The sequence below is a fragment of the Scardinius erythrophthalmus genome (assembly GCF_964197995.2).
Source record: "Scardinius erythrophthalmus genome assembly, chromosome: 5".
Lineage (NCBI taxonomy): Eukaryota > Metazoa > Chordata > Actinopteri > Cypriniformes > Leuciscidae > Scardinius > Scardinius erythrophthalmus.
Genome location: NC_138225.1, coordinates 46,091,724 through 46,163,812, shown reverse-complemented (window position 1 = coordinate 46,163,812; position 72,089 = coordinate 46,091,724). Strand labels below are relative to the sequence as shown.

General features: G+C 37.0%; 4 protein-coding genes across 9 annotated transcripts; all 4 read right to left on the bottom strand.

The window, feature by feature from the left end:
• Positions 1–2,563: 2,563 nt before the first annotated feature.
• pde9ab (phosphodiesterase 9ab) lies at positions 2,564–13,768 on the bottom strand (the record flags this gene model as incomplete). The annotated part of the gene is made up of 18 exons (XM_081366214.1): positions 2,564–2,637; positions 2,735–2,830; positions 2,916–3,044; positions 3,391–3,495; positions 3,582–3,695; positions 4,296–4,452; positions 8,252–8,334; positions 8,425–8,529; positions 8,610–8,696; positions 10,281–10,355; positions 10,477–10,558; positions 10,660–10,747; positions 10,852–10,922; positions 11,032–11,086; positions 11,226–11,269; positions 11,379–11,456; positions 12,051–12,121; positions 13,700–13,768. The coding sequence occupies 18 exons, from the start codon at positions 13,766–13,768 to the stop codon at positions 2,587–2,589; spliced, it is 1,560 nt and encodes a 519-aa protein (XP_081222340.1). The 3' UTR covers positions 2,564–2,586.
• A 1,508-nt stretch (positions 13,769–15,276) lies between these two features.
• slc37a2 (solute carrier family 37 member 2) lies at positions 15,277–29,290 on the bottom strand. Of its 3 annotated transcripts, XM_081366001.1 has the most exons (19): positions 28,882–29,083; positions 28,481–28,531; positions 27,666–27,747; positions 27,316–27,406; positions 26,748–26,826; positions 26,533–26,668; positions 25,992–26,068; positions 24,513–24,679; positions 24,373–24,410; positions 23,289–23,426; positions 20,346–20,436; positions 20,191–20,253; positions 20,027–20,112; positions 19,504–19,552; positions 18,919–18,992; positions 18,651–18,729; positions 18,345–18,442; positions 18,142–18,206; positions 15,277–16,035 (listed from the first exon to the last, which is right to left on the bottom strand). In XM_081366001.1, exons 5-19 carry the CDS (start codon positions 26,756–26,758, stop codon positions 16,020–16,022), a joined length of 1,188 nt encoding a protein of 395 aa, XP_081222127.1. In that variant the 5' UTR covers positions 26,759–26,826; positions 27,316–27,406; positions 27,666–27,747; positions 28,481–28,531; positions 28,882–29,083; the 3' UTR covers positions 15,277–16,019. The 3 variants fall into 3 exon arrangements, with proteins under 3 accessions (XP_081222127.1, XP_081222125.1, XP_081222126.1); XM_081365999.1 differs by having other exon boundaries at positions 28,481–29,290; XM_081366000.1 differs by having other exon boundaries at positions 15,661–16,035; positions 18,094–18,206; positions 28,481–29,151.
• Positions 29,291–31,740: 2,450 nt separating this feature from the next.
• Positions 31,741–43,038, bottom strand: ccdc15 (coiled-coil domain containing 15). 4 transcript variants are annotated; one of them, XM_081364563.1, is made up of 10 exons: positions 42,463–43,038; positions 41,493–41,642; positions 40,335–40,511; positions 39,832–39,948; positions 39,567–39,743; positions 38,560–38,664; positions 36,815–36,918; positions 35,420–35,614; positions 34,161–34,309; positions 31,741–32,106 (listed from the first exon to the last, which is right to left on the bottom strand). In XM_081364563.1, the coding sequence occupies exons 1-10, from the start codon at positions 42,664–42,666 to the stop codon at positions 31,988–31,990; spliced, it is 1,497 nt and encodes a 498-aa protein (XP_081220689.1). In that variant the 5' UTR covers positions 42,667–43,038; the 3' UTR covers positions 31,741–31,987. The 4 variants fall into 4 exon arrangements, 3 of the variants coding, with proteins under 3 accessions (XP_081220689.1, XP_081220688.1, XP_081220690.1); XR_014030131.1 differs by having other exon boundaries at positions 31,783–32,106; positions 35,464–35,614; positions 42,463–43,028; XM_081364562.1 differs by having other exon boundaries at positions 31,783–32,106; positions 40,329–40,511; positions 42,463–42,936.
• Positions 43,039–45,260: 2,222 nt separating this feature from the next.
• hepacamb (hepatic and glial cell adhesion molecule b) lies at positions 45,261–56,650 on the bottom strand (the record flags this gene model as incomplete). Its single annotated transcript, XM_081366222.1, has 7 exons — positions 45,261–47,106; positions 47,445–47,515; positions 50,041–50,126; positions 50,221–50,314; positions 50,452–50,733; positions 50,832–51,173; positions 56,569–56,650. The coding sequence occupies 7 exons, from the start codon at positions 56,648–56,650 to the stop codon at positions 46,777–46,779; spliced, it is 1,287 nt and encodes a 428-aa protein (XP_081222348.1). The 3' UTR covers positions 45,261–46,776.
• Between the last annotated feature and the right edge of the window lie 15,439 nt (positions 56,651–72,089).

The window sequence follows — 72,089 nt, the reverse complement described above, 5'->3', positions numbered from 1 at the left end:
CAAACACTGGCTAAATAACAAAAATATGAACACCACACAAGGGTTAAATCTGATTAATCTACAGCATACCTCTCTATTTATAACATAACATCATGATAACTAGAGCTGTGAAAACATGCCCTGGCTTGTAAAGTGCTCCCACTGAACCACTTATGACCTGTGACCCTTGCAAACTGTGAGGTTTATGGAGATATGTACCCTCCCTCACTACAGCCTCATGAATTCGTGAATCTCCAGACTCTCTGGAGTCATTCGAAATGAGGATCCCCTCAGAGCAGAGACCTCAACTGCTGGCAGGGGGTTCAGACAAGTGGCCTGAAACTAAAGGCATGAATCACTCATTGAAGAATGTAATTCTTCAGTTTATCCAATTCAAATGCTGTCTATTCTAAAAAAAAAAAAAAAAAAAAAAATCCTCTTGAGGTGAGATAAGGGTACGGTTAGGGACAGGTTTGGTGATATGCTTAGGTTTAAGGGTGGGTGAAGGTGTAAGGGATGGTTCAACAGTGTAATTATAGATGTAAATACAGAAATTAATTACAGTTGTAATTACATGCAAGCATTTTTAAATACAAGTAAAATGTAAAACATGCATCAATTGATAAATTGATCAGTCAAAGACCGATATTTCTGATGGTTTTCTAACTACTGTAGTTCATTTTTTTTCCTAAAATCTAAGGTCTAAAAAACCCTTTTGTATAATCAGGTCTCATCAACTTTGACACATTTAATTGCGTTTCTTGTTTGTTTTCCAAGGCAATAGGAAACATCATCATGAGTACAGTATGTGAAAAGTATTTAATTGCTTCCTCTGCTGGGCAATAACAGAAGCATTTATAGTCCCCATGTGTTGAAAATCAAGCTTTTAATGTTGTTTATGTCTATGTGGTGATTTTAATATGCTTCAAGACAAACCATGTGCAAATTCATAAGTCAACACCATTGCTGAGTATTTTCTCTTGAAAACGGCAGTGATCCAAAGACAGTCCCAAAAACATGGTTTGAAATCGCTGGTGTTTCTTATGTCACAAATAACCTTGTAACCAGTCACGATAATTAGCATATAAATGTATCTGCGTATATTAAATGAAGCAAGGGTGTGTACTAACACATACTATGTGAATGACATTAAGTCAAGTCAAGTCATCTTCATTTATATAGCGCTTTTAACAATGTAGATTGTTTCAAAGCAGCTTTACAGAGATAAACGTATAATTTATGGTAACAGAGATTGTTTTGGCTTTATAGCGGTTCTTTAATAAAGTTATTTTCCAGCTAAAGTTAGTTTTTGATGTCACAAATAACCTTGTAACCGGCAAGAAGACTTTTTTTTTTTTTATAGGAAAAAACTTTTAAATATGTCATTTTGGTGATCAAAGATGAGTTTTAAATTTTAAATAAGGTATATATTTATATTGACTACAGGGGGACTTTAAGTAAAGCTGTAAACCTGTGAATGACTCTAGCTGTGTAATAACTGTCACATCCAGATCCAGTGAGGACAGAGAGCAACAGACGTGTCTCTTGCACCTGCAGCCCTCAAAAACACCTGTCTCTAAACAGGCGTCTCAGACGATGTGCCTTAGTAAAGGCCTTTCTTGAAACATGCCTCACTTTTTTTTTTTTTACGGATTCATTTCTTTTTAAAGATGCTCATCTAGAAATTAATTTTTAATAGTTATCTAATTTGAATGTTGAACATTTTTACATTCCCATCAAAAAATAAAAACACAACACCAATTTAAGAGTTTCAAGATTACTGTATATTTTATTGATCTGAAATGGTTTTTGTTCATTCTGTTGGAACAATGCTTCACATGTTTTCCTGAGGTAATTATAATGGCTTTGGTGAAATCAGTTCCTGCAAAATTCACTCAGTGCCAGAATTACAAACAATATGTACCAAAGTACAAATCAATTTGTGTTTTCATATAATGCCATTATCTGATCAAGCATCTTCAAGTTACAAATCTTGACTGCGCCTTCTTAAAGGGATTTATTTTAGTCTAGCCTGTGACAATACATCAATATTTGAGGGTCAAGCACTTCATTTAAATAGTACAAACATATCTGTGAAGAATAATTAGACCACCAAAATCAACATAATCAGTCATTTTGACTCCCTCACTACAGGTGACTGCCTTTTCTGGACATTCTTGATGTCTAAATACATAGAAGGTGTCCAACACTCTCCTTCAGAAATAGGGTGCATGGAGAGCCCAAACAGTTCAAAACCTCAGTTTCAGGAAACTGGGAGCTGGATCAGCCTGAGATCCCTAGAGGAAGAGAATGGGATAGTGAGTCAACAAGGTCTCAGTTTTTTGTCCATGCAAACAGTCTGCTTCAACATATGGATAAAAACAGTCAGATTATCTTTTTTCGTGTCTGTTCCAGACAAAATTTTAAAGGTTTGGGACACCATGAGGGTAAATGTGCAAATGATGACAGAATTTTCATTTTTGAGTTCCTATCCAATGAAGTTACGCAAAAGCAGGTCAGGAATCTGAAGCAAGGAAGACAATTTTCTGTTTTAATAAATGGCGAGATTGAAAGTTCGTCCTGCATACCATTAAAGAAGCAGATTGCCTATTTTTTCTTTCCACCCAAAGACATGCTCTCTGTTTTCTTCTTCTGTGCCTGATGCATCATACAAAGGCAAAATAATAGTTAATCTGCATTGCATTCTGAAGGCTGTTTATAAAGTTTTAGGACTTCCTCTACATGCTCTTGTTACCTCCGACATGGCATCATCAATCTGTTTGAGCTCTTCATAGTGATCACGGGAGTCTCTCAAAGGTTGAACCATGATCTCCTCAATCTGTGGAAAGAGCTGAACACAGACACAGTCTCCATGTTATATCATTTCAGTTCAAAGTGCCAGTTCAAATGTCAGTGAGTATAATGGCTGTGCAAACCTTCATGACAGTCTCAAACATTGGGATGAGGACGAATTTAATGAAGCCAATTTGTGCCGTTGGTTTGGTGACTTTTTCTCGATCCATAAACGGAGCCACAGGAAGACCTTCTGACTTTTCTCTGTCACTCTGCCAAAACAAGCCAAAAAGCAAACTATAATGAGGCCTAAAAAGGGGAGTTTTGTCATTGCAAAGCAGAATTTTCAGCATCCTTCTCCAGTCTTCAGTGTCACATGATCCTTCAGAAAATAATCTAATATGCTGATTTTAACAATGCTTGTTTTATTTTGTTTTTATTTCAGTTATTGTTTATTTTATTTCAATGAATGAACATGTTTTTTATGGTTTTAGTTTTAATAAACATAAAATCCTTGATAAAGGTATTCATTTCTTTAAAAAAACAAAAGCTTAATAAGCTTTTGACTACATTCATTTTCAAAGCACTTGCATGAAACGGCTCGTATTAAAGAGATACCTGCATGAAGTACTCCTCTAGGAGACAGTCCAGCCACGGCTCTGCCACCTCAGTGGGTCTGACCTCGTTGGAGATGTCACAACACTTGATCAAGACCATCTTCAGCTGGAAAGACACAAAACTGAATATACAGTATAAAGCCAATAAGTACTTAGAAAGCTATTTAAATCATAATAGCAAGAAACACATACGCATTTAACATGCTCCTCATTTGTAAAGTCAAAATTGTCCACTTTCTGTTTGAAGGAGTCCAGTATCTCTCCATGCCTGGCCATATCCGTCGCCAGAATAAGAGTAATGATCGCCTACAGCAGACACAGAAAATACATCCAGGATTGTTTAAAACGGCCAGCAGAATTTTGACTAAACTCTTTAAAATAAAGGTTCCAAAAGCTGGTTCCAAAATATCCATTTCGTAAAGAACATGTAAAGCACATTTTAATAATCTGAAGAACCTTTTTCCACTTTTGTGCAATGGAAATATTTCATGGATGTTAAAGGTTCTTTAAGGAACTGGTGCCAATGAAGAACCTTTATTTTAAATAGTGTACAATGCAAAGAAGCAAATGTCTACTGATTGATTTAAAAGTGCTATACTGTGAATATACTGTGTATGTCCCATTTGTTATGTCTCACTTCCAATCTTAGAAGAAGTGTTGAAAATTAAGTTGATACTTCAATAAAACATACACTATAGTTTGGGGTCAGTAAGACATTTTACTACTTTTTTTGCTAAACAAAACATAATACCTTTTTTGATCAAATAAATGCAGCCAGACTTTTGAATAGTGGCGTAACTGGTTTCATGAAGCTATGAAAAAACAACCTTTGAGCAAAACTTTGCCCCTCTGGATAGAAACTGCATCTGCAACATGATGTGGATGTGTGCGTGGGATCAGAGGTACCTGTCGTAACTGTTTGAAGGAGTCAGGCTCTATATTGGCGAATATGTTGCACTCGGGCATGGAGAGGATCTGGAAGGCCACAGCACAATGATGGTTCTCCAGTGGAGAGATGTCATTATAGCGCACAGCCAGCTCAGTGCGAGCATTAATCTGATACCTGATTACAGAACCATAGAGGGCAAAACTTTTAGCACTTCCTACTGTATGAAAAAAATAAACACATTAAACTACCAAACTAACTGGGAATGTTCTCAGAACTTTCGCTAACGTTGTGGCAAGGCGCTCTCAAAGTTATGAACAAATGTACTTCCAGTAACGTTAATAAAACAATAATTCAAAGTTATCTGGTCCATAATTTTTTTTTTTCAAAATGTTAGCACAAAAACATTATTTATACATTGTTTATGAAACGTTTTTACCTAAGTTGGATGTTCGCCAAACGTTTTTTAAATGCTACTTGTTTCAGAAAATTCAGAGAACATTCAAAAGTAACACTCCTATTACACTGTAAAAATCTTAACTTATATATATATATATATATATATATATATATATATATATATATATTCAGAGAACATTCCCATTAACACTGTAAAAATCTTAACTCAATATATATATATATATATATATATATATATATATATATATACATTCAGTGAGGAAAATAAGTATTTGAACACCCTGCTATTTTGCAAGTTCTCCAATCATGGAGGGGTCTGAAATTGTCATCGTAGGTGCATGTCCACTGTGAGAGACATAATCTAAAAAAAAAAAAATCCAGAAATCACAATGTATGATTTTTTAACTATTTATTTGTATGATACAGCTGCAAATAAGTATTTGAACACCTGAGAAAATCAATGTTAATATTTGGTACAGTAGCCTTTGTTTGCAATTACAGAGGTCAAACGTTTCCTGTAGTTTTTCACCAGGTTTGCACACACTGCAGGAGGGGTTTTGGCCCACTCCTCCACACAGATCTTCTCTAGATCAGTCAGGTTTCTGGGCTGTCGCTGAGAAACACGGAGTTTGAGCTCCCTCCAAAGATTCTCTATTGGGTTTAGGTCTGGAGACTGGCTAGGCCACGGCAGAACCTTGATATGCTTCTTACAGAGCCACTCCTTGGTTATCCTGGCTGTGTGCTTCGGGTCATTGTCATGTTGGAAGACCCAGCCTCGACCCATCTTCAATGCTCTAACTGAGGGAAGGAGGTTGTTCCCCAAAATCTCGCAATACATGGCCCCGGTCATCCTCTCCTTAATACAGTGCAGTCGCCCTGTCCCATGTGCAGAAAAACACCCCCAAAGCATGATGCTACCACCCCCATGCTTCACAGTAGGGATGGTACTCATCATTCTTCTTCCTCCAAACACGTTTAGTGGAATTATGACCAAAAAGTTCTATTTTGGTATCATCTGACCACATGACTTTCTCCCATGACTCCTTCGGATCATCCAAATGGTCATTGGCAAACTTAAGACGGGCCTTGACATGTGCTGGTTTAAGCAGGGGAACCTTCTGTGCCATGCATGATTTCAAACCATGACGTCTTAGTGTATTACCAACAGTAACCTTGGAAACGGTGGTCCCAGCTCTTTTCAGGTCATTGACCAGCTCCTCCCGTGTAGTTCTGGGCTGATTTCTCACCTTTCTTAGGCTCATTGAGGGAGGGAGAGTTTGAGGGAGGGAGATTGACAGTTTATGTTTAGCTTCTTCCATTTTCTAATGATTGCTCCAACAGTGGACCTTTTTTCACCAAGCTGCTTGGCAATTTCCCCGTAGCCCTTTCCAGCCTTGTGGAGGTGTACAATTTTGTCTCTAGTGTCTTTGGACAGCTCTTTGGTCTTGGCCATGTTAGTAGTTGGATTCTTACTGATTGTATGGGGTGGACAGGTGTCTTTATGCAGCTAACGACCTCAAACAGGTGCATCTAGTTTAGGATAATAAATGGAGTGGAGGTGGACATTTTACAGGTCTTTGAGGGTCAGAATTCTAGCTGATAGACAGGTGTTCAAATACTTATTTGCAGCTGTATCATACAAATAAATAGTTAAAAAAATCATACATTGTTATTTCTGGATTTTTTTTTTAGATTATGTCTCTCACAGTGGACATGCACCTACAATGACAATTTCAGACCCCTCCATGATTTCCAAGTGGGAGAACTTGCAAAATAGCAGGGTGTTCAAATACTTATTTTCCTCACTGTATATATATATATATATATATATATATATATATATATATATATATATATATATATATATATACACAGTTACACATGCAGTGCTGGGTAGATTACTTACAAATTGTAGTCAGTGACTGATTCCAAATTGCATGACAAATATTGTATTTACATTTAGTAGTTTAATCACATTACATGGCACATTTAAAGGGGTGGTATAATGCCCTTTTCACAAGATGAAAAATATGTCTTTGATGTCCCCAGAGTGTGTATGTGAAGTTTTAGCTCAAAATACCCCACAGATATTTTATATAGCATGTTAAAGTTGTCACTTTTTGAGGGTGAGCAAAAACGTAGTTTTGTGTCTGTTTCTTTAAATGCAAATGAGCTGCTGTTCCAGGCACAGAGGGCAGAGCTACAACAGCTTGTGTCCTTTTACCTCACACACATGCACTGAAAATTTCAAAAACTTTTAGCCTTTTATGTTCAAACCCGAGTCAGATGATGTCAACGGAGTCAATGATGGAGAGACTCAAGAAGAAGTGACAACATGTAGAATGCAACAGGACATTTCTGAATGGTTAATTGATGCATTTATGTAGCTTATGTACAGTTATCTTCTAGTCATCATGTTCCGGGGGCGAGGTTTATGTAAATTCTAGGGTTGGTGATGTCACTAACCCGGGAGGAATGTCCTGTAGTCTCCACCTGCCGTTTGTTGTAGTCCCTAAAGCAATTTCTTTAAAAGCAAATATCTCTCTTTGCTTTGAACTTTGAGCATTGCAACTTTGCAGATGTTGTTTATGCTCAAACAGCAACATTACACACTAACTAAAGTTAGAAAAGTGAAATCATAATCAACCACCCCTTTAAGGTAATATAATCGGATTACTTTTTGATTACTTTTAAATTACTTTTGTAATTATCACATTGATTTGAATAGGATAATCTTGTACCATATTGATCTAAAAATTAACCGACATCAGAGAGCTGTGAACTTAATTTTATTTATTTATTTATTTAATTATTGACTTAATTTTTATTATTGACCTAATTTATTAACTTAATATATCTACTTCAAGTACCCCCTGAGATTTTGTCAAAAAGGTTCAGCAGACAAAATATTTGGAGATTCCCTGCATTGCATGTAAATATGAAATGACATAAAATTGTTTGAAAGACAAAAGCCTTCCAAAGACAGTAATGCATGGTTAAATGACTCACTGAGGGATTATTCAAATAATAATTAATATGTTTGTCAAGAGCTGATAAGATATGCAATGTTTCAATGTTGAGAAAACACTTTGAACTGAAATGATTTCTCATTTGAAATGATCAAAAGCTGTCTGGGTCTTAGATTTCAGTGATAAGCACATGACTAGTGGCTGAAGTAGGGATAATCAATGAATAATTTACTGCCATTGTGAGAATAACATGCAATCATGTAATCAGTAAAAAAGTAACTGTAGTCTGATTATGAGTATTTTAAAATATAATATAATTACAAGTACTTCATTTTTGGAATCTGATTATGTAATCCAGATTACATGTAATCAGTTACTACCCAGCACTGTATGTATGTATGTATGTATGTATGTATTTTTTTGCATGGGCTTTTTTAAGTTTAACTAACATACATTGGAAAAATCAATTGATCAAACACAGTAAATTAAGTTTAGTTTACTAAAATCAAAAAAGTTTTTTACAGTTTACACAGAACAGTGTTGTCAGTGGTATTGTTCTCTGAGAGGGTGATATGTCAGTGACATACGTGTTGTTGTATCCCGGGTGGTCCAGGTCATGACACACTGCTGCAGTCACCAAAATACACATGTCTGTCATAGTCAGCCTCTCCTAGAGAACAAAACAAGTAGCATGTTGATCTGACAAACACACACAAGCACTGTCTCTATAGGACAGATACATGTGTCACCATGACCTCACCTTAAGGTTACACAGATGGATCATTCCATACATCATCTGGCTCACACAAAAACAGTGACGGAAGTTGTGGAACGGGTTGTCGCGGTAGTTTTCTTGAATTGCCAGCTTTGATTGGGCAGAGACACAGCAGGTGAGTTTTGAGGCCTACATCAGTTAATACGCAGGTCACAGAAAGCTCATCTTACCAGCCATCTTTTGAGAGTTATGGGGTTCATGTTAAATTCCTTAACCAGCCCAAGGTCATGATACATATACTCCAGGCAGCTAAGCATCTGTAAACAGCCAAACAAACACATTACTCCATGTGACCTGTAGGCCTATCATATGTCTGATATAAAAACTAATGCTGATAACCACATGCTTCATTTTTATTACCGACTATGACAAATTACAAATAAAATCTCATTTATATCTCAGTTGTTTTTACTAGAATGCACCCTTGTGATTGCATGTGCACTTGTAGTGTCCTTCTAATCTTAAAAAGCACTTAAAAAGAGTACACTTTCACAACTATGTTTATTAATACATTTAAGTACACTTTTAAAATTGCACTTTGTCATAATGCTAAATAAAAGATAAACATTAGATTTTAAATCATTTTCAATAGAAATGACATTAAAGTATGTGGTTACACTTTATTTTAAGGTGTTATTGTTTCAGTGTAATTCTATATTTAAGTTCTGAGTAATATTAATTAACAACATTTACTTTAGGGTTAGGGTTTGGTTGAGGGTTAGTTGCATGTATTTATGCATACTTAATGTTATTACTATGGAGAGTACATAGTACAAGGACACTATTAAATAAAGTATGTTCTTGTTTACCATAAATGCTTGTCAGTACATTCAGCAGTACACTTCAACCATATTTAAAGACCAAAGACTAGAAATAATTATGAGATTATGTATAAAGATGTACTTAAGTGGGTAAAAAAAAACCTCTAAAGTTTAGCTAATTACATTTAATATAAATTTAACTTATAATACAATTTCATTTAATTGCAATAAACATGCAATTCAGTGGCAAAAAATGTAATTCCTTTAAGTACTGTATATTACAATAAGTCTTTATTGTATTAAAGCGTATTACGAGTTCAGTCTATTGGCATGTATGTTTACAAAGTGACTGCCAACTACTGGTCTGGCATGCATAATACAGCGTTTTTAGTCGTTCACAGATCTATGTGAATGGAGATTGTTTTGACAACGTTGTCTACTGTACGCAAAAAAAAAAAAAAAAAAAAAAGCGCAAAGGAAAAACTTTTCAGTTTCTAGTACATTGTTGTCATGTAAATGCATCCTAAGTCTGTTTAATTGTGTTTTGGTTTTGGTTTTCATTCTGTTCCCTGTTTTGCTTCGCCTGAGATCTGTTTGCTAGTTAGTTTCTGTGGTTTCTGATTGGATTATGTTCACCTGTTGTTCATTATTTCCCTCATTATTGTCTTGCTTATTTGATGGTTGCATTCTATGAGTTTCTCCTTGGATTTATTATTAAATACGATTCGTCTCTCTGAATCTCCAGCGTCGTGCGTATTACTTCAGCCAAACGTTACATTTGTCCTATTCAGTTTGAATTTTATAAAAAGAAAAACTGAACAATGAATTGTCAAAACAATGCATGTCTTAAGGCAGTGGTTCTCAATCCTGGTCCTGGGGACCCACAACTCTGCACATTTTATATGTCTCCTTTATCTGACACACCCAGTTCAGTTCAGAGCTCTTTCCTAACGAGATGATGATCTGAATCAGGTGTGTTAAATGAGGGAGATATACAAACTGTGCAGAGCTGTGGGTCCCCAGGACCAGGATTGAGAACCACTGTCTTAAGGTATCTAAACACAAAAAAATATGACAGACCTCATTGTGTTCCCAATGCCATACATCAAAGGTGGGCTTTTTCAGAGCCTCTATGGTTTCCTGAGAAAGAGTGTACTGCACAAACACATAACAGAGTGATAAAACACAACATTGAAACATCATTACAATGATTTTACATGGTTGCACTATGTATGCCAAAATACAAATGGTATTTATTTATTTAGTTTGTTTTTACCTTTGGGTAGCTTGGGACATCTCGTCTGGGAGAGAGTTTCTTCCCATCATCAGTAAAGTTGAATTTGCAATTGCAGTTCACTCTGGTTGCAAGAGATAAACAAACAAATAAAAAGTCCTAATGCAATAAAAAAATAAAAATAATAAAATAAAATGAAATAAAATAAAAAATAGGCGTCCATACCTTACTCCTCCTCTAGAGGTCATTTCATCTCTTAATTTCTTCAGATCGTTCTTACACTTCTCAATTTCCACCACTTTCAGCCCCTCGACTGTAATAATACAGAGACAATTAGCTTACAACATCAGGTTAGAGACCTTTCCCTCCACATCCAGATAAACAACACATAGGATTAGACCCCAGAGAATCACTCACGTTCCACTTTCTTCTCCAGCATGGCCAGCCTGTTGGTCACTTCAGTCTTCAGCTCATTGATCCTGAAAGCCCTGAAAATTTTTCACATTCGTGACAGTGCACACGTAATGTAATTTCACACATTGATTTGAAACATCATAGCATTTACAGTTTGACAGAACATGACGTGTCTTACTGTACCTGCTGAACTGCTCAGCCACTTGTGACAGGACGTTCTGGAACATGTCTTCCTTCTCTTTTAAAGGGAACAAAAAGTTGTGTATTTATAGTGTATGCTACTGTCGGTTGCCTCATTTCTAATCTATTTTTAGACACATAATAGCAATTGCCTTTGACTAATTATGTAAAATTTCAAGAGTAAAACGTTTTCCAACCTCCTCCTTGGTTTGTGGAATGGGGCATAACCTTATATAAGTTGCTTGAAACAAACAAAGAAAGTAAAACACAAATTGCTTCTGAGTAACTGTAATATATCATTTATAGTCTTTATTAAAGTTGTCACCATTATCCCAATTTTGAATTCTTACTTTGGAGTGTTTGCAGGCATGGTAGGGTCAATAGATATCAATGCTCCTTCTGAGTCAATCAGAAGTATAGCTGTGTTTCTGAAGAGACATGAGCACAACATATTCCAGTCACTTTTGGGACAATAATCCGCACTAAAAAAAAATATGGAAATTCATACACTGCAAAAAAAAAAAAAAAAAAAAAAAAAAATGCGCTTGCTAAGTATTTTTTGTCTTGTTTCCCATTAAAAATGTCTAGAAACTAAAATATTGAATCCAATATTTGGTGATAATATAGCATAACGAGATTTATAAGCTATTTTTGTATACCATTCATTTTTGACCGGGAACATAGGTGACACAAGGTGAAAAAAAGTCCCAAAAAAGTACAAAAATTATCCTAATTTTTTTGGGAAGTAGTTATACCCTGTGTGAACAAAGCCAAAAAGTTTTAGTCCAATGCGATAACATTAACATTTTCGGGAAAAAGAAAATGATCCGAACAAACCATGAGGGTGAAGAACACATTTGTTTTGATACATTTTTTCAGTAAACAAGACGTATTATCTAAAGTCATTTAGCTTCTCAAGCAAAAGTATCTTGATTTAAGAATGTTTCTATATTTGTACTGGAAAACAAGACAAAAATACTGAGTCTGAAAATAACTTTTTGCAGTGATACAATGATACTGACCTGGCAATATTGGATGATGAACAAAGAAGCTCCTTAATGTCACATGGACTACAGTGTCGACTAAAAATCACCTAAACACATAAAATTCATATTAAGGAAAAAGTAGAAGAATCAAAGAGCATTATTTGTTACTAACCCCATCAGTCATGTTAGCTGTGAGGTGATGATATATAATTTGCCCTGGCCAGGGGTCATACGTGCCTATGTGTCACCCACAGTGACCCTCAATATACATTTTTAACATAAGCAGTTTTAGTCAGTAAAGGTGCATTAAATTGATCACAAGTGACAGTAAACGACATTTATAATATCAAAAGATCTCTATTTAAAATAAATGCTGCTTTTTCAACATTGATAACAATAAGAAATGTTTCTTGAGCACCAAATCAGCGTATTGGAAATTATTTCAGAAGGATCATGTGACACTGAAAACTGGAGTAATGATGCTGAATATTCAGCTTTGCCATTACAGGAATAAATTACATTTGAAAATAATTTTAAATATATTAAAATTGCTTATATTTCAGTTTTACTTCTTATATTTCTCAATATTACTGTTTTGATCAAATAAATGCAGCCTTGGTGAGATTAAGAGACTTCTCAACCCTAAACCTTGAAACGATATACAAACAGAAAACACATGATTAATTCTGCAGAGGTTATTTACAGTGTCCAAATAAAAAAGTTATTTGGACACTTGAGCCATTTAAAAAAAAATAAAAAATTAGATACAAAAATATCAAACCAGTTATCTTAAAGCAGGACAGCAAGAATTCCACACACATTTTTATAGTTTTTAAAGTATAAAACAACAAACAGTGCTCAAAATGAAGACAAAACGTGTTGTGACAATTTCTGGTTGTCAAACATTAGTGTGTCATGTTCATAGTTAATGTAATGAACTACACTTGGTTACTGAAGTTGAGGAGAACTGACTTCATACATCCACTACAAGTCATTGCCACGCTTGTCTATAAAAATAATTGCAAAAACGACTCCAAGAAGTGAAGTTAGCTCTGAGAAGCTCTAGCATTCAACATTTTTCCATTTTTCCATAACCTAATCTAAAGTGAGAATTATTTACAGTTAATAAGTTGTTAACAAAGCATTATCTAAATCTCTACATATGAGCTAATTAAACTATAATAATTTGGTTATACAGTGACAATGAATGAAGAACTCACTGTTTGTATATAGTTTGTATGTAGACTACAATATATTAACTATGAATTATTATAATACTTTATTGCTGTATAATTATTATAAAGTGTTACCACTTTGGGAAATATATTTTAAAGCATCTTTTTTAATGTTAGATACAATTGTTCATTGTTTATTCATGTCATTTCACAGTGCATTGACTAATGTTAACAGATAAAACTTTTTATTTGAATAATGCATTAAATATGAATTAATATTAATAAAAACTACAAAAGTATTGTTTAGTGTTAGTTCATGTTATCGAATGTTAACAAATAAAACCTTATTGCAAAGTTTTATACTGACTTTTCTAATACAATGACATTCACACATTTTTATGTGTGCCTCCAAATACTTTTTGACCTCACATACAATTAAATATTTGACCATAAAATTAGCAATTGCCTTATGCATCTCATTATTATAGTATCTTAAATCTTGAGACTCACCCTTTGCACCTTTCCATCCACATCCAGATAAACAGTTTTAGGGGTATACGATGAGGAACTCGACCCCATGACCTCTGATGGTGATGATGGTTTTGCAACAGATACACAATCTATAGTTACCTCCTTCTCTGAACCAGAAAAAAACACTTAGAAACAAAATTTGAACATTAAAATTAACTCGGCATTCTCTAAATTCACAAGTTGCGTGCACCAGCTGATTTCATAGGATATAAAGTGGATCCATAAACAGGCATTTGCAGAACATTTGACAGCACATAAATACAAGCTGTTGCCCTACCTCAACATGTGCCATCAGTTTCCTGCAGCCGCTCACTCAGAGATGCTGATGGAGGTGTTGGATGCGGTGGAGTCACAGCTCCGCTCTTTAAGTAGACTATCACTCACTCCCCTGCTCTCCAGCGTTGCCAAGGAACTGTTCCAGCTCTGAGCTGACTATGTACTCCATGTCATCTACTACTTGGAGGCGACACACGTACCCGTTACAACACTGCTCCTTTTCATGCTACACATGCAATATCTACCCAAACATACTCAAATAAAGAACGCTTTTGATGTTATTTTATAGACACAATTTTCAGTCGCACTTTACATTACTGCAAGTGTCTTTAACTATGTGTACTACAAACCTAATCATACCACCAAACCTGCCCCTAATCTTACCTCAATAGCAGCTAAAGTGTTTCGCAATACAACATGAACATTATAAGTAGGTGTACCTAACTAACATTTTTTTTTTTAATGATGTAAGTACATAGTAATTAAAGACACCTAATATAAAGTGGAACCTAATTTTCTACCTTACGCTTCATAAATTTAATTTTTTTGTTGGCATGAGAAACACAGGGAAAACCCGGGGCAAGTTGTCACAAGGGCTGTATGTCAGAAACTATAAGGTTTTGGTCACTAGGCTGTCCTTGTTTCAGTGTAATTATACATTTAAGTACTGAGGAATATTAATTAAATACACATACTTATATGGTCAGGGTTAGGATTAGGGTTTGCTCTATAGTGAAAAATAAATATACTTAAATGTTTTTGAAATATATTTATTTCTATAAGTATACTACAAACGTATATGTACTTAAATATCCTGCAATCACACTTTTAGTACTAAGCTGGTGTACTTAAAGTCTTCTAAATTGTAACAACTAATTTTGAACTTAATGCACTTTAGTTATCCGGAAGTAGTGCTGAGGTCTTACTAGTGCTAAAAACTTACGAAAAAAAAAAAAAATAGGTTCATTTTCATAAATGTAAGGTTAGGGCAAATTGTACATTTTCATATTAGTATTTATACTATTACAAATAATTTTTTAATCTATTAATTAATTACAGAAATGATTGCAATTTCTGTCGTCCAAAACAATGGTCTCATACGTTTGAGACATTCAAGTCTTGTGCATTTTCGCTGTTTAATAACATTTTTTTTACTATTTAAATTTATGCTAAAAAAAGCCAAACAGGCTGTTTGATGGTAGGTTGCATTGTGCCAACTTACTGCATATAGTGTGAAATGACCTGCACATGAATAAATAAACTAATGTGCAGTCAAGAATCAAAGTGTCCAGAAATGATTTATTACAGAGCATTATTCTGCAGCTATGACTGTTTGCCTTTCACATGCGGATTCATTTTGACAAAAGCTGATAGTATCTGGACCCTAAAGCAAGAAAGCCAGCTAGCGTTCTTCCACACATATGAAGCCTCAGGGAATAAAGCCGAGAGGTTCTCTTGGGATGCTCAGAGCTACAGTACCTGCTATTTTTATAAAGTTGAGTGATTAAGTGTGTACGTACATGAACACGACCTCAGTACCTACTGCAATACTTATTCAGGTGTTGTAGGACAAAACACACATACTGCAGGTACGATTCAATCGCACAGAGAGCCAGGCCAATAACAAACATGAAGTGAGGTTATGAATAATCACAAACACCGCGCAGATAAAAGGACTGAGCACTGATGGCATATTTTAATGCAAGAAAAAAGGTACATTTGTATTAAGCATCAGTCACTAAAAACATCCTGTATTAAAATGAAGGAGCTTAGTGATTCTCTTGTGTTCATCTCGCTCAGGTGACGTGTGGACGAGGGAGTGTGTAACTCTCCTCCTCCTTCACTTCAGCAGATGAGCTTTGTTCCATTGTCAGTATAAAAGGATGAAAGTCTCATGTTACAATTTTCATATAAAATAACCCTGGGGCTTAAAAAGGCTTGGCGTGTTGGATCAATCCTGGGTCCCTTTTTGTCGTTATGCTGCAGGTAATTTTCCGTCGCAGGTGTGATATTCACTTGTTCCTCAGATCTCTTTGAACCTGAAAGAAAAGAACAGATGAAACCACTGCAAACACATGGTGCAAAATTAAACGCTTCCCTAATAATCAGCAGATTCACTCAATGTAATGAAACAAAAACCAGATCAAATAATCACCACCTGTGGATCTGACGAGTGTCAAAAGTGGCTATTGGAGACCATTAGTGGAATGAATGTATGTAGTAAAAAGCACAAAAAAGCCTTAGTTTAGCCTGTTTTGTTTTAATGGGAAATTCATGACCGGAAAAAAACTGACTGATAATTACAAGGGTGTTAGAGACATAATGATATTACAGTTGAAGTGCATACATCATTTTCCACCTCAACACACACATTTCTGCTAGTCATTTGGGAAAACAGTAAAAACTAACAACTCCCAAGACGGGTTGCAACCTCTTGGAGTAATTGTGATTGCCTTGCAATCTCCAAAAATAGCCTTCACTGAATTATATTGAAAGCAGGAAGGCCCAATTAGTTCAAGTACAGAATTGCTTTGGTAATGACGATGTGTATTTTGGGCAGCCACTGATATCAAGTACATGTAATGGCAATTAGCCCAAGCAGCATCATACTGCAGATTTAAAGGCCACTAGCTAAATATTGATGGTTAAAAATAAACCTTAATAAAGTCATCTGCCAATGATGTCATAGCATGGAAGATTAAAAAAACAAAAAAAACAACAAAAAAAAAAAAACTGTAAAAGTGCTATTAAAGATGATGAACTCCTATTGAAGAATAATCAAAACATTTCTTAATCAGCCTATAAGAATGATCTCTGAAGGATCATGTGACACATGAAATTTAGCTTTGCCAACACAGGAAATAAATGACTTTTTAAAATATATTTAAATAGAAAACCACAACAACTTTATTTATACACTACAGGTCTATTAATGTATTTTTTATGAAATATTCAAATAAAATATTCAATATCTTCATTACAATCTTAAGGTGAAGAGAGCAAATGAAAAAATATATAACAGAAAAATTCATGCATATATACATGCATGAATTTGAATTAGGGCTGTCAACGTTAATGCATGCGATTAATTCCAAATCTTTAGCACGTTAAAATAATTTTACGCACATAAATTAATGAAGCATGCAAAATTATGACAAAGTCATTTATGTCACGCAGTTAGATGATCTTAGAAGTAAGGAGTTTATCACACGCATCTACAATGGCGCAAGAACTTTTATTCTAAACCTTTCGCTTCTCTGTTTCCAATCAGATCATTTTAAGCAGCAAAACTCCAGGAAAGTTTTCAGTCCAGTTAGCCAGTCCAAAAAAGCACTAATGCAAAGGAAATCAGTCTCAGGCTATAACATCTGAGATGGCAGAGAGAACAGTAACTCGTGAGTCCGTTATATAGATGCTACAAAAAACATGCATGTGCGCTTTTGGCACACTGATCGCACATTGTATTTATGCACAGACACATTTCAGTACATTTCATAACTGTCATGTGTATGTTGCTGTGTTTAGTAATGCTGAATGGATCCGTGTACAGGAGTAGGCATATAATGCAGTCAGGTCCAGGCGGTTGATTTAGGTTTTGTTTCTGTGGTTCTGTTCAGTATCGAAAATGTACATTTCTAAAATGTAAACAAGCACTAAAAAGCTCTTTGCTGTTGCACAGTACACATACTGTACACTGAATTCTGAAAAGGTTTGGTCTGTTTTTTTTTTTTTTTTTTCATGTGAGCTTTGGTGTGCATAACTGTATGAATTATATGGACTCCTTATATCATTTGGTTATTAGGTGTCATTTTGGAGTCTCTAATGGGTCCTTTTTTGGAAAGACACCTAAATTTACTTTGAAAAAAGCTTGCAGAAAATACTGTTTTGTGAGAATCATCCTTCAATCTGATAGTTTACTTTACTGGATAGCAAATGCTGACAAAATAATCATGTTAAACAAGATAAATGATGTATGCTTAAATTTCACGATAAGTATGTAATTATTAACACAATTAACAATTAGATACACACACACATATACATATATACACATACATACCAATACATTTACATGAATATATTCAGGATCTCCTTACATATTTCACCATAAACGCAAAGAACAAGAGTGAATTAGGGATATTCACCCTCTCTGCCTTGTAGTGTATCCGCACCATCCTCTGACCTCCTTATAGACGAGTCTGGACAACAGCTACAGAAATAAGAACAAGGGGAGACAGTGAGAAACTGGCTTGAAAACACACATCCTTCATGCTATTACACATTGGATAATATGACAGATAATATTGGAATAAACAATCATTATGATAAACAGCAACTGAAGTCTCACCAGGCAGGCCAGTACATCAGCAGTAATGAGCATATAGAAAACATTGTTCCAACCGGTGGGAGAGATCAGACCAGCCAACAGAGGCCCAACAGCGGCACCTAGAGGTCATTAAACATGTTACACAATATGTAACATTTGTGAAGTTTTCAAAACAAACATTGGTTTCTGAATGTTACATTTAAATTTACTGTCAATAGCCTTTTAAAAACATTGCTCGATTTTTAAATGCCAAGAACAAAACCTTTAAATTCACTGCCAGATTATAACACAATAAATAGAAAAAAACCCCACACATTCCCTACATACCTATTGATCCAGTGCCGTCAATAATGGCGGTCACAGTGGACAGTGCCCTAGAGTTCCCTCTCAGACACTCGTGGGTTCCCTAAAAGATAAGAAAAACATTATGAAATTTACAGCACATAAAGCTTGATGCATTACAAAACAGTTTATTGATCAGCTATTGACAGCGAGATTTTAAAGGTCAGTGTTGATATATCGGTTTAGAGTCTTTATTTATTTTCTGAAACTTTACAAATGTCCATGTGAAGAGCACATGGAGGAAAACGCTTACTAAGTCAGCTGATACAGCAGTGGTGATGAGGGCGTAGGGTCCATTCACGAGAGCACCACACCACAGCAACATGCCTGCGGGTCAGAAAAGGGCATAGGTGGAGGTGCAGACACAAAAGAGACATGCTGTTATTTGTGGGAATCAATATTCACAAGATAATTGTTTAATTGATAATTAACAACATCATTGGATTGTTATGGTGGATTCAAAGGCAAACTTAACTTTAATGCAATTTAAGTATTAGAAAAAAATTCATGGTGGATTTCAAAGCACCTATGCAAAATAAAAAATGTTTTCTGACCAAAAAAACAACAACAAAAACACAAAACCAAAACAACACATGCAAATAAACAAACACACAAAACAAAAAAACAAAACAACCAAAAAAAAAAAAAAAAGTTCATGGTGGATTTCAAAGCACCTATGCAAAATAAAAAATGTTTTTCTGACCAAAAACAAAACAAAACACAAAACATGCAAATAAACAAACACACAAAACAAAAAAACAAAACACAACCACAAAAAACAAACAAAAAAACACCACAAAACACACAAAAAGAAAAACCCTTGGTACTCTATACTCACAGATGGTGGTTGGCAAGCCATTCTGGCCGATCTTATTAAACAGGAACAGCTTGAGAAAGAAAAGCAAATATGAATAAGCAGTTCTCTGAGGAAAGATATACCTGTCCATCCATTTAGAGAGGTTCACAGGTAAACTCGAGCTTGAAGGCGTTGTGTGTACAACATTTCAGTAGTCTGTAAAAACTGTGAGCAAACTTTGACAACTAGTTGCGAGCTAGCCAGTTCGACACTTTTCTCTAGGAAGCACAATCTACTATGAGGAACATTTACAGACAGAATCAGTGTCGCTAGACATAAACATTGCACATTATATCTGAACAAATCTAAATTGTATGGTCCATAAAGCTAACGGATTAGCTTTAGTTAATGGATAAGGGAACATTCAATGCTTTTGCATCCTCTTAATAGTTCAAATCAATTTGCAATATCTCGCTAAAACAGAAGTTTGCATTTCGTGTTTATTTTGTAGACATTTTGCTCAAAGTCTGGGCAAAAATAAGGCAAAAGAACAATTGAGACTCACCATAGGAGCAGCAATAATCAACATGGCACAGCAAGTCGTGGCTCGGCCCCCGCTGTAGTCAGATATCAATCCAGCCAGTATGCCACCTAACACAGAAAAGAAAAACACTTAGATATTTCTTATGGCTAAAATAAATCTAATATTTATCATATACACTTGCTTACCCACGATTCCTCCAACATCAAATAATGTAGATAGGTCCCCAGCTTCTTTAGGATCAAAATGAGCTAAGGAACAGAGCATACTCTGTGATTTGTTGCAATTTATAGGGATTTTTTGGACTGTTTATTTGTGCATGCATCTGATGAAGGATTCTTACCAATATTAGAGATGTATAAAGGAAGCCAGTAGAGGAAGGTGTAGCTGACCAACTTGGCAAAGAGCAAACACAAGGAGAACTCCACCACACCCTGCAGAATGAAGACACTACATTTTTCAACAATGACATTATGATATTTACTTCTGTCCTGGCAACAAATTAATGTAGCTGTTACTGTTCTGTACGAACTTGTACACACTTGCAACATCATATTTCCTTATTTCTGATGGTCCTCAATAGGGTGAATTGTAGCCTGGTTAAAACCAGGCCATTCTCAGTAGTAACTGAGTTATGGTCTGGCAAAGCTCCTTTAATAACTCATTTCCAAAGGGGCGTCACCAACGGACGTCGCTCAAATGCCTCTGGGCACAATTGGATAGACCTAAAACTCCTAAAACCAATCAGAGATCGTCATGTGTAAAGCCATATGCTGCGTCCCAATTCGCCTATGTTACACTACGCCATATGTACTCTTTTTGTGAAGAAAATGTATTTACTTTTGAATGTGTAGCAAAAAAAGTAGGCAAGCTTTGGGACAGACTACTTCGTCATCTTTATCGGACGGATCTGTCGCGTGCATCCCGTCATGTAAACTACCCTGTCAATCATCTTGTCACAGTTAAAATCCTCTATTAAATCTAATTTAATTTCCTACCGTTTCGAAGAGAAATGTAGTAACACGTTCATCTGCCAGTGGGTCTTTCATGAAGACTGTCCTCATGTGTTTGCAATTTGAATATAATAATGCATTTAAAAGTTGGTGCGCTTCACCGACGGACGTCGGAGTGGACGTCGCTCAAATGCCTCTGGGCGTGATAGGCTAGACCTAAAACCAATCAGAGCGATCGTCATGTGTAAAGCCCGCCTCAACGTTTCTGATTGGTGCCGCGATTTCTCGGCATGGGGAAATGGACTTGAATGAGCTCTTTGCCAGACTTACTTGCAGAGCAAATCTAAATTTGCCGGAAGTTGTCTGGTTTTTCCCAGGCTAGGTGAATTGCTTATTTCGTAGCATTCGTCATACAAGTTACTTCACATGAAGCATCTGCTAAAGGTAAAGGAATAAATGTAAATCCAAAAATGGACTAAAAATCTTTGAAGACCATTAAATAAGACTTTTTATTTTTGCATTTACACTGTAAAAAAATATTTTCTAAGTATTTGTCTTATTTTCCACTACAAATTTAGAAACATTTTTAAATCAAGATACACTAACATGAGAAGCAAAATTACTTAAGATATTTAAGTCTTGTTTGCTTGAAATTGGATTAAAATTAAGGGAGTTTAGAGGTAAGAAAAAAAATATCTTGATTTCCCTTTGAATTCTTTTTTTTAAACATATTTTTTCTTGTTTTAAGCACAAACTCACTTAATTTTGATTATTTATTATGATATATTTTTTTTTTTTATTAAAATAACGTTTACTTCAGTAGAGGGATGGCCACTACTACAGATATAAGTCAACCAACTTTACTTGTCTTATAACAGCTTTGGATTGGCCATGCCGTGTTTTCCCAAATACACTTATCTAAAGTAACATTAAATTAAAACACACCCAGATTTAGGTTGGTCAAGCAGCACTTTTGCTGCCCTATACAGAAATTCACCTCGTCTTTACAAAACACGTACACTTGAATTAGTGCCAAATATTAGTCGTCACTAATCTGACGCAAAAATTGTGCTAACATACGAATCAAGTTTAATCTACTTGGGAAACCAATTCAGAGTCAGTCGGAATAAAATCAAATGTAACGATTTATTATGCCAGGTAAATGTATCATGCCAATTTCATAATCAGTTCAGAGATAATAAAAACAAAACATCAAATGCTCTGGAATAAAGAGAGAAGATGCGAACCTGACATTATAAAATACATGATGCGAAATGTTTAGCATACACTCAGCATCACAGGCCCATTTGAGTTACAAATCGCCCCGAGCCTCTTGTTGCAATTCATTATACCCAGACCAAGACAGAAACTTCTTTCACATGGAATAATTTGCTAACAATGGGAATTTGCATTCAGAGTTTACACCTTTTGAGAGCAGGAGGCCAGTTGCCTGGAATACGCACCCTCCTCTGTGTGCAAGTTTTCTCTAAACGCTTAAAAACTTTATTACCTTTTGTTTTACTCCTTTGGGAATGAGAAGTGTACCAGTCACACTGAGACATTTCAAATTATACCAAACATGTATTGTACACAATTAACATTGCATAGGTTTTTAGTGAGTTTTAGGTGAGGAGGAGAAGAGGGGGAGTAGGGGGAGATGATGAGACTATAAAAGTGAGGTGTGAGCTGCACTGTGTGGTGCATCTCGGATGTTGCTGTTACATATGTAAGAGAGAGTTCAAATGTTAATTTTCAGGAATTCAAAAGAGCCTTTTGCTTTCTCGCAGGGTAGCCCAGACTTACTGGCACCCGCCTTACACACTTTTGCAGGTTTAAAAAAAAATAAAATATTTTTTTTTTTTTAAAGCTTGATGCTGGTCACTATTCACGGCTATCACATGGACGAGCATGAGCGGGGCATTTCTTTTTTTTCCTTTTGTGGTCTAAAAAAGATAGGGCATACGGCATTAGAACAACTTCTGGGTGAGTAAATTATGACAGAATTTTCATGTTAGGGTGAACTATCCCTTTAAGTCATTTTGCTTCTCCTGTAAATGTACATTGACTTAAGCATGTTAAAATATTTTTTATAGAAAACAAGACAAAAATACTAGCAAGAAAAACATTTTTCTTTCAGTGTACACTTTAGCAAAAAATATATATATTTAGATTGGGAAAGCAAAAAGCATGATTTTTTTTTTTTTGACACTTGGCAGAATTGGCTCATCTACAATAATGAACAGATCAGGTCAACTCCATCTCTTAAAAATAAATTCTTTACATAGACTGACTAACAGCTGTGGGAGTAAAACTGTGAATAACAGGTCACTCACAGGAATCTTGAGCGCTCCGCTGAAGCTGATGGCTTCTGTGTGATCTTCCACCGGCTCCACGGCTGTGGAGGTGTGACTGCTGAAGATCTCCTCATTACTGGACGAGTTGCTCAAGAGAGGCTCTTGCTCCACACTCTCCTAAACACAATAGAGCCTGTTAGTGTTATATAACGGAGGAAAAACTGTCTGTTAAAGGAAGAACAGTAAGAGACAATACTTAAAGTACATACTGTATAATGGTGGAATACACTACATGACTTTTGCACAGCTTTTCCTCCTGATTTGCAGTCTGGAGGAGTCAATGCTAGTTGCTGGAAATTATAGCCAGTCTGCATATTTTGGTTAGAGTTAACAGATTTCATAGAAAATCAGTGTACGATGGGCAGAGACTCCCATTTTTCTTTCTAAGCTTTCTAAGCTTAGAACACATACTGTTTTTATTTGATCATGTGCCTTTTAGCAATGAGGCACGTTTCTGTGTAGGTTTGTTGTGTTCGGTACAACTTGAAAAACTGGTAGTGTCTGATTCTCAGTCATTTAGTGTATGAGCCCAGTTTGTCCTATGTAACCATTTACAAAGTCAGCAAGCGTTCTAAAATGTTCAGATTTCAAAAGTCATGTAGGCCTAATGAATTCCAGCCACTGAGATCAACTTAGATAATAACACAGTTCAACAGACAGCTAAAACTCATCCAGATTGCACAACAAGCTATTTTTTCCTCTGTTCACGAGTGCTTCTGCTTTCAATTCTCAGGTAATTTCTCAGCCAATTCACTAGTGCTGTGTACTGTCCTGTTGCAAATGAGAGGCCAAAGGTATAATACTATAATACAAATACTTTAATTTGTCAAAAATGTTTTATTTGTTGTAATCTAATGGCAGTCAAACAAGCGTCAGTAAGCCTTTTCACATTAGTTTGCAACTCAGCTCACATATGAAATGGCTGTGAGGGGAGAACTTCTGTTTTGCTGGTCATACAAGTTAAGCAAATTTATGGTAGTGAACCTAGTTTTAAAGTTTCATTGAGTAGATACCTCGTCAAGTATTTTGCAGCAGGAGAAAAGTCATTTTTAAATGAACTCACGTGGTGCTGTGGTGGAGTACAGTTCACATCTTCAGGTTCTTTAAAAGAGAAACCGCATGTTGTGATTCTGTTCCTTCTTTTTTTTAACAACATGGATGCAAAAACATGCCAATTCCCTTCTGATATAACGTGTGACTTACTTTCAACCAAGAAGAAAAAGCAGATGACTCCAGTGCAAGCGATGATGATACCAGGCACAATGAATGACAGGCCCCACGCGGACGACACATAGACACCAGCAATGAGCGAACCAAGAATGTTTCCCACTGAGGTGTGAGAATTCCAGATTCCCATGATGAATCCACGCCTGCATGAACAGAGCATCAGGAGGACTGAATATACAGAGCAACCTGGTACTTTGACAATCTTAAGATTCAATTACCAATTAATTAATTAATCAATTTGGAGTTATTATATTGAATTTGGAATTTCAAGGTCAACATGAAATCAAAATGGACCCTGTTTAATTTATTAATGCACTGCCTTTCAAAAGTGTGGTGTTAAGATCTTTGAATGTTTTTAAAAAGACTTTTCTGCTCGCCAAGGCTGCATTTATGTGATCAAAACCATTTTAAAATATTATTAGAATATAAAATAACCATTTTCTATGTAAAATGTAATTTAATCCTGTGATGGCAAACCTGGATTTTCAGCATCATTACTCCAGTTTTTGAGAATTTTTATCCTGGTTAACACAAAAATATGAAGTAGAACATACTTCATATTTTTGTGTTAACCAGGATAAAAATTCTCAGGATTATTTTAATTAATAGAAAGTTCAAACGGACAGCTTTTATTTGAAACATAAATCTTTTGTAATATTATAAATGTATGTACTGTCACTTACATAAAACAAAACAGAAAATAAAAAAATATATATATAAAAATAATCGTACAGACCCAAAAATGATGAGAATAATATTTAAAGCATGAAACAAAGCCTGGTAACGCTTTACAATAAGGTACCATTTGTTAACATTAGTTAATGCGTTTACTTACATAAACTAACTGAGCATTATAATTTAGTTCACAGTGTGTTAACTGAACAGATCAAATGTTTGATTTTAATAATGTATTAATAAATGTTGCGATTAACATTAACTAAGATTAATAAATGCTGAAGAAGTATTGTTCATTGTTAGTTTATGTTTACTAATGTAGTTAACTAATGTTAACAAATGAAACCTTTTTGTAAAGTGTTCCCAAAAGTTTTTAATTAAAATGTAATAACTTTGTCTGCCTCTGGCATAAATTAGGCCATAAAGGTTATTGGATAACGTTAATAAATAGCTTTAAAATAGTTATTTGGAATAGTTTTACTAACTAAAAAAACCCACTGTTCACCATCCAAACAATTCCTGATGGATAATGATGCATTTTCTTGTTAAATATCCTGTTTCACCCTGAAATGTGTCATATTTTTGAAGTTAAATGGTTTGCAATTGAGGTTTAATATTGATTTTAAAGCACAATTAATGTTAGGCATTGTGGGATTGTAGCAGCAGGTATGGACTGTGGAGATCTGCATTTAGTTGTGTTAGTGGAAAATGCAGATACAATTCTGCACTGTCAACAACACATATACTGAGCAAGCAGCACAGAATATGACAGTCACTTACTTTCCCTTCCCAAACCAGTTCCCAACACACGCCACCACTGCAGGCCAGCCGGTTGTCTGCACCAGACCATTTAAGGCCTGCAATAAAAAAAAAAAAAACCTTTTCAATCAGCAAACCTGATGAGCACATGGGACATGTTCAAGAAGCAGTGTAATCCGCATGGTTCGGTCATGTGCTAGCCGTGTGACTCGTACCAACATGACTCAAGGTTTACTCTGAAATAACTCTGGGCCAGTAAGACTGAACTAAGATGATGCTCAACGTGATATATTTCTGTCTGTCAAACACTTATAATGTTTTTTATAATGTTTTTAATTGACAATATGCTAAATGCTTTTCATTTAATTTCGAAAAATCACTCCTGACTAGAAACGTGCCATTGGGGAAGAATCACTTCTGTTTTTTTGGTTTCACAATGAGAAATTCAGGGACTCTCTCTCTCTCTCTCTCTGGCAAAGTTGAGATTTAGATGAATTTTTCACTAAGCAACACACCTTTTCACATTGGTTTATATTTATAAAATATATCTACTGTAGCTTACCTGAACTAAGCAATAATACCACAAAGAGTGGATTCGCCAGTAAAATCCCAGGCCAAAAAGAGCAGTGAAAAGGCCACTGAGAAGCATCCCTGAGCTCAGGTAGTAACGCAAGGGCAGTCGCTCTCCAAACATCCCACTGTCAAAAATATTTCAAAAACAGGTGTTATACCTCAAGTAAAACACACCAGTCTAACAAAGAAAATCCAATATCATACCTAAAGAACATGCCGATAGCATATGCAACAAGGAAGCAGTTGTCCAACACTCCAAATAGGTTCTGGTAATTGTTCTGGTCTGAATTGAACACAGAGATTGATGCGTTAATACACACTACTGTTTAAAAGTTTTAAGGTCAGAAAGACTTTTCTTTTTTTGGAGAAATTAATACTTAGTTTCAGCAAGGACATTCTAATTGGTCAAAAGTGACAATAAAAACACAATGTTGCAAAAGATTTCTTTTTCAAATAAATGTTGTTCTTTTAAACGTGCAATTCACAAAGAATGCTGAAAAAAAATCTCTGTTTCCACAAAAACATTAAGCAGCACAACTGCTTTCAACAGTTTCTTGAGCCATCAAAACACCATCTTTGAATGATTTCTGAAGGATCATGTGACACTGAAGACTGGAGTAATGATGCTGAAAATGCAACTTTGCCATGCATTACTTTTTAAAATATGTAAAAATAGATATTGTAAGTTGTAATAATATTTCACAATATTTTGACTGCATTTTTAAGCAAATTAGCAAACTTTTGAAAGTGTATGGATGCGAATCAAACTCACCAAAAGGAGCCCAATCACACCAGGTGTCATTGTCAGTGATGTTGAGGTCTGCTGGGTGAATAACATTAGAGCAGTTTCTGTGCAGCTGACTCTGTCAAGAAAAATAAAATAAAAAATTATATATATATATATATATATATATATATATATATATATATATATATATATATATATATATATATATATACACATACATATAAATATGTATTATTTAACACATCTTACACATGCAACTGCAATCATGTGATTTATCTATATACAAAATCTGTTTGTTGCATGACCTCTCTACAGATCAGGCCTATCACTCAGCTAGTTAATGTTTAGTTTCCAGGTCTATGATTTTTTATTACCTTGACAATACTGATAGGCTTTCGAGAGAGGTGGTAGCTGGTGTAGAAGACAAATGTTAAGATGAGGATGGAGAATCTGTACCTAATCAAAAGGAATAAATAAAAGGAACGTTTTTAAATAAAATTATTTACAATATTTGTGAAAGCAGAATGTGTTTGCCTTATTACATAAAACAGTCAGCAGTGATAGAAATGAAACCACATTTCGTGACGCACAGGAAGACACTTCACCTAAGACAAACACATACACACACTGAATGATCTATATGATTTTTTTTTTTTACACATTTCCTGTGGGGGAAAGCATGGCTAACACAGTGCACATCAGTTTGAGGGCTATGCACACTGCAAAAGAGAAACCTCTCTGCTCTGTGCTTACTGATCAGGTACGCACATATGAATAAGCAGGTTTAAACTGTGATGGAAGATTCTTAACAAATAAAACAAAACAAAAATAATAATTCGAAGAAATAAAGTTTTGGATATTTAAACAGTGTTCTTTTGAGTAAATAAATTAATTGATATGGTGCACTGCATACTTCAGTTGTGGTTAGTGATTTTTAATCAGATAAAACAAATACATAAATTAAATAAAATTGTGAATTCAACACGTTGAGATGTACATTAGCACTAACTGAAAACATTACCGATGATTAATGAGGGACTTTTAAGCAGCGTCAAAAATTAATAACATTACCAAAACTCAATAATCACGACTGCAACAATACAAAACACACATGATGGGATAAATTTAACATCATAAAGCATGTTTTCTGTACAGAAGTATGGTGTGTTTACACAGGGCTGTTACTCACCAGCTGTCTCTGGAGAAAGAGGTAATGAGTTTGATGCCAGGGGCAAGAGATCTCATTTTTACAGGTTGTTGGTTTCGTTGTAAAAATAAAATAAAAATAGCTTTACTAAAGATTAACCGACGTTATAAACAATACATTAAAAAATCCCATTTCTATTAAAATTCGTAAAAACACAAACTTAAGATTAAAATCGTACCCCTAAAATCAAAAGCAAGTAACGTTAACGTTAGCCTAAAACATAAGTTACAACGAAACTAGCTGACTAATCGCGTTTCGAACCTCAGATCAGTTTGCGTTCATTTCTCACGAACTAAAACTACGAGTCCATCTAAACATGTTCATTGGAAGCCGGGAATCCTAAACCAGATGTAAATGTTGCCTTTAAAGTATCGGAGACGTACTGTCATTTCCTAATTCCAGAGGTGGAAAAACCTTAAAGCGCTCTGAATTTCCAAAGATTTCCATGGTTGCATTGACTGGTGGTCCGTCTACGTTATAAGCCGGGTGCTATTAATACCCGTTAGTCTGGTCTACAACATCACATGAGAATTCATTGATCTTTAGCTCAGGCAGTGCAGTTGTACCGTCGCCATTCCTGTTTTCAATTTCCATCCCGGATTTGCGGCACACACTGGACTCGATCTCACGGCGGAGTGAGCATGTGATAGCCTGACGTCATCGGAGCCTTAACCCTTCTTTATTCGGTTAAACTGGCCCCATTGTCTATGGCAGCCAGGGAATCACAAACTTTTGTCAGCCGAACCACTTTGACCTGAAATATTTACTTAATTCTTTAGTGAATATGTATTCAAATGTTTCAAAATGTTCAATATTTAAATAATTTAGCGACATTGTCACATGTTCACGGTTCTCTGATGTCGGTCAATGGTCACATGACATGCATGTAAAGAAATAAAATATTGTGCTTAATATGTGTAAAAATATTTGAATTGTTATTATTTTCAAACTATTTATTCATTTAAATTTGACCTTTTTATCAATTAATTATTATAGTTTAATTAATGTAAGAACCCCCTGCAGTTCCTAACAGGAGCCGCCAGGGTTTTGCAGATCCCAGTTTGGGAAACTTTGGTCTAGGTTGTTTTGGTCTTTATTTTTTATTTTTTTATTTTCAAAAATCAAAATTACAGAATTCAACAGCAAGTTCTTGACATTTCTTTGACACATTTTCACATTTTGTAAGTATAAGTTGAAACACAACAATAATAATAATAATAAAAAAATAAAATAAAAAAAAGGAGCTTAAAATTAAAGGGCATCACAAACATAATGTTAAATTCATTTAGCAGGGATACAGTTCTTTGAGCTTTTCGATTTTTTAAAAAACTTAACAGATTCTAAATAAATTTTAAAGGCTATTCCTATTTATTTATTTATTTATTTATTTATTCCTAATTAAATTTTCCTAATTACAAAAACAAATCGATAAGTGTTAAAGCAATACACCAGTTAGAGTGATTTTAGTAGGAGTAAATAATAATAATAAAAAAAAAAATCATTGTGCATGGTCCTCCTTTCTTTCTTTTTTATTATTTAGGCAACAGTATATGATATTTGACACATTCAAAACTTTATCAAAATAAAGTACAATAGTTCCTTAGTTCCTGTTTTACTCAGATTTCAGATTTAGGTATCAGATTTAAATAATTTTAATATTACAGTGTTTATTCAAAATATGTATGTTGCTTATCCTGCACAAATCTTGAGCATAGGTTGCACTGACAATACAAATGAGTTTATGCCAAATAAACCCAATATTGTATGTATCAAAACTAAACAACTTACATTTGACTAGAAATGAGGATGATGCTTTCTGGAATGGAAATAAATACTTCTTATTTCCATAGACACAGACAGAAAAAAATGTGACTGCTATTCATTTACTGACTTCTCAACCAGATACTAAAGCATATAGTCAGGGATTTTATTTGCATAATGGTTGAATAAGTGTATAAAGGTCACATACAATATATATATTGCAATATCTTGCAATATAAACTATATTTATTTATAAATATGTACCAGAGAACTGGCTTTTGTGTTGATCAGGAAAGAAAATATATACACTATACATTTTCTGTCAAGGTAACAGTATATACTGTATACAGTGTACATATATAAAACAACATAGAGATGAGCTATACTATTCTTATGTTATAAAGCAGCAGATCCAAACCACCTTCTTTTGCCAAACACATATAAGCTAAATTTGAGCTAAATAATGACACTATAAAGCTGTTTTACAACAGAATCAAAGTTTCCATAATTGACTCTGCTAATTTCCTGTTTATCACTGTTTTAACTCAACCTGTATTGTATAAAGCGCTATAGAAATAAAAGTGACTTGATATAAGGCACTTGAAGACCCACAAAAAACATGCGACTTCAAAATACATTGAAATGTCTCAAAAACATTTAAAATAATCCGATGGCTTCTAAACTCACTGGAGGGTCTCACTGTCAGATTCAGCTGTGGCACAGGAATAATTATTTCATTTCTCAGAATGCAGTGATAAAGGAGCAGTAAAAAAAAAAAAAAAGGACCTTCAATTATCTGTTTAATTGATTTCATTATTTTATCTTCAGTTACAAGTGAAAATGTCACAATTCTACTAATCAATGGTGCTCACTGTCCCTTTGCGTCACCTGGTGGTGATTTTGCAAATGAGTTTCACATAGTTTCACGTCATGCATGATCATTTTGACTTTATTTTCGATAAATTTGTTTATTTTTTTTAAGTTCACAACATAATTAGTTTTGATGACTTTGCAATAATTATAAAATGTGAAAAATAGTAATAATGAAAGTAATAATGAGTGCATGTTTCCAATTTATGCAGTTAAGGAATACATGAAGTGGATAAATATAGTAGAAAGATAGAGAGAGAAAAGTCTTTCCGACTCCAAGTGGAGGATGATTATTCTCCATTTTTTTTACTAAAGTTAGCTTCACCGGAGCAGTGCCAGGCAAGCATAATGTGCCCTTAGCGGTTTAAGATGTAGGGGCGTTTACATTGAAACAGACTTCAGTCACAAGAATGATTATAATTAAATTCACAGAATTTACCATATCCTATCTGCATGAATTTAATCAGATTTATCTTCATCCCTACTAAAATAAAAATATATGGCAGAACCCCTAAGACAATTTTTTACTTTGTATGGGGGGTCCCTAATGCCTTATGGAGGGCTTCAATTCAAGCACTGCATTTACAGTAGGTGCTCTAAGAAAACCGCGTGACACAATAAACGATCAAAGAATTGAATTTTCTCAGTTCATTAGGTAATTTAAAACAGGTTTATTATTGAGGTTTATTAAAACAGTCAAAATATTGGTCACATTGAGGTATGTCAGTTTATTTAAAACCATCCATGAGTACAATAAAAAAAGATCACACCATGTACTCATTAAGTTAATACAACATAACACTTCAGGCTGTCCAATCTTAAAACACGTTCAATAATGACTCTTAAGATGGAATACAATCACTTCCTTTGAGAATGGACATCCATAGAGGATGCCTTCCAGGTGGACAAATACTGTCCAAGACCTCCTTCCTTCAGATCACAGCTAAGCAAGACAGACTGCAGAGCCTGAGCATATGCTGCAAAAAAAACAGAAAGAAAAAGAAAAAAGATAACATCACATTTATGCATTTAGCAGACGCTTTTATCCAAAGAGACTTACAAATGAGGAACAAAGCAATTTGTCAACAATATTCTTAATATACAATGCCAGGTTTATAGTTTATTTAATAAAGTAAAATTAAACTTTTTAAAGTAAATTAAATGAAAGTAAATTAAATCATATTTTAATCATGCTAAAGGACTTGTAGTGTTATTTGATATTACATTTAAAGTTAAAATTGCTTAAATACATTTTCTGAAACTATGGCTTCATTTCTCGAAACTCTACACACAAAACACACACAGTATGCAAAACATCTTTTGCAAAAGCAAACACTTTTACATCCAAAACTATTTTAACTCTTCTAAATATGGTGTTTTTGCAAAGTAACTCTACACACAAACCATCAAATAACTAGCCATATACATGCCAAACTACACACGGATGTGAAAAATGTAAAACACAACTGTGATTTTGCTTGATCACTGTGCAGTGGAGTGTACAGGAGTTTGTCACCTGTATGTATGTGCACAAATACACTGTATACAACATGCATTGATAAACTCTACAGTTGTTGAACTGAAATGAATTAACACTAAAGTGACTTGAACTGAATAATGACACTATTGGCCTGTTAAAGCTGCTTTACAGCAGAAGTTGAATTTGTTTCTATTGTGAAGCTGCTTTGAAATAATCTGTAAGTATAAAGAACTATAGAAATAAAGGTGACTTGATTTACAAGCATATTCAGTATATATTTACAAAATAAACAGATATGCAAGGATGAAAAATGTATTCGTTTCTCAAAACATTGAGTTTTGAGTGATCAAATTAGGTATATTTACACCTTTTATTTACAAAAATGCATTACTTCTTTCTCAAAACAACGAGTTTTGATTTCAGAGTGAACAAATTATATATAAGTGTTTTCATACATGATCACTGGGTGTAGGTAATCGGTAAATGAGTGTTAAAGGGCAGTTTTTTTCTAAATTAAACACAAGAGCTGTTAGTTTTGAACAGCATGTGTCTATTAATATGTCTAATGTAGAGAACCGTGTTTAGCAAAAGGTTTGCTTAACAAATAAAAGCTGAGTGTAAAGCAGATAATGTGCTTGCTGTTTTTTTGTGTGAAGATTAGCTAATTGAATGGTTTCACAGGGTGGGCCTCAAGTACCACTTTTAGTGTGTAAGCAATTTTAAAAAACTGTAATATGTACTAAATTGCAACTTCATCATTACAAATGTTTCCAAATATATTTAAATACATGACATATAAGTTTCAATAAAAATGTCATTAAAGTATAAGTTTACCACAAATGCTTGTCATTATATTTGGCAGTACACTTTAACCATATTTCAAAGACAATCGAAAAAATTATGAGATTACGTAGATGTACCTAAAGTGACTTAAGTGGGTCAAAAAAGCACTCATAAGTACATTTAATTTCATTTAAATATAAATTATACATTCCATCTAGTTATATAACCTTAAGTACCCTTTTAAAAAGTATGCCAAAGTGTACTTCTTTTTCATAAGGGTATTTAAAACTTGTTTTCATCAAGTTATATAAGGCTGTTGTTCCTATGATTAACTAAATCCATGATTAAACTTCACACTGTCTGGTAAAATTATCTACAGTTATGACAGTCATGGTAAGTGGAAAAACAAAAGATGTCAGTTGTGACAGAGGGGCCACATGCACCGTCCGTCAAGTCACGGTACTGTGAGTAAAACCATTTTCTAACCAGGCACGATGTGACAAGGTTTCCTTTCCAGCAACACAATCAGAACACTCCTGAATTTCGTTCTACAGTTATGAGGAAGCAGGATTTTGGACGAATAATGTTTCACTGTGGGTGGGGCTGTCTCACACAACACCACAGATATAGGAACCAAGCAACCAACAACATGTTTGTCACTTGTTTGTCACAGTCACAGTGTCAAATTATTTTCATTTAAGGGGCAGTGAGATGTTCTATACTTATTCTAAAATATAAAATGAAACGGATACAGAGTGAGCAGTTTACCTTTTGGATTGTTGTAGAAGCTACAGTTGTTGGCGCAGGTATCAGGATGGCTGTCCCAGAAAGTGTCTCCACAGGAACACAGAGGAGGCAGCTCTACTTTGTCCTTCTCCAGTTTCTCCTTCAGCAGAGCCTGCATTGCCTCAATGTACCTGTCACAGAATCATCACATGCCATCACAGCTCTTTACATGTTATTACAACACAATTCTGATCTATTGAATGTGAAACAATAGATGTTATGGTGCATTTACGTTTTGTTTATGGTTATGGTTTTTATGGAATCCTAGCATTTATGATGTTTTTGGGTCATTACATTTTTTTTTTAAGAAAGTACTTTTATTCAACAACGATGCATTAAATTGATCAAAAGTTACAGTTAAAGACATTTATAATGTTACAAAAGATTTCTATTTCAAATAAAAACTATTCTTTTGAACTTTCTATTCATCAGAGAATCCTGAAATATTTTTGTTTTATTTTCAACAACAGCCATGTTTCCATCCACCTATGTTTATGCCAATTTTGGGATATTACATAAAAAATAAACGCCGGATGGAAATGCTAAGATGCACATCAATTCTAAAAATGTGCACGCTTAATTGAGTCATGAAGACATGTGCATAAACTATGACGGAAACACATTTACAGAATAAATAAAACAAACAAACAAAACTCAAGTGACTTTGCGTTATTGGATAACTGGACTAAACAACGGATCAGTTATATTGAACAGCATCTCAAATGTTGTTTTATTCTAAAATGCCTGAACAAAAGTCTGTCATCAAAATGATTTGGCATAATGACCATAATCACATGATTGCGTTCCCAAACATCAGGCATCCAAACGCAAGATGAATGACAGCATTTATTGCATTTCATCTGCACGATCTGAGGAGTAAGTCATTTATGATGGAGGGGAAAAAAATCCGGTTGCATTTCCGTTTTTATTACAGATATTTCTGAAGGATCATGTGACATTGAAGACTGGAATAATGGCTGCTAAAAATTCTGATTTGCCAAAAGAGGATTAAATTTCATTTTAAAATATATTAAAAGAGAAAGCAGTTATATTAAATGAATAATATTTCACAATATTATGAATACGTGATTTACTGTATTATTTGATCAAATAAATGAAGCCTTTGTGAGCATAAGAAAAAAAAACAATAACAAATACTGACTTACTGACCCCAAACTTTTGAACAGTAGTGTTTTTATGTTAATAATGAACATAGTCATGCATTTATTGGCAGTATGTACCGTTTGCTTTCTTTGATCCATTTTGTTCTTTCTCGTCTCTCTACCTTCTCTGCTGCCTCCTCCTCATCAAGCCTCAATCGCTCCAAAATCAAGTACTCCCTCTCAGCCATGTCTTTTCTTTCTTCCTCCAGCTGTCGCTGCCTTTCCATCTTCTTCTCTTCAGCTTTCCTGAGTTGTTCTTTTTCATTCTTAATCCTACACACAGCACAGAGTTCTCTGGGTTTATAAAAGAAAGTATAATATAGAGCGCAACATGAAGTCTTTTGTGTTCTTGGACAACTTAATGAAAAGAAAATTATGTGTGGTTACTTGCTTCAATAGAGCAAAAGACATGCAGTAAAGCGTAGGGACAGGTTTCTAAAATGAAAAAACATTTTTTATTAATCGTAATAAAAAAGTACATTAAAAATCATTTTTAAATGATAATATTTTCATATGTGCACATACATATACATTTTGTTAGAATCTATTTACTTTTACCTAAATTCTATATCATCAATAGAAAACCTACATTTTGACAATGTATATGTTTTTTTTTCTGGGAATCAAAAGGAAACAGCATAATGGTTACTAGAAACTTTAAAATCTCTGAAGGAGTAACCTTTTAGAATATTAAATCATGTCTTTTTTACATTGGTCTTTGTCACAAAGACATGGCAACCCTGCTCACAGTCTTATTTTAAATTCAGTATTATTACTATTTTACATTAACTAATCAGTCATGCCAACTATTTCTCGTAGCCTGACTACAGGAGAGAAATGTAAGAAATTGTAGTCTGCCTCATCCCAGATTACTCTCGAAAATACATGTTAGAAAGAACTCGTCCCCAAAATGGCTTTGTTATCATAGAGACAGTTTGCTCTGGTCTCAGTAATATGAGAATAGTACCACCGGAATAGTATTAATCAGTTATTGCATGGAAGCGGCAGCAGGACATCAAGAACTATCCTGTGACAAAGTGACCATGATTACCAATCATAAAGACAGATGTCTGTCTGAGTATAATCCTATCACACGACCCCTTTAGTGATCACACCTTTACCAACATCTGTGATGTGGGAACGGAAGGTTATCACTTAATTTACATTTAAAATGAAACCTTGTTTACATGATGCAAGGGGAGACTAGTGTAGAAACAGTATAAATTGTTTGAGCCTGTATTGTTCATTGTTCATTCTGACTCCGTTTAACCCAAGGTGCTTTGTGTACTTTGTCACTGCTATGCTGCAATAAACTGCTTAATCGAGATCATCATTTTTTCTTACAGAAACCAAAAGAGAAGTGAGCAACCATCACGTGGAAAGGAATGAAAATAGACATTCTTTTCAGTAGCAGTCAATATATGAACATGTGGCGCTAGAAAAAAGACTTGTGAACATGTGGTGAGGTTCGACCTTGCAGTTCTCTTCAGATGTTTCCTGTGCCTTTGGTGCTCCTTCACTTGTTCTCGCTCAGTATCCATGAAGTGACGTCGATACATGAGGAACTGAGACTGCCTCTGAAACAATACAGTTAGCACTTTGAAGACAAATTTTTTTTGGTAAAAAAACAACAACTAAACGCTAAATACACTACAGTTAGAGTTGGTATTTGTTTTCTTTTAAAGAAATATTACTTTTATTCAGCAAGGATGCAGTCAAATGATCAAAAGTGACATTAAGTAAGATTAATGTTACTATGCTTACTAATTACTAATGTTACTATGTTGAATGCTTCGCGTCAGGGTCCTGATCAGCCTGTCGGGCTGTAACGTATTCGCCATGTAATAAAGACATTTATTCAATATTCAATATAATTTATAAATGTTAATCTTTTGAACTTTCTTTTCATTAGAGAATATATAAATAAATAAATAAATAAATATATATCTGTTTTCACCTTAATATTAGGCAGCACAACTGTTTTCAACATTGATAATCATAAGAAATGTTTCTTGAGCAGCAAATCAGCATATTATAATGATTTCTGAAGGATCATGTGACCCCGCAGACTGGAGTAAAGACTGATAAAAATCTAGCTTTGACATCACTGGAATAAATTATATTTTAAAATAAAAAAGTTAATTTAAATTGTAATAATATTTGATAAGTAACAGTTATTTACTGTATTTTTGAACAAATAAATGCAGCCTTGGTCTGCATAATAGACTTCTTTTAAAAACATTAAAAAGATTTACTGACACACTTTTGAACTGTAGTGTACATTTGAATAATCTATATTTTTCAGTGTAATATGCTGCTTACAATCAGACATTCAGTTTCATTGCCATGTTTATAAAAATCTACACAAGTATCAAGCGCGAAACGCAAGTAACTTTGTGGGCGTGTCTCTGTTGCTATTTTCCCGGCGGGATAAATGACTCGCCCGACGCAAATCTAAAATGGGTTGGTCTGAAGTAGCTTCATTATTCATAGGTGTGGTTTGGGCGTAACGTGAAATAAACTAATAAGAGCGACATCTCACATTCCCTTTAAGAGCAGGCACGCTTGTTCTATGGCGGATTGCTATTATAACGGCGGATTTGCCAGGCGCGCGCCAGGAGCGGTTCACAGCCGAGAAGACCGACGTTCTCGTCAGGGCCGTAAAACACAGAGAAGTGATATTGGGAATGGGAGAAACCCACCCAAATAAGCTTCGGTTAAACAGGCGTATAATAATTTGGGTAAATGTGTAAGCTAGATTTATGCCTATTTTTCACATCTTCATGGACACAACAAGATGTTCCATCATGTGTTAATATTTTTCCTTGTAATAATGTATGATTTGCAAAAATGAAAATTGCTGCTTCTGTGTAGATGAGAGAATCAAAGTTTATGCGTGTTGTGCACACGCTACATTGATTATGGGCATGCGCCCTTAGCGCAACGCGCCACTGACTTTAGACTAGGTTTTTCCTGGTCAGTGGCGGAATTGTTTTCTAAACCTGCAAAATAGCATTAGGGAACGTTTGTGCCGAAACACGCCTCCTCTTTTCGCTGCACCGCCCCTGGGAGAGCAAGTTCATTCCCAAGTTTACCGGCGTGCGTCTGTGGAGGGAAAAGTCCGCTGTGCGCGGGTGCAAAATAGGAATGATACATGCGTCGGTGTACAAAGTCAATTGTGCTGGGTGCAAGATATGGCCCAAAGTGTGATTCCTCACCTGCCTCTTCAGCTCCTCCAGATTCTCATGAGGCCAAAGCACTCGGGAAGCTCTGTAGTCAGTAGTGAAGCCTGTGCAGGAAGCCGTGGGATCTGGCTCATAGACCTAAAGAGACATCAAAATATATACATGAAATAATAACCTATTGTGTTGAAAATGTAATAAAAGGCCATTTGGTGTAAGACAGCTTGAACAGTACAGATTCAGAAAGTATTCTAAAGCACCAACTTAAAAACAGAAAGGGGCAATCTAAGGTATATGTAAAAAACACCAACCAGTTTTTAAGGAAAGGTGAAACTAAAAATTATATTACAATCATAATTAAGTATGCAACAAACTGGTAGCTGATTCCAAGATGCAAAAGTGTTTTGTCTAAAACATAAAGCAGCTATATATTATCATGTATTAAAACACATTCATACTATGTGAGAAGAATACTATGTGTGATATTACAAAGACCAGAAAACTAAATAATTTGCTTTTATATTGTCATTGATTAAAATCAATTACTTTTAATTTTTTTCATTTATAATATACATTTTTCACAGTATAACTTGGGTCTTTATACATGAATACATATCACTGCCTTTTTTTACCCTTATTTTAGCATGGAGGTCCCTGATCATACTTGGGGGGTCTGTAGCATCTAAAACCTGTGATATAGATAACACTGAAGACGTGTGTGTACACAAAAAAATAAAAAATAAATACTTTTAACCATTCAACACTTATTTAATCAACATAGTGCACAAAAAAATCAGGATATAATGTTGTTCTCAATGATACCTTGTTTACTCTCCATGTCTTCCTAAGATCCTACGCCACAAACTTTGAAAAATACAGTTTTTTCCTCAGACGCACAAACTTCAATGTAGCAGCACAGACTTTTGTAAGCAAAGACTTGCTTTCCAGCGTACTGACAAGCAGGACTTTTTTTTACACGGTATGTCTATTAATGTAGGTGTGCCATCTGGGACTAAATTTAAGGCCAAACAAGATCTTCTCACCATATCGTTCTGAAAAGTTACAGCCTTGCTTCTGTGGCGATGCAAATGAAGAGGTTGATCATGTTGCCCCAACAGCATCTCATCTTCCGAGTCAACATCCTGCTCGTTTTCCTCTCCTCCATCATTTGAACCTTCAGTATAATCCTTCTGATCACTCAAAGTATGTGATTCAGGTTTCTGTATATAACAAATGTGAAGATATTAATACTACAACACTGAACGGTCAGGTCTCAGAAATGACCCAAATGCATCATGCATGACTCACATTTCTAGCTGGGGATATTTTCCATCTCCCACCAGGTAGCTGTGATAGTTCATCTCCATCTTGCACTATTTGACGAGCAGCTAGTCTGTGTCTCACCTGCTTCCTTACTTTACTGACCTGGAAAAAGTGTCCAGAAACACTCCCTTACATGTACATCTAGATTCTGCCAAAAACATTCAAGCAAAATGATCCAGATAGATGCAAAAGAATCATGCTCTGTAAATACGCACATTCTGATTTTGCAAAGTTAGACTTATTTTGTTGATCATGGAACAACATTCCAGTCTGAAAATTTAGTCTACCCTTAATCCTAACCTTACTCATAAGTTTTTCCTAAAATCCAAAGGAAATGATAGGTGAATAACACTGATGTGGAAGCACTTAACTCTGGTTGTAATCCTAAACTTGTCCCTCAAATCTGATTGGTTAATTGGAATGTTGCTCCAGGATCGACAAAGATGTTGCACTTGGTGAAATCAGGTTCTGCTTGTAAATACCCGTACATGATGTGTGTGCTGACTGGAAGAAATGGCCTCTGTCCCCTGAGCACTGACCAAGTGAGAGCTGGGACTGCAGATACCTCGCTGCCCATGTGTCCAGGAAGGGAATAAATTGGTTTGAGGTGTAAGGCGATGGGCTGCTTTGCTGGTTTGTTGCAATACTTTGTCCTCACATTCAACCTGAGAAAAAAAAGAAGAAGAAGAAAAGTTCACACAAATGACTATTTGAGCATTTGTTAGACTTTCCACACAGGAAACTTATGGTTGTCGGTGACAATAAAATACAAAAGGCACTTTTCACAAATATTTGATGTGTTTAAAACTAGCTACTTTTTTATGCCATGTTTACCACTGTTCGAAATGTTGGGGTCAGTAAGATTATTATTTTTTTAAATAATATTGTTAACTAAACTAAAATTATTAGAAACTGTTTTTGAAAAAGAAAAGTAAAGCTGAAATAGAATATTAGTATTAGATGCAAAACTGGTTGCAACTTACTGGGGGAAAAAAGTACTGAAGTTGAAGTACTAAATTTAGTCAAACTAAAACTGAAATAAGTATAAATGAAAGCTAAATAAAAAATATTTTAAATAAAATGACAAAAGCGCAACAAAATTACAACATCAACTAAAATGAAAATGAAAATGTACATATTAATAAATAATCTAACAGTATATAAATAGTAAAATAATACTTTTATTCCGTAAAGATGCATTCAATTGTACAAAAATCTGTTTTAATTAAATCAATTTTATCAAATCATCAACAAGCATCAAACAGCATATTCTAATGATTTATGAAGGATCGTGTGACACTGAAGACTGGAGTAATGATGCTGTTAAAAATTCAGCTTTGCCGTCACAGGAATAAATTACATTTTAAAATAGAAAATGGAAAACTCTATTTTTGAAGACTAGCAAAAATATTTCACAATATTAATGTTTCTGTGCGTTTAATCGAATAAATGCAGCTTAAGTGAGCATGAGACCTCTGAAACAAACATTCAAAATTACATTTTTGAAGTTTATGCAATAGTTGTTCTATTTCCAAAGAACACATGATTTGTGCCTTAATTGCTTATAAAATAGTCAATGGACAAATTGTGCCCTACTCAGGGAAAAAAGTGCAATCCTTTGTTGCTCATTAACAGACATGTCTTACTGTCTCATATGATTTCAGTAGCTGCTGTTGTTTGCGCAGATGGACCTGCTGTGAAACACGTTTACGAACTGCATCCTGAAACCGGTGCAGACTCTCCTCTTTCTCTCGTCGGGTCTCCTCCAGAAGCTCTTCCGTAAGCAATGCCCGGACCTGCCCCACACACAGGGTGAGATTTACGTTACATGACTGGCTAGTTGACACTTTCCACAAATAAGGTACAAAATAGGGCTCTAAAGTATTTTTTTTCCCTTTTCTTCTTCTTTAACCTCAAGAGGTTATTTGATGATCCAATGATTTGATGATCCCATTTATTTGGTGTTTGCAAGTTTTGCAACCCTTTTATGAAAATTTGGAATGTGTCTAAAAACAGCTTAAAATAATAAATAATATATTATTTATTAAAAATCACATTATAAATAAATAAATAACAAATAAAATCACGTTAATATATGTTTACAATTTTACATTTTAATATTAGTTTTAGTAACTTTGTTGTGTTTTTGGTGTTTTAAAAAAGTCTATAGAGTTTTATTATTTTTTGTTTCAGTTTTAGTTATTTTAGTAACTTACTTAAACTAAATGAAAATTCGAAATGCGGCATTGGCAATTAGCTTAATTATATAATATAATACAATTATTATTATAATAATAACCCTAGTAATAATGAAAGTAACAGGGGTTTGTAGCCAGAATTTAGATGTAAATTGGCAGTGGCAATGTGGCTCAGTGGCAGCTAGTTTGGGCCTAGATTTTGGTTTGTAATTAGTTACTGTTATTTCTTTTCCAAATAAATTAAAGAAAAAAAAGTGGGAGACTTTCTTGACGCGTTTCCAGGTCAATAAACAAGGTGGGACAGACTACACTAAGCGCGACACCAACGTGTAACTTATCGTATTAGTGCAAAGTGTCCGTCAATGAAGCCTGTTTTTAACTAAATCTCTACAGCTCCCAGATCAGTGTAAGTTCTTACCGCGGGATGTTCCTGACACTCATCTCCACTCTCCACCCAAACACCCACAGGCGCCACAGCCGGGTTCCTCTCGGCCAACACTCTCACACCTTTGGTCTTTCTTCTGTTTCCAGAGGTTATCCTTTTATTTTCTTTTAATACATTCTTTTGCGTTATCGAAGAGCAAACTCTTTCTATAACGTTAGCTGTTCTTGCTTGATTCATTTTCGTATAACTTCTTCTGGTAGATATGAATGGGTATAACTAGCATGTATGGATTTTCGGGAGTCACTGATGTTCTGGCCTTATTAGCAAACACAACATTGATCCTTCGAGCTTCTTTACTGGAGTCTTTTTAAAGGACAGCGATTCATAATGTTGTTACCGTCCTCATGCAAATAGCGTTAATATTTCAATTCCTGTAACTGACAGAATTAAAACTCCGTTGTCAATGACGCTAACAGAATCACAACCGCTTTAGACACTCCCATTTATGATGCTATTGGCCACAGTTTTGTAAAGATATGATTTTATTTGTCGAAAGTAACGCCGTTCAAAAGCTGTAGCGATTTGGTCACGCCCGATGTGTTCCTGTATGTACGTTCGATGGGAAACAGACTATCTGCTCGTTTTAGTTCCACGCATATTATACTACCTTTTCTCTAGACCTAACCGAATTTGCAGCGACTAAAATTAAATGTAGTAGGTTTTACACAGAATTTCATAGCCCTGATTTTTGTTATTGTAAATCTAATGTATATTGTGTAGAAATTTAAAACATGTATGTATATATGTAGGTATGTATGCATGTAGACTGTATTTATTTATTTACAACCTCACTGCAAACGTTTTATTTTTTAATGCGCATACGAGAAAGAAAATGGTAATTTTAGCATTTTAAATAGCCACTGTTGTCATGTGTCCTACTTATGCTTCTTTTTAAAACTTGTAGGCCCTGTTTCACAGCCAAGGCTTAGATTAAGTCAGGATTAGGCTTTAGTTCAGTTGGGGCATTTAAGTAGCTTTTATTAATGTGCCATATAAAAAACAATATATATATATATATATATATATATATATATATATATATATATATATATATATATATATATATATATATATATGTATATGTATATGTATATGTATATAAAAAAAAACACACCATGAAACCGTGAGGTAGTATTTAATATTCAACAATATTATTGATCTGACTGTACTGATGCTATTGTATGAGAACTGAACTGAGCTTGACGATTAGCTACATCATTTTTTTTTTGCAGAAGTTCTTTATAGATGAACTGAATCAACACTGAAATTACTTGACAGCTGAAATGCACCATTTTCCTGCATGTTATCACTGTAAAGCTGCTTTGAAACTATATGTGTTGTAAAAAGCGCAATATAAATAAAAGTGAATTGACTTGACTTTTAAATACCTGAAACTATTTTAGAGTGATTGTTTTTCCACAGGGTAAGCTATTTGCATTCTCTGTGCTTATTTGGGTTTCTGTCTTATACATTTATGCATGGGTATGAATCAACACAACATCAGCCTGCTCCCTTTACAATGCCTGTTCTCAACAGCCGTGCCCATGCATAACAAGGAGCCTACTGTGTCTTTTGTGTGAATCAGCACGCACATTGTCTCTCCCTTTTCAGGGACAGAATGAACTTCAACGGGAGAGACACGATTACATAATGCTCAGATTATTAGCGGGTGAAACACTGTGCAAAGTCTCGTCAAATATGTGAAAGATTGCATTTAGAGCTTTCTCAATATTTTATTTAACATCTTCTTTACAGATCAACTCTACTTGTCATTTACATTCACCAAAATAAAAACAGGCCTGTTCATGTTCTTTAAGTGAATGAAGAAAAAAAAGAAAGAAAAAAGGAAAGAAAAACATTCACTGTTGGCTTGACAAAGCCTAGCCTGGAGTTTACAACAACTGTAAACAATTTATTCAATTAAGTTTGAATCCAGATCTTGCTAGGTGGTTGCTAGGGTGTTCTGGGTGGTAGGTAATTGCTTGGGACATAGATATGTAGCTATACGTAGGATCCACATTCAACCGCGAGACACGTCAGCGAGCCCGCCATCTTGCAACGGTCAGCGTGTTGTCACTCACAGTGAGAATCAATGATGCCACAACATTGCGCAGCTTATGGTTTTGAAACCGCCGAGATTTAAATTCCTGAAGAAATGGCATAAACTTTCTCAGGTGAGAATGTGTTGGGTTGTGTTTTTATATAACTCAATATTACATGTTTTTACTTTTACTATGCTAACTTTTTAACGTGTTAGCTGACGACTTCGTCTTGTTGTATTGTGTTAGTTTAGCAAAATCATCTGCTAAAGTCTATTTCATATAGATATTCATACTGTATATGCGTCTCACTACGGTTGCAGTCAGTCAGTCAACTTGCTCTCGAATGTTCACGGACCACTCCAATATGGCTGATGGCTTACATGTAGCATCCCATTGAAACAACATCTATGTAGATATCTATGGCTTGGGAATTGTGGTTGGTTGCTAGTGTGTTGCTATGAGTGCTTCGGTAGACTTTAAGTAATTTTTATTATTGTGCCTTAGAAAAAAAAAAACACTGGTGTGCATCTTGCGACAAAACAATGGCACTGTCATATTTTAAGATATATTTTTACATATTTTATTCTGGGACTTAAGCCTAAGGTATAACCTTTAGCAGATGATTTTGCAGGTAACGTCAGAACTCGGAAGACTAATTCACCAGTGGTTCCTTCTAGATTTTGCAATGAGGTTTTATGTTTTTTTTTCATTTTTTTTTTTTTTCATTTTGTGAGTAAAATATAACCTGTGGTAACCAAAACTTGACGATATTCTGAGGTCTTGTTCTACAACGTAAACTACACACACGTAAAGTGTGTAAATGTGTGACCCCAAACTGTCTTATTTAGTTACTTATGAGAAACATACGTTTTCAAAAATAAACATAACTGCTTCAAAATTCACATTTTCAGTGTGTGTAATTTACGTTGTAGAACAAAATGTCGAAGTATCGTCAAGTTATGTTGTCGGTTTTTTGCATCCATTTGACCTCAACGCATATAATTCCCACACCCCCTTTCACATTGCAGTACCCAGACATCTCTGAGAGTGAAGAGACCTTGGGCCAGATTTACTAAACAGGACAAATTAGCATGAAAGAGTAATAATAAAATAAAATAAAAAACCCAATGGGAGTGCAAAGTTCAAATGCATAAGACTTTTGTTCATCTTCAGAACACAAATAAAAATATTTTTGATGAAATCTGAGCTTTCTATCCCTCCGTTGACAGCTACGCAACTACATTTTTGACGCTTCAAAAAGGTCATAAAGAGATTGTAAAACAAATCCATATGAATTGGGGGGTTTAGTCAAAATTTTCAGAAGAGACACAGTCGCTTTATATGATGAACAGATTGAATTTAGGATTTTATCGACATGGTAAACGGAAGCTCAAGCATGTTCGCTTGACGTGCGAGAACCGATGAGGTTAATTCTCATGTGTTACGCAGCATGTTTGAGCTTCTGCAAGAACCAATGAGTTTTGTTCTCGTGCGTCAAGCAGGTTCGGTTGAGCTTCTGTTTATGTTCAGTGATTAATGTTTAAATGTGTATAGAAGCCTAAATTAAATCAGTTTATCATATAAAGTGATCGAGTATCTTTAGAAAATATTGACTTAATTCATATGGATTAGTTTTACGATCTCTTTATGAACTTTTTGAAGTGTCAAAGGGGTAGTTGTGTACGGAGAGTACAGAAAGATCTTGATGACAAGTAATTAATGAAAGAATTTCCCTTTTCAGGTGATCTATCTCTTTAAATAACGGCGTAAATATCAGTAAATTGACTAGTGCAAACCTTAGTATATAACACTGCTTGATTTACTTAAATACTCTACTCCCATAAATTTTGCGTCTGAAAGGGAAACTCCAACAAATGCATATGCAATTAGATCAGCCGCAAAAATAACCCTGTCCACGTCTTTCCAACACTAATTTTTCACTGCGTGTCTTTACTAAATCCTGACAATAGATTTTAAACACTGAAAGAGTTTGCACTGGCACAAGCCGTTAGTAAATCTGGCCCATACATAGTGTGTTAGATCAACTCAACATTCACAATATGCTTTCAAATAAAATGTGTCTTAACATGATGAAGCTAAACAAGTTTGAAATGCAGAGTTTTGGAGCATAGACACATATGTGTATTTACATATTTACATACATTAATGCAAAAGTATTTGTGCAGGTCATTATCTGACTTTTTGCAGCATGTGGGCTTGGCAGACGTGGTCAGTGCATCAACATCTATATTTTTGGGGAGCCTCTTGGTTCTTGTGGAGAGTTGGATATATCCTCAGGCCTCCTGGCTGGAGACGAGGACTCAGGGGGCTGTGAGACTCGACTGGACTCTCGGATATGGGGCGAGGAAGGGGCTGGTGGGCTTTGACTGTGTCCCTTCCTCCGGCGATGGTGGGGTGGGGATTTGGTGGAGGTGCGAGGGTATCTGCGAGTGGAGCGAGCTGGAGGCTCAAGCAAGTCGGATGGAGGAGGTATTGAGCTGCAGTAGCTTGGAGGGCTGCCGCTAATAGAGCTGCATGTTTCACATGTTGACGCTGGTTCACCAGGAGGAGAATCCTGAGGATGTCAAGTACAGGAATTTACAGTCTTCACACACGCCTACATCATTGCACTTTCATATTATCAAGACATGCAAAACGTCTAGGCTATTCTTGTAACAGGTGTGTTAACATCATAACCTATTCTGTATATTAGAATATGTGGTGAAAACATGAATATTAATGTGTAATACAAAGAAATGTTTCTGAAGCAGTCATGTGTTTGCGGGTTCAACCTTTGCTCTCTGACTCACAGACAGTTCTGCTGAGATAATGGACCTCTCATCCACTTGAAAGACTATTTTTAACTATAAAGTGGGTGTGCTGGGAGAGGGAAATTAAATAATGTCATTATACCTTCTCTTTTAAGATGTATAGTGATACAGGATTCCTCCGCTCATGATCAGTCATTATTGGGATGACATCATCTAGATACATAAATTAAAAATTTAACATGAAATATAATATAAAGTTAATGCTCCATCATCCGTGCGACCCTACGTAGGACAACCGATTTGGAGAATTAATGGATAATATAATATAATATATTGCCCCAGCATCCTGTACTCATTATCAGCCATCATTACTATGACATCATCATCTAAATATATAAATGGACAATCGCACATGGCATAAATCTAATCTAATCTAATAAATATAATATTGTCATTGTATCTTGCTGATAACAAAGTGCACAAGGTAGGAGATAGTTAAAATAGTCCTTAATTGTTGGTCCCACCAAGGAAACACACAGGAGATCACTTGAAGAAACAGAACAGCACACTCTAACACTGACAAGACAGGACCATGAACTGAACAAAACAGGAAGTACATATACTAGAACTAAACAAGGGAACTAATGAGTTAGTTAATAAGGGCCAGGTGAATTAAATGAATCAAAGAAACACATGGGAAAACTGGGTCAACTGAAAATGAGCAAACAGAAGGGGAACAATGAAAACAAAGACAGAACAGACTCTGACAGTACTCCCCCTTCCCGGAAGGCGCGGCCTCGCATCAAAACAAAAAGGGAAAAAGAGTCCAGCGGGGGAGAGGGGGTGAGCATCCTGGAGGCTGATGTAAGGCTGTGGCAGGGAATGTCCAGGATGGCGCTGGCAGGATGTGAAGCCTCCAGGGCGGCGCTATTAGCATGGGGCGCCAGGAGGAGTTGGATGCTTAGGAAAACACCAGGGTAGCGCAGGTAGCTCAAGGAGCCAGGGAGGTGCAGGCAGTCCTGGGGCCCAGGGAGGCATCAGTAGTGCAGGGAGCCAGGGAGGTGCAGGTAGTGCTGGGAGCCAGGGAGGTGCCGGTAACTCAGGGAGTCAGGGAGGGTGCAGGTAGTCCTGGGGGCCAGGGAGGTACTGGCAGTGCCGGTAGCCAGGGAGGTGCAGGCAATTCCGTGAGCCAAGGATATGCTGGTAGCTCAGGGAGCCAGAGAGGGTGCAGGCAATTCCATGAGCCAGGGTGGTGCTGGTAACTCAGGGAGCCAGGGAGGGTGCAGGTAGTCCTGGGGGCCAGGGAGGTAATGGCAGTGCAGGGAGCCAAGGAGGTACAGGTAATTCCGGGAGCTAGGAAGGCTCGGCCACTATAGTTAGGGACATATAGCCCCGCCCCCCCAAAACAAAATTTCTTGGGAGGAGCTATGGGGTTGTGAACCGGAGCGGACTCTGGAGCAGGCTCATGGGCTGGAGCCATCACTGGATTCTGGCCAGGGGCTGGAGTGGATGTGTGTGTGGCCCAAACATACATAATAACAACAACATAAATGGTAAGGACCACCTATTCAATTCCACCAGGGCAGACAGGAAGGGCTGGCTCTGGAATTTCACTCACTAGAATGGACAGGGGAAATTTCACTCACTGGAACAGACTCTGGGATTTCTCTCACTGGAACGGACTTGGGATTTCTCACTGGAACGGACTAGGGGATTTCTCTCATTGGAATGGACTAGGGGATTTCTCTTAATGGAACAGACTCTGGGATTTCTCTCACTGGAACAGACTCGGGATTTCTCACTGGAACGGACTAGGGGATTTCTCTCATTGGAATGGACTAGGGGATTTCTCTCACTGGAAAAGACTCAGGAATTTCTCTCACTGAAAAGGACTTGGAACAGACAGTCTCAGGAACGGACTTGGGAGTGGACTCTGGAGTGGAGGTCCTGATGGTAAGGTCCATGGAGGGCTTGGACGCAGGCTTGGGGTTTGCTGGAGTGCCCAAACAAATTTCGGGGTGGGACTGGATGACAGCTGGGAATGTCCTCATTCATTTTCTCAACAACAAAATCAGAACCATTCAACCAGAGGACATAATTAATATATTCAACCAAAAAAGAGCTGCTTTTACCAGGAAAAAGAAACTGATACAGTTCATCATCCAGTCCCTCCTGAAAACAAGCCTAGGGCATATGAGTGCTCCAGCTCACTAGATTGTAACAATGCAAAAACTCCTCCACATATTGTTCCAGGGGCCTACCGCTCTGTTGGAGGGAGAAGAGAAGGTGATCTTCAGCTAGACTCTGTAGCTCAGCCCATTTCATTGTCTTTTGGTCCTGTCTTCTGTCACCGTATGTGGCTGATAACAAAGAGCACGACAAAGGAGATACTCAAAATAGTCTTTACTTGTTGATTCCACCAAGGAAACACACATGAGATCACTTGAAGAAACAGAATAGCTCATTCTAACACTGACAAGACAGGACCATGAACAGAACAAAACAGGGAGCATTTATACTAGAACTAAATGAGGGAACTAATGAGTTAAATAACAAGGGCCAGGTGAATGAGATGAATCAAAGAAACACATGGGAAAACTGGGTCAACTGAAAACGAGCAAAGAGAAGGTGAATCAGTAAAATAAGCTTGTTAGCCCAGGGTGCATTTACTCTGATGAACATTTGATATGGACAGCAAATCAATATTAAATAACAACATAATTACACTGAATACATACCCTCGGGCTTGACGTCATGATACCTGATGTGGTGGTTTTGTGGAATGGATCTTGGTATAATAGTTTTAGACTTCTGTTTTTTTGATCTGGTAATGAATGGATTTATGGTGACACGTTAATTTACACTAATATTGTTAACTTAATGATGGATGAGTGAAAAAAAGAAAAATAGGTTTATACTTTTTTGATGGCCTCCAGCAAGCACACACAGTTACAAGGGTGACGAGGACGAAGATGCCGACTGTAGACAGTATGATATAAAGGGAGCTCCTTTCTGGAAAACGAGAACATTTTCAGCCATTTTGTTTCTTAAAGAACTGCAAATATTACATAAACATAATTATGAAGTATATAATACAGTATCAATGTATTTTAAAATGATTCATTATGTTCAAATGTTCCAATTCTTACTGTAAACCGTGAGTTTCACTGGCAGACTTCTCATGCTACTAATTGGGTTCTCCACCATACAACTGTAGACATCATCATCAACCATCTGAACGCGTGTGATGGTCACGACCTTCTGGTCCGTTGACAGCACCAGACGGGTCTCATTTAATAATGGATGGCCACCTTTTGCCCAGCTATAGGTAGTCTTTGTGCCCGTGTCATGGGTGCAATTTATTGTGAAATTCTCTGTCAGTTCCAGAACAGTGGAAGTGACCATGTGGACGTGTGGCTTAGAGATTGGCTCTGGTAAAACATCAACCAAGATTTTATTGGTTTGATTTAATGAGATCAATGTCAATGTCTGATTTTTTTCCCAAAAATTTCTTAAACTAGAGTCTTACCATCTACCGTCAGGTCGATGCTGCCCTCTCCAGTGAAGGTGTCATCGGTGATGGAGATCTCTACTTCATAAGTGCCCTCATCAGACAGCCTGAGATTATGCAGCAGCAGTGTACCATTCTCAAACACAAGGATACGGTCTCTGTATTCCGGCCGCAGGTTACCAATGATCTCCGTGCCAATGGACTGGACCACTGTAACAGGTTTGTCCCTCTTCAGCTGCCATTTGATTACAGGAGGATCCAGACTTCTGCTTGAGTATCGGACAGAGAGCAGAGCTTCTCCACCTACTGTCCCTCTGATCAGCGTCTCAAAACTGGTAATGTTCACCCCCTGAACACATGCTGTGAAATGAACATCTATTAAAAATCTGATTTTTGAGATTAATGTTAGTTTGTCAAAATGTGACGAGATCAAGTCAGCTGCTGTGGCATCATTATCAAGTTCATAAACAGTCATTACCTGATCTTGAGCTGACTGCACTCAAAACATATTTATGCGTAAATTTAAGGTGGTTACACTTCATTTTAGAGTTAGTTTTAAGAGTTGGGTTTGGTTTAGGGTTAGTTGCATGTAATTATGTTTAATTTACTGTTATTACTACAGTAAGTTCATGTAACATATTTAACAATGACACTGCAAAATAAAGTGTTACCAGTAAAAATAAAAAAAAGTGTTTGAATTGCATATAAAATGTCCATTCATTTAGATTACACTTTTTTTACATAAACAAATAAATAAACTTAAATGTGATAGTTGTCAGTCAAATGGAACAGGTAAGAAACAGGTTACATTTCTACACAATAACCATGTTTATATATATTTATCTTTAGTAAATCTAATTTGTTTTTATTCAACTAATTGAATATTGCTTGTTCTACAGCTAGCATATTTTAACCATGTTCATACCTTTTAACTGAATAAATGTAATTGTATTCCCGACCCAATGAAAAGACTTATGCTGATGGCAATTTGAATAAATGTATTTAAAAAATATGATTATTTAATTAAAATGAAATGGATGCAAATAGTTATAACTATGCCATGTTTTTTTTTTAGTACAGAAATCTTACCTGTTTTATTTATGACTGACAAATGCATCATATTAAGTGTATTAATTTGTTGTTAAAAATGTGTAACCAAAATGGATGGAAATTTCATGCACAATTCAAATACAAAAATCTTAAATTTAAAGTATAGTTATTGTACTTGCATAGTGCTTTTTTAACTAAAAACAAAACAAAGACAAACCCACAAGTATTCTATTCAATTAATCGAAACATTTTTGTTTCCCCCAACATGCATCACATGCCACAAACTTTCTTGCATCCAACTAATGGTCATGTGATGTAAAAGTTGTGTGGTGGGTAAAGCTCAGGTTTCGTAATCAGAAGACTAATGGTTTGATCCACACAAGGAGTGACCCATGCCATGAGCCATTATGCTTTTGAGCAAAGCACTTCACCTCAGGCTCCTCCAGAAGGACTGAACCTGTAGTAAGTGCACTGTAGGATACTATAGGGATTAAAGTGTCTGATATGACTGATGCTATTTAACAAAGTTGTGAAATCATGACATTTTAAAGTAAATTCAGCATTTCAGTCTTTAATGTCTATGAAGTTGTAAAGGAATGTAAAGGAAGTAGCAACATCTTTGTAGTGACATCTGAGTGATTGAAAATAAATTAGGATGGGGCCTTGGTTCTATGCATTGAGTGTTGATTGGTTGGAGACATAATGCAAGCTTGAGGTCGACTGCAAGAAAGGGGCAGAGTTTTGGACTAAATGATTGGAGAAGTCCAACATACATCATCAGAGAGAAGTCTGTCACTTCACAGAAAGATTCAGTTGAGGACATTTTGATTAAACATTACAAGCTATTTAATAATAAACCTTCATAATAAGATAACATGCATTTATGAATTTCCATTTTATTCAGACTTTAAGTTCCATATGTGTTCACTTTTGATGATTGTTCATTAGTTCATGTAGATTTAGTGTTCCCCTTATTATTGTTTCCACACATACAGGGAAGATACACTTAATGTGTCAGTTTGTTAAGGCCTCTCCCTGCCTTCTGTCTAACTTCACTGCAATCATGTGCAAATGAAGCCATAATAATACTCATCAGATCCCTTTACCAGACAGAAAAACACCATAACCTTCATACAGGACACTTGCACAGCTTAAAACACCCTTTACAACTGAGCTCTTTCAGATATTGATGAGTCAAATCACATATGTATAGCAAATGGCCAGGTGCAGGCCAAAAATGGATCACAAGTCTGTTCTGATAGGCTAACAGACAGATAACAAATAACAAAATCCAACTAACTAGTTATTGTAGCAATATACACTACTGCTTAACCCTCTGGGGTCCTTCGTTTAACAGTCACACTCAGGACCTTCGGGTCCAAATGGATCCGGAGGGCGGGATTAATAAAAAAAAAAAAATTTTTTTTTTACTTGTTTTTTATAATATTTTTTCTTTTCTTTTTTGGTGTTTTGAGATAATTTTATGATTTATAATTAATATTTATGCAATAATTATGACCCATTTTTTTTCCCATTGAATATAATAGAATTTTTTTTAATATAATTTTTATTTTATTTTTATTAAAGCTGTATTTCATTTTAGAGTCAAGCCTAGGCCTCATGAAAGCAATTTTTGAAATGAGATGGGTGCCAAAATTAGCTTTCATTTGTGTGTCTGTTTTGCACTCTTGATGTTTTAGAGATTCACCCCTTCTGTTGAGTCCTTTTTTTCTGCATCCTGGCTGATTTGTAGATTGTACGCACAAAAAAACTCTGTGTTTTCATATTTTTGACAATTTCCCATTCATTTTTGACCAAAGAGCAGAAGTGTGACGACCACTTAGCATGCTTGGATCATGACCTCAATATTTTTTGTGTGTTCACATACCTAATACCATAAAAGTCACCTAGTTTCGTAACATTCCGATGAAGCTGTGATTTTTAAAAATTTAAAACAGATTTTTGTAATCTGAATTTATTAGTGTGTATGTGTATAAAAGTGTGTTTGTGTGTGTGTGTGTGTGTGTGTGGATGTGTCTGTTTTGCACTCTTGATGTTTTATAGATTAACCCCTTCACTGTTGTGTGCTTTTTTTCTGGATCGTGGCTGATTTGTAGATTGTACGCACAAAAAAACTCTGTATTGTCACATTTTTGCCAATTTCCCATTAATTTCCTATGGGGGTCCATTTGGACCCGAAGGTCCTGAATGTGACTATTTTTTTTACAACCACTTAGACTATTCAAATCCTGTCCCCAATTTTTTTGGGTGTTCATATACCAAGTACCAACAAAGTCACCACATTTCGGACCATTCCGATGAAGCTATGATTTAAAAAAAAATTTTATTTAAACGCTTAATTATTTATTTGGACCCGAAGGACCCCAGAGGGTTAAAGGTTTGGGGTTGGTAAAATTTCCTAATGCTTTTGAAAGAAGTCTTCTAGGCTCACCAAGGCAACATTCATTTGATAAAAAAAAAAACAATAAAAATATTGTGAAATATTGTTATGGTCTGTCTCCTATGTTTCAATGTGTTTTTGGTTTAGTCCTGTGACCTAGTTTTCCCCAGTCTGTTTAATTAGTTATGTCATTAACATGTGCCCTGTTAATTAACTAATTAAGTTCTTTTGTTTTCTTTGTTTACTGAAACCCTCAGTTCTCCCAGTCTCTGTCCATTCTCGTTAATGTTTGTGTGATTTTCTCCTGCGTTTCTCCTGGTTCTTGAGTGTTTGTGATTAAAGTCTGTTTACTGGAATTATTCCTCGTCGTGCGAGTTTCTAATTTACCACGTTACGTAACAATATTATTACAAAAAAAAAAGTTTCAGTTTTCTGAAAAGCCATTACTTCAGTCTTCAGTATCACATGATCCTTCAGAAATCATTCTAATTTGCTGCTCAAGATATATTTTTTCATTATTATCATTATTAAAAACATTTGTGCTGTTTAACATTTTTGTGTATTTTTTTTTACCTGATTATTTGATGAATAGAAGTTTTAAAAAAGCATTTATTTGAAATAAAAATCTTTTGCAATATTATACAAGATATATCTTATGTCTCATTTGACCAATTGAAGGCATTCTTGTTTAATCAAGCATTCATTTCTTTGAAGGAGCTTTTGTATTTTGAGCCATGCAAACAACCCAGACTTTAAATATGGGTTCACACATCGGTTTTCCTTATCAGCCTTTCATTTATGCCATTCATGATAATATTAATAAATTTCAATGCTTCATTAAAAACAGTTTTGTTTTACTTCTGTACTGTACAATAAATATTTTTAGTGGATCACCTTTTAAAGCCTTAAGTAATATAATGTAAAGTGTCCTCTTTCTCTGATAACCAGCATAATAAAGCCAGTGTGGAAACAGCCCATCTCCCTGGTAACTGCTTACAGTATGAAAGGTCTGCCAACGATGAGAACACAAAAGCTTGAATTGTTTGGCCCAATTTCCTGGAATGAAAAGGGCCCACAGAGCGACAAACAATCCATGTGATGAGATGAAAAGTGACACACGGGGCTCCTGTGGCTTTGCTGATGACAACATTGGCCAATTGTACAACACAAACAGCTTCTAAAGTAGTCATGATGTGAGGATAGAAATGGGGTTTCATGATGTTGTAAATAGGAATATGAAGTACAGTAGTCCATACATCTTTGTCCTTCTAGTAACTAATTGTCTCAATGCTGCTATCTGCTCTGACAGTAGATCCGGATAGGCAAACACTCACAGAGCACAGAAACCTATAGAAACGCAGCATCTTTTTATTTAACTCTATTTTTTTATTTTTTTTTCATTTCCATTTGGGTGTGGTAGCAATATTCCAGGAATTTTTCAATAAATCAAAATGCACTTAAAATGAATGAATGTCATTGCATTATACATCCAGATATCAAACCATTTATTAAAGAAAGCAAAATATATATATATAAAAAAACATTTTGGGGTAACACTTTATGTCGACGGTCCACTTTAGACATTTTACTAACTATAAGTATCTTTGCAACTACAAGTCATCTAACACACATTAGAGTATTCGTACTGTCTGCTTAATATCTAATACTTTATTTTGATGGTCCCCCAACAGGCTATAAGTCTGTTATAAGTTCACTGACAATAAGTAACTCTGCAACAACATGCCAACTTATTCTACTAACCCGAACCCTAAGACCTAACAGTCTACTAACATTCTACTAATACTCTAATGAGAGTTAGTAGACATGTAGTTACAGAGTTACATACAGTAGTTATAGAATGTCTAAAGTAGATCATCGAAATAAAGTGTAACCAATTTGGGTAGCCAGCCGTCTATCACAATGACACCAGTTATTGTTTATGAAATAAAAAGCTAAAAAAAAAAAAAAAAAAAATAGAAAGCTTTAGAATTATTTGTTTGCCGCTTGATTTCATATTTTGTTATCTGCTATGAAATTCATACACTAGAAGTGTGGCAGAAGTGTCCAAATTCTGTATATTGTGGTCTAATCAATAATATGGTGGTTATTTTCTGGTTACTCATTACAACACATGCAATAACATTAAAGTCCTTGACATATCTTATACAAAATAGACTATATAAAACTAAAAATAATTTCTGTAATTTTTTTTTAACCTGCAGCCAGCACTACGCCATAAGCTCTCGGTCAAGGCCAACAGTGGAACGTTGTCATTGAATATAAATTTACATTTGTTCCTCTTACCTGAGTGAATCAGAAGGATCAAGAGGAGAGGTGCTGCAAAAGCAGCTGATGCCCAAGAGAAAGACTCCTTCTCTGCCTTCATCTTGGGTCTAACTTTCACAGTCTTCCCAAAACAATTAGCATGATTTGTTCACTCTGAGCCTGTCCCCCAACTCAGAGTCCTGCCATTCCTTCCGAGGCTGGGCTATGCCATGCAGCTGACAAACGCACACGCAAAAAAAAAAAACACGCACAGACGTGCAGTCACACACACATGTGCATGTGTACATGCTTTCACACAACCAGTGCAACACGATATCATGTTTGTGAGTCATTGAATGGGTCTGTTTGTGTAAGGGGGAGAAAGGGGTGGTAATATACGTGTGGGGAGGTTGTTGTTGCTTCACGGCCTGACTGTTTATTGTATTTTACTAATGCACTTTCCTTGAGTAATATACAGTCATTATTATAATAAAGAACTGGATTCTTTAAAAAAAGATAATTGTGCAACAAAACCATAACTAAAACTTAGATGAATGAAAATAATTGGAAAATAACAATAACAAAAGGAGCAGTGACAGTACTGTAAGACTTTGAGTATATGCCTCTCCTGATAGACTTTAAAAAAAAAAAAGAAAAATCATAAAGAAAATCCAAATAGACATTATTTTTTTGTATTGTTGCTTCATGATCTCCCTCCCCCTCATTGTTCACAACATCAATAGGAAGGGGAGAGTTGAATAGTTGATCTGGGATCTGACTTACCATTATAAAGGCATATCAAGAAACAGAACCAATGATTTTAGATTGTGCAGATGGATAGTTGGCAAATATCATGGATATTTTTTGTCTTTTAAGATATTGGATTAAAATGTACTTGAATGCAAAGGTAGTTTGCATAATTTAAGATTTTGTGACTAGTTGCAGTTTTCTTTAGTTAGTATTTTTTTTTCCGGACAAAAATGTAAGTATTTAAACCAGCCCCCGGTAGGTTTAGTATAAACCTCAATTTAGTTCTGGAGTAGCTTCCTCCAGGAAACCAGTTTATTAAACTCTATAGACTAATTGTAGGACTATTTATTTGTTTTAAAGATTTTGTTAATCTGGTTTAAAAGGCCATTTTAGTATAAGATTAAATCTCTATCCGGCAAACCTCCCTTTTTAAATTTACTGTCAGTGATTTGTCATTTATTCCCAATGCTTTATTTCATTGAATTTATTTTATATGAGCTTATATAAGTTTCACCTAAATAATTTGACGATCAGACATAACAAAGACACAATCTGTTCAACGCTTGCTGATTATTAGTCATTCTCTTAAAACCTTTGTATGATACAAATTTATACATCTGTCCACTTGTCTCTATACAACTTTTTTTTTTCTTTGTCTAGTTGTCTGGCTGCATTAATCTCTTTGCTTGTGTTTTATCAGTCGAAAAGATTTTGATTGGCAGAATTCCCAGCAACTTTACAGATGCTTTTCAATGACAACTTTTTAAGCACTTTACAGTATGTAGACAGCTGGGGTTCCATAGGGCAGGTTTATACAATGCTGCCCTCCACTGGCTTGAAAGCACCAAAGTGACCCCTCCTTTTCTATCTCACTACAAAATGGACAGTGTCCCTTCAGGGTCTCCATATTGACTTTTACTGCATCTTTAACAAAAGACATTGATTAAACAGGGCACAGAAGACACTACAGGTTAGAAGCCTAAAAGTGAAGGGAACCTTATCAAAAATGACATTCACATGTATGTTCACATTTCATTAATACACATACAATAAAGGGAGTAATTAAGCCAGTTAAGCGACTAATTCATTTTCTGTAATATAAGTCAGTGTGGGTGTAATGACCTCTTATCATTAACAGGCTTGTGCTTGTTAGCATGAACATGGTTTCTGTACTAAACAAAAGGCATATTTACCAACAAAAGGAGAGATGCAAGGCGAACATATGAGCCTACAGAAGCAGGAGGCAACACTGTGGCAGATTTTGTCTGTGTTGCCATTGGAAACCTGAGTGAAATTCATATTTCATAACTCTCCCACCCCCGGCTGAGTCCCTGGACGTGTCAGAGTGAGTGGGAGCCGACGTGGGTGTAAAGTGGGCTCAGAGGCTCCAAAGCAACTTAAGGCTCTCATCCCACAGCGCAACACAGAGCAGGATATTCAGTTACTGCTCGTGGATTCAGACATGCTGGGGTTGTTGCTATGCTGAATTCCTTGAGTTGTGATTTGCTTTGATATGAACCAATTGCCCTTAAGCGCCTATTTTTGAGAATGGCTCTTGAAGAGATATTTTTGGAAAATAGTATTTTTTAGGTGTGTCATTATGTGAAAGAAAATGATAGGTTTCCTGATCACACTTCTCTGATATGCAAGGAAGTTTTGTTCATTTCATTCTGAGATGAAATACCACAGCACACAAAGACAAACTCTCTCAGTTCTACACTGTAAAAAAATGCCATGTAACCTAAATATGTGACTAATGTGGTAGTACTGTATATAAAGGAATGAGTTTTATGTAAAAAATAAAAATACATACATATTGTATACATACATACAAACAAGAGACTGAATCATCCAGAGCAAATCTCTCCAATTGATCTGCAAGATTCTAGTAGAAATGTGGCTGATCATCGATGCGATCATGGACAGCAGTGCAAAGTTGATTCTGTGCTAATTTGATCTAATATTTTATAGGTTTTTAAATTGTTGTAGATTTAAGTAGCAAATGTGAATCGCTAAAATTATTGAGTATATTTTGAGACAAAGGACTTCTTAATGATTTTCAGTTTTGTTCAAGGTAAAAGAAGCAACAGTCTTTCAGTAACAGTCTTTCAAGAATATGTAAAAGTAGATTATTTGGGGTAAAAGGCACCCTTTGCTGTTGGGGCGAAAGGCACAATTAGGCCTACTTGATATGATACATAGCATGGCAGACTTTTCCATTTGTTGACATGACATGGTTAGATTCAGATGGTAAATATCATATATTAAGTTGGGTTTCCACCTTAGAGATAATCACAATATTTATAATGAAACCATCATATTTAAAAAATGATATAGGTATTAATCATATAATATAATAAATTATAATTTATTGCTACTACTGTAAATCTAGATTAAATCAATATGGGATCCCCTTCAATGATTTCAGAAGTAAAGTATTTGTATAAATAATGTGTGCCTTTTGCCCCATGCTTGCCACCTCATTCATTTATAAGATTTTTAAACAAATTAATCCACTTTTATGATTTATTTTAACACAAAATCTGTTGCTCTATCAATACTCAATACAAACAAATATATTTTTTTCTGCAATCATACATTATGGGAGTAGTGAAAAGGACATTTTTCTTAAGGTGGGGTTTTGACCCCATTGTACCTTACTATTTAAATACCAATAAAATGGGTCTTTTTGTAATCAGTGTTATTTTGATAAACATGACACAATATAACATTATGGTTACATGAAAAGATTTTTTACTGTTTTAAAAACACGGATTTGTGAGCATTAGAGGAACATGAAACACACGTCATTGTTGTCATTGGGTAATCCGGCCAATCGTGAAACAGCTGTGTCGTCATCAGAGCTTGTGTCGGCTGAGTCAGCCGTCTGCTCTCGAATCATTCCTGTGGTACTTTGATGCCATACGTCAGTGACGTGGCATTGGCGCTGTCTCGAGTTGGATACAATTTCTAACCGGCATGCACTGCTTCAAGTCAGACAGCAATTGGTCTGCGCAGTTCCACATGAAGTCAAACACACCTTTCGTCTGTGTAAACTCTGCCCCTTTCATACAGCCGACTGCAAGTTCACATTCAGATCTGGCACCAACCCATCAACAAGCGATGGATTGAACCAAGATCTCTTCCCCCCCCCCCACCCCCTTCACACAGAACCCCCACCCGTAAGGCCAGGACATGTAGTTATGACGAAAACAGACTATTGATACCTGCTGATATAGACAGATATTTATTTACATGCAGGTGCAGAGCCAGTTACATGCAGGTTGACAGTCATTTAGTCATTTTGGTGTGTTCAAGCACAGCTTTTTGGTTGTGCAGGGCGAGTTGTTTTTCAAGTTTTGTTTTCATTATTTCTTTACTACTTTGTTTTAATTTAAGGAAGCTGTCGGGAGTTTGGCGCCATTTAATTTGAATCCCTTATTTTTCTCCTGTTTATACTGTATATAGGGCCCTATCTTACACCTGGTGCTAGTTTCAGTCTGACGCAGTTATCATTTTCATGTCTTGCGCCACGTTGTTTAAATAGCAAATACATTTGCGCCCATTTGTGAGCCCATGGGTGTGCTGGCCTGAAAACGAGGTGTGTTCTGGTGCATTGTTGGCACGTTGCTATTTTGAGGCAACAGTAATAGACTGTGCCATTGACCAAATGAAACCTGGTCTAATATTTTTTTTTTTTGTTATTTGAAGCGCACGTTAGGCTACACAACGTCCACAACGCGTGTACACTCTGCAGACGGCTTCGGTCTTTCCACTATCAAATTCCGTCATGTAAATAGCGAATCTGCTATGGCGCGAGCGCAACAGGCATTTAAAGGGAATGGGAGATGAGACTCTGATTGTTTTATCACACGTAAATCCCAAAACACACCCATTACTCATTATGAGAATAGGGACAACCCTTTTAGACCATACGCCTGGCGCTCCAACCATTCTTCCCGTCGTTAAACTAGCAAAAGTGGATTCGGACACGCCCTAAGTGCACTTGCGCCCTGCGCTGTAGACCATGCCTAAGATCGTTAAAATAGGGCCCTTAGTATCATCTTAAGTCTTAAGATCTTAAGTTTTCTTGGTCACTGTTATCTTATGTTCCTGTAGTAAGGTTTGTAGTGTAGGAAGGAAGAAGACAGGGGTCGGCTGACTGGGACTGACACTTTATTCACAAAACAAACAAAATAAACAAAAGGTGCGCAACAGCGCGTTCACCGTGCTTTCCTGCACAGCAATAAATAATCACACAATGTCACAGTCTCTGGTGATCTCTCCTAGATCAGCCCGTTCGTGTAGTCCCAGTCCACTACTCTCTTCTCCTCTCTCTCGCTCTCCCCGGCTTTATGCAGTCTCTCCACGCCAATTACTGCAATCAGACACAGGTGTTCATCATCTGCACTTGACCTACTTACTCACCGCTCGGCCCCCACCTTTCTCTCCCGCTACAGACTTCGCGGAACCACGCCCCCCTCGCCACATACCCCCACCGCCCGACTCAGGCCGGGGAGCCATCCGGCCTGCAGCCTCCCCCCCCCTCCTCCTGGAGAGGAAGTCAGCCACAGTCATCTGTGCACCCGGCCTGTGGATCACCTGGAACTTAAACGGCTGTAAAGCTAGATACCAACGAGTGATCCGCGCGTTGGTATCCTTCATGCGGTGGAGCCACTGCAGGGGAGCGTGGTCCGAACAGAGGGTGAACTCCCGTCCCAAGAGGTAGTAGCGGAGGGTGAGAACGGCCCACCTGATGGCTAGGCACTCCTTTTCGATGGTGCTGTACATCGTCTCTCTCTTTGAGAGCTTTCGACTGATGTACAGCACCGGCCGCTCCTCACCCTCCACCTCCTGGGACAGGACGGCGCCCATCCCTCTGTCCGATGCGTCAGTCTGCAGAATAAAAGGGAGAGAAAAGTTAGGGGCATGTAAGAGTGGGCCACCACACAAAGCAGCCTTTATCTGAGTGAAAGCCTGCTGACACTGCTCCGTCCACTGAACCGTATCTGGTACCTCTTTTTTAGTCAGATCAGTCAACGGGCTGGCGAGGTCCGAATAATTAGGCACAAACCTTCTATAATATCCCGCCAGCCCCAAGAACTGTCTAACCTCCTTTTTGGTCTTAGGTCTTGGACAAGTTGCAACTGCTGCCGTCTTATCAATTTGGGGACGCACTTGTCCATGACCCAAGTGGAAGCCCAGATATCTAACTTCCACTCGCCCAACCGCACACTTCTTTGGGTTTGCCGTGAGCCCAGCTTTTCTCAGCGTCTTCAGGACAGCCCGCAAATGCTGCATATGCCGCTGCCAGTCGCCACTATAGATGATGATGTCATCCAAGTAGGCAGCAGCATATGCAGCATGCGGCCGGAGAATTCTGTCCATCAGACGCTGAAACGTTGCTGGAGCCCCGAACAAACCGAAAGGAAGGGTGACAAATTGGTGTAATCCGAACGGCGTGGTGAAAGCGGTCTTTTCTTTGGACATAGGTGATAAGGGGATCTGCCAATATCCCTTCGTTAAGTCCAGTGTCGAATAAAAACGAGCAGTACCCAGCCGATCAAGCAATTCGTCAATCCTAGGCATTGGATAAGCGTCGAATTTCGACACAGCATTCACCTTCCTGTAATCCACACAGAATCTGACTGAGCCGTCCGTTTTGGGAACCAAAACTATCGGGCTCGCCCAATCACTGTTGGATTCTTCTATTACTCCCATTTCCATCATTGCCTCTAATTCGCTCTGCACTACTTTTTTTTATGCTCTGGCAGGCGATACGGCCGGCTGCGAACTACCACCCCCGGCTCGGTCTCAACGTGGTGCTGAATGAGATCTGTGCGACCAGGCAGAGGCGAGAACACATCCGCAAATTCTGCTTGTAAATTCTTTATGTCAGTGAGTTGGGATGGTGAGAGGTGGTCTCCTCCAGGGTCCAGAGCGAGGGATTGTTTTTTTATAAGCGCTTCTGGACCGAGATCCTCCTCTCCGCTCACCACCATCGCCAACAACACTGACTCCACCTCCGACCATTTTTTAAGGAGATTGAGATGGTATATTTGATGTGCCCCGCCTCTATCTGTCCGTATTACCTCATAGTTGAGATCCCCAACTCGCCGTGTGACCTCGAAGGGTCCTTGCCACTTTGCGAGTAATTTTGAACTGGAAGTGGGAAGTAATACAAGCACTTTTTCTCCCGGTGCAAATTGACGCAGTCTAGCCCCCCTGTTGTACAACCGACTTTGTCTGTCTTGAGCCTGTAACAAATTCTCCATGGATAGCCGCCCCAAAGTGTGGAGTTTTGTTCTCAGGTCCATGACATACTGAATTTCATTTCTACTATTTGAAGGTCCGTCCTCCCAAGTTTCTCTAAGGACGTCCAACACCCCGCGAGGCTGACGTCCATAGAGAAGCTCGAAGGGGGAAAACCCCGTGGAGGCTTGGGGGACCTCTCGTACAGCGAACAAGAGGGGTTCTAACCATTTATCCCAATTTTTGGCGTCTTCCTGTACGAACTTTCGAATCATGGTTTTTAACGTGCGATTAAACCGTTCGACCAGCCCGTCTGTCTGTGGGTGATAGACACTGGTACGAATCACTTTAATGCCCAATAACTCGTAAAGTTCGCGTATAGTACGTGACATAAACGCCGTGCCTTGATCGGTGAGAATCTCTTTCGGGATTCCCACCCGGGAGATCAATGAAAACAGAGCACTCGCCACACTTTTAGCGGAAATAGTGCGGAGAGGAACTGCTTCAGGATACCGCGTTGCATAGTCCACCAGGACCAATGCAAAGCGGTGTCCCCGTGCTGACCGTTCTAATGGCCCGATGAGGTCCATACCAATTCGCTCGAAGGGGGCCTGCATTAACGGGAGTGGGCACAAAGGTGCTTTTGGGTTAGCCGGTGGGTTTACCAACTGACATTCACGACAAGACGCACACCACTTGCGCACGTTCTCGTGAATGCCCGGCCAAAAGAATCGGGCCATGAGACGATTTAGTGTCGCTGTTTGTCCTAAATGTCCGGCCATTGGATTACAATGAGCCGCCTGGAAAAGCATTTCCCGGCGGCTTCGAGGAACTAATAACTGAGTTGTATCTTGCTTTGACTGGGCGTCTTGGGTCACCCGATACAACTTATCTTTTAAAATTGCAAAATAAGGATAGGAGAGCGGCTGGTCAGGGTGGAGAAGCTGGCCATCGATGGATCGAACCTGATCCAAAGCATGTTTTAGAGTCTCATCCTGGGACTGCTCCAGGGGAAAATCATCGCGTTCGGGGAAGTTAATTCCTCCCAAAACGCTCTGTTCCCCTGAAACAGCACCCAGAGGTTCTGACTCAGCTTCACCCAGCTGAGCAACCGCCTCTTTTCCTTCCGGTTTCCCCCAAGAAGCATCCGTACACAAAATCCCTAATAATTTATTAAAGTCTGGCCAATCAGTTCCCAAAATTAACGGATGCCGGAGGTGCGGATTAATCGCTACCTCCACACTATGTTTTTGTCCCCTAAATTGAATTTCCACGGGCAATCTAGGATAATCCACCACATCCCCGTGCACACACCTTACCTTAACCATGCGGCCATTATCCAATGCCTTGGACTGAATCAGGCTTTGATGCATGGAGGTTTGGTTACACCCTGAATCCACCAAAGCCCGATAGGTACCCCCCTTGATACTCACAGGTATCTGATACTGGCCAGCTTGATCGGGGGCAGCTCGTGGGGCGTCGGGGACCCGGATCAGTGTCCCCACCTCCATCACTGGACACCGATCTATGAAGTGACCCGGGTCCCCGCAGCGCCAACAAGCCGGCCCAGGCTTCCCCTCTGCTCTGTGGGCAGGAAGCGGGTCAAGGAATTGGCGTGGAGAGAGTGCCGCAGCCGCTTGCGGGGGACCCGATCCGGCAAATGATCCCCCTCCCCGGGTAAAGGCTCTAGATGGAGCCGCCGGCTCGCTCTGGCTCCCCATCCTCCACCGCGGTAGGGGTTTTGGCGGTGGTCCTCCCCGAGTCCTGGGGAGGGGGACGGGCCTAGAGGGAGAGGGAGAGAGAGAGAGAGGAAGAGAGGCAGATGGAAGAGGTTCGCCGACCCCTGGACACGCCACCATCTGATCCTCCGCCAGCTGGATGGCCTGATTCAGCGACGTCGGGCGGTGGCACTGGACCCACTCTGCAGTCCTTGTAGGTAGTCGTGAGACGAACTGCTCCAGTACCACTCGATCTACGATTCCCTCGACGTCGCTTCCATCGGCCATCAGCCACCTGCGGCAAGAGTCCCGGAGCTGTTGTGCCAAGATGAAGGGTCGGCCGGACTCGTCGAGGCTCAGGGTCCTGAACCGCTGACGATGTTGTTCTGGGGTCCGGCCGACCCGCTGAAGTATGGCACGTTTGAGATCTTCATAGACCAGGAGGTTCCGGACTGGCAGTTGGTGTGCGGCTACTTGTGCTTCTCCCGAAAGCAATGGGATGAGCCGCATTGGCCAGTCCGTGGAGGGCCATCCCCTGTCCTCCGCTGACCGCTCGAAGAGGTCCAGAAATGCCTCCGGGTCATCCTGCGGCCCCATCTTATTTAGCGGCAGCGGTGAGGACGCAGGTGTTTGGGGGACGGCCCTAACCTCCCGGTCTACCCAGCTCCGGAACAGCTCGCGGTCTTCATGCTGGCCTCGGAGAAGTGCTTCGAAGCGATGGTCTTGCTCCTCCTTTATGGCCAGCAGCTGGCGATGTTGTTCCTGGTGAAGACCGGCGAGCGTTTGGATGATGTCCGCAAATGGCGAGGCTGGCGGGGTTTGCATGGCGGCGATGCTCTTCTTCCCTCCCGGGTTTCGGCTCCACTGTAGTAAGGTTTGTAGTGTAGGAAGGAAGAAGACAGGGGTCGGCTGACTGGGACTGACACTTTATTCACAAAACAAACAAAATAAACAAAAGGTGCGCAACAGCGCGTTCACCGTGCTTTCCTGCACAGCAATAAATAATCACACAATGTCACAGTCTCTGGTGATCTCTCCTAGATCAGCCCGTTCGTGTAGTCCCAGTCCACTACTCTCTTCTCCTCTCTCTCGCTCTCCCCGGCTTTATGCAGTCTCTCCACGCCAATTACTGCAATCAGACACAGGTGTTCATCATCTGCACTTGACCTACTTACTCACCGCTCGGCCCCCACCTTTCTCTCCCGCTACAGACTTCGCGGAACCACGCCCCCCTCGCCACAGTTCCCTAAAGACTTTTTTTCTAACAACTAACAGAGGTGGGGGCTCGTCCTAACAACTGAGAACTTCTCTTAATTCAGGAGAATTCAAATGTTGTCGATGTGGAAGCTTGATCATTCACAAATAATACCGCTAGGCTGATTAGGGTTGTAAATGTAAAAAAACAAAACAAAGAACGGGTAAGCTAGTTATCTCTTTCTTTGGCTGTTTTAAATTCCTTAAAGAGATAGTTCACCCAAAAATGAAAATTCTGTCAGTAATCACTCACCCTCATGTTGTTCCAACCCCGTAAGGCTTTCGTTCATCTTCGGAACACAAATTAAGATATTTTTGATTAAATCTGAGAGCTGGCTCACTCCTCGGCTTCTATGGGATCGAAACTTGCCGGCCCAGAAAAGTTAGTAAAAAATCTAAATCGTTATCGCTAGCACAACACACTAGGATCTCGCTAGCCTGTTAACCTGCCATCCGTGCTTGCCGTCTCGTGTGCGCTCGCGCCTTTTACAAGTCCATCAAACAACTATGGTGAGCAGGATCAGTCAACAAACATGATGAGTAACCTCTTCTCTTGTTATAGTCACTTGCACTTCGTGTCACATGTATAGTATAGCATTCTCTGTCAGCGGTGAGGTGTCACTACACATGTGATAAATGTAGGGAGATATTCAAGCTGACGGAGAAGATTTCAGAACTAGAGACACTCATCCAAACTTTAATCGAGGATAGTAAGAATGCAAGGGCTTTAGATACTGCTTTGGATGCGACTAGCTTAGTGAACTCTGTACATAGTTCGGTTCCGGCTGTAGAGCCTGTGCAGCAGGGCAACTGGGTGACCGTGAGATGCTGTAGTCACGGGACAAAACACTGCTCCTCCGTTCCGATTACCATAACAAATAGATTCTCCCCACTCAGTGAAACACCCACTGTGAATCCTGCTGGATGTGCCCTAGTTATTCGCGATTCTATTACACGGAATGTGAAAATAGAGACACCAGCCACCATAGAAACATGTTTGCCGGGAGCCAGAATACCTGACATTAAAGCAATTTAAAAGTGCTGGCTAATGCTAATCGTAAATTCTCTAAGATTATTATTATTCATTATACACTAATGATGTTCGACTTCGCCAGTCAGAGATCACTCAAATTAACGTTAAAGAGGTGTGTGAACTCGCAAGTACGATGTCAGGCACTGTAATTTGCTCTGGCCCCCTTCCTGTTCGTCGGAGTGATGAGATACTTAGTAGACTGTCCTCACTCAATGGCTGGCTGTCTAAGTGGTGTCCGCAGAATAATAAAGGGTTCATAGGCAATTGGAAACGTTTTTGGGGCGGACCTGACCTGTTGAAAAGAGATGGTATTCATCCCTCCTGGGATGGTGCCGCTCTTCTCTCTAGTAATATGGCACATAGTCTTAAAGCTCAAACATGAATTGGGGCTCAGGTCAGGAAACAGACAGACTAAACCAACCATCTGCCAGCTGTCTCATGTCAATGAGGTCAGATAAATCGCATCGCATAGAGACCTCTTTCACCTAGATATCATCATATAGAGATAGTCTGTTCCCCGAATTAGGAAACATAAAAAATTGCCAAACTCATTTAAAGCTAAACATTTTATCGATGTTCAACAAATAAAAAATAGATATAATACAGATGAACAAATGATAAAGCTCGGGTTGCTGAATATTCGATCCCTTACATCAAAAGCACTTATTGTTAATGATATGATTACAGATTATAACGAACCTTTATCACGTGACAAAAACGAGACAAGATGCAACATAAATGCTGGTCATGTGACGATGACTATAATTAAATGTATAATGCAATATTGTTGACGAATAAAAATGAGACTTAATGTGGTTTACAAAATAAAAATTATGCTACAATGTCTCTTCATTTTCATTGACCAAAACGAGACGAAATGTTATAATGTAATTTCGTCCCGTTTAGTCGCATTATTATTATTATTATTATTATTATTATTATATTATTATTATCATAAATTTTGGTTTCGTCTATACTAAAATAGACTAAAATACAATTTTAATTGATTAAAACTAGAATAAATGTCATCAGCTTTCGTCGACTAAAACTAGACTAAAATGTCATCAGTTTTCGTCCACTAAAACTAGATGAAAATAGTCATGGATAATTCTGATTAAAGAATGAACAAAAAGGGTGGCTGACCGCACACTGATCCACTCAAGACTGGAAAAGTCTACAAAAACATTTTTTTTATTTTATAAATTGCATCGTGCAAAAAGTGCAAAGTGCATGTGAGTTTTTTTTAAAACAAATAGACACCAGCAAGCAAATGTTTCAGCACATTGCTATCTTCAGTGCTCACTTAGCAAACAACATTCACCCTTTTTAAGCAGGTCAACAATTAAAGACAATCAGCTGAATACAATTATCTCAGATAAACCTTAATTATCACAAGTAGAATTCCAAGCAAGTTCCATCTTGCACACATATAGCAGAATATTTCAGATATACAGCTTCAAAGGATGATACAGCATTACAGACACAGCATATATATATAAAAGTACTAACGCTTTTAGTAACAAAAAACAAGAAAATTCAAGTTCTTCATTCATACCCTCAGGAAATAAAGATTTAAGTTCAAAGATCCAAAAAGCCTCCCTTTGCAATAATTTTCTATCTCTATCTCCACCTCTTCTGAGGTAGAATCATCTCGATGCCCAGGAACTTCAGACAGAGAGTGGTTGGCAAACTTAAAATGACGAGAAATTAAAGATGTATCATCATTCAGTGATGTATCATCACTTTTTGTTCATTCTTCAATATACCATTGGCTCTGCACACCACAAGGACCTGCAGTACAAGGATTTTTTCCTGTTTGGAGTGCTACATATTTTTTCTAATTCTGATTAAAATAAGACTAAAATGCTCAGACTTTTATTTGACTGAAACTTGATTAGACTAAAAAGAGTATGAACGTGACTAAAACTAACAAAAACTAAAATGACAGCTTGAAACAAAGACTAGACTAAAACTAAAATTAAAACAGGCCGCCAAAAACAACACTAGTTTCAAATATAATTCTTTTGAAGTGTTGGTGCTTAATGTAACACTATCTAGTGTAAATGATAAATTGCGCTTGACATTTGTGCTAGCTACTGTATACAGGCCACCAGGGCACCATAAAGGCTTTATCAAAGAATTTGCTGATTTTTTTTTAATTTTTTTTATCGGAGTTAGTACTGTCTGAAGATAAAGTCCTTATTGTTGATGATTTAGAGAGAGAGAGTGAGAGAGATAGATAACAAAAAAGACGCATTGGGATTAGCATTTAGAGACATTCTGAACTCATTCTGAATGAGTAAGACAACACGTGTCAGGAACTACTCATTGTCATAATCATACTTTAGATCTAATATTGTCACATGTAATCAATGTTAATGCCGTTGAAATTCTGCAGCAGAGTGATGACATCTCAGATCATTATCTAGTCTCATGTATACTCCATTTAGCCAAGGTTGCAAAGCTGACTCCTTGTTACAAATGTTAGAACTTTCACTTCTGTCACTAAAGATTGCTTTATTAATAATATTCTTGATCAGTTTCATCTCCTCAGCATCCCAGATAGCTTAGAAGCACTCGATTGCGACAGAAACTTTTGACTCTCTCTTTTCCAGCACTTTAGACACAGTTGCTCCTTTTGCGCTTAAAGGAGATTAAAGAAAATAGTCCAACGCTGTGGTACGACGAGCACATTCGAGCAGCCAGAAAAATGGAGTGCAACTGAAAGAAAATTTTCGTGGAGAGAGATCACGATTGTGTACAGAAAAGCCTTAAAAACTGCTAGATCTGCTTATTTTTTGACTCTCTTAGAAGAAAACAAACACACGTATTTATTTGACACAGTGCCTAAATTAACAAGAAATAAAGCTTCTACTTCTGAAGTTTCCAAAGAGCATATTATCAGTAATGACTTTATGAACTTCTTTACTTACAAGATTGATATTAGAGAGAAAATTATAACTATGCAACCATCAACTACAGTATTGCATCAGGCAGTGCACTGTAGTCTCCCTGAGGAAAAGTTCCATTCATTTGTTGCAGTAGGAGAGGAAGAATTGTCTAAACTCGTTAAATCATCTAAATCAACAACATGTATGTTAGACCCTATACCGACTAAGCTACTGAAAGAAATGCTTCAAGAGGTCATAGATCCTCTTCTTATTATCATTAATTCATCTTTGTCACAAGGATGTGTACCGAAATCTTTTAGGCTGGCTATTATTAAACCTCTTATTAAAAAAACAACTTGATCCTAGAGAATTAGTCAATTACAGGCCGATCTCAAATCAAATCTACCCTTTTTGTCAAAAATACTAGAAAAAGCAGTATCCTCACAACTATGTTTCTTTTTAGAAAGAAATGGTTACTGCGAGGATTTTCAGTCAGGATTTAGACTGTACCATAGTACTGAGACAGCTCTCATTAGAGTTACAAATGATTTGCTCTTATCCGATCGTGGTTGAAAATCCGAATCTTAGTGCTGCATTTGATACCATTGACCACAAAATGATTTTAAATAGACTCGAAAATGATGTTGGCATTAGTGGAATTCCATTAGCATGGTTTAAATCATACTTATCTGACCGTTATCAGTTTGTAGCAGTAAATGAAGAAATGTCTTGTCGATCACAAGTTCAGTATGGAGTACCACAAGGCTCAGTACTAGGACCGTTGCTGTTCACTCTGTACATGCTACACTTGGGAGATATCATTAGGAAGCATGGGATTAGTTTTCACTGTTAAACCGATGATACTCAGCTCTATATCTCTTTGTGCCCCGACGAAACTTGCCAATTCAGAAAAATTAACGGAAAGCATAGCTGATATAAAATTTTTAATGACTAGTAATTTCCTATTACTTAATTCTGAAAAACAGTTTCTAATGATTGGACCAAAAACCTCTGCACATACTAACCTAGAATACTATCTAACAATTGATGGCTGCTCTGTCAAGTCTTCGTCATCGGTTAGGAACCTGGGTGTGTTTTTTGATACCAATCTTTCATTTGAAAGCCACGTTTCTAGCATCTGTAAAACTGCATTCTTCCATCTTAAAAATATATCTAAATTACGACATGCTTTCAATGAAAAATGCGGAACAGTTAGTTCATGCGTTCATGACCTCAAGGCTAGATTATTGTAATGCTCTTATGGGTGGTTGCCCTGCACGCATAATAAACAAACTACAGCTGGTCCAAAACACAGCAGCTCGAGTTCTTACTAGAACCAGGAAGTATGACCATATTATGACCACGGTTCTCTCAACACTGCATTGGCTCCCTATTAAAGATCATATAACTTTTAAAATATTGCTGATTACTTACAAAGTACTAAATGGTTTAGCTCCCTAGTACTTGGGAGAGCTCTTAATGCATTATAGTCCTTCACGTCTACTGCGATCTCAAAACTCTGGCCAGTTAATAATACCTAGAATATCAAAATCGACTGCTGGCGGTAGATCCATCCTTTTCCTATTTAGCAACTAAACTCTGGAACTGTCTTCCTAACATTGTCCAGGAAGCAGACACACTCTGTCAGTTTAAAGACTAAAA

Bases quoted from the DNA above. Each gene is read 5' to 3' on its own strand.
- slc37a2 (XM_081365999.1), bottom strand. From the start codon at position 28,536: ATGAGATCTCTTGCCCCTGGCATCAAACTCATTACCTCTTTCTCCAGA. The intron at 27,407-27,665 runs GTAATAAAAAAT...TTTTCTTGACAG, and splicing joins AGCCTATCAGTATTGTCAAG to AGTCAGCTGCACAGAAACTG. The intron at 18,730-18,918 runs GTAAGCGTTTTC...CTTATCTTTTAG, and splicing joins CTGCTGTATCAGCTGACTTA to GGAACCCACGAGTGTCTGAG.
- ccdc15 (XM_081364562.1), bottom strand. From the start codon at position 42,666: ATGAATCAAGCAAGAACAGCTAACGTTATAGAAAGAGTTTGCTCTTCG. The intron at 39,949-40,328 runs GTATTTACAAGC...CACTTTTTCCAG, and splicing joins AGCACACACATCATGTACGG to GTCAGTAAAGTAAGGAAGCA. The intron at 39,744-39,831 runs GTGAGTCATGCA...TGTTATATACAG, and splicing joins AAATATCCCCAGCTAGAAAT to AAACCTGAATCACATACTTT.